We start from the raw sequence: 72089 nt of genomic DNA on the forward strand, positions 1-72089 counted from the left end.
TGCATGTGTTCTAAATACCAGTTGAACATGTGTTATGATGTCAGTTTGATTAAAGAACTGTGTTAAAGAGCTATTTCAATCATTTACTGACATGTTCCAAACTTTAATGAGGTTTTTTTTGTTGAAAATAAAAGAAGATACTTAGAAGAATGCTGGAAACGGGTTATTTTCCAGTAAACTATACCATTTTCCAATATTCTTAAAAAAATATATATATGTTTAAACAAGTTTGGAACAAGTGACCAGTATAAACCATTTTTAATAGTATATATATATATATAAATCCCAAACCAGTATATATATATATAACTTTTTTTTTTATAAATGCTTTCCATCCAGTGACACTGTGGCTCAGTGGTTAGTAATGTCGCCTCACAGCAAGAAGGTTGCTGGTTTGAGTCCTGGCTGGGTCAGTTGTTATTTCTGTGTGGAGTTTGCATGTTGTGTTGGTGAGGGTTTCCTTCGGGTGCTCCGTTTTCCCCCACAGTCCAAAGACATGTGCTAGGTGAATCGGGTGAGCTAAATTGGTCGCAGTGTATGTGTGTGAATGAGTTTGTATGGATGTTTCACAGTACTGGGTTGTGGCTTGAAGGGCATCCGTTATGTAAAAACATTGATAAGTTGGTGGTTCATTCTGCTGTGTTGATGGCTGATGAATAAAGAGACTAAATCGAAGGAGAGTGAATGAATGAATGAATGAATGAATGCTTTCCATCTACTTGTAAGCAATAAAAGACAGACAAGCTAAATGACAAGTCCAGACTCAAAAATAATGGTCAGCTGAGCGTTCACACCATAGACTGTAAAATATATGGACGTAACATCCGTGACGTCACACATAGTTTTCTGAAAAGCGCAAATGAAGCTACAAGTACTGTGTTATAAAGAGTTACCACAAAGTTATGTGCATTTAATTAAAATGTTTATTTACTATAATGAGAGGGAAACAATTAAGCCTAAACTTTTTTTAGGTGGAGTGTCTTTTTTTGATAAAAAATGTGACTGAACAGATGACATGTTACTTTACTCTGTATATACCTCCCCAAGATGTAAATTTTTCTGGACCAATTTTACGTACTGCATTCAATGGAAGAGAGCATGGGTATTGCCTGAAAAATTCAGCATATCCAACAAAATAAGAGATACATTTTAAGATCTTGAATAATGTATATCCTACAAATTCCTAAATTGCTTATTATTTTGATATATCTAATTTGTGTACTTTCTGCAATTTACAAGAAGAAACTTTATTTCATTTATTCTATAGTTGCACTCACATTAAGCATCTTTGGAATGACATTATTTTTTTTATTTATATTCCTTATTTAAACATGATTTAAATTTGTCTATAAAAGATATATTTCTGTATATCTCGGGTGATGATCATGCTCTCGATCTTGTTAATTTTTTTGTTACACTGTAAATTTTTCATATATAAAAATAAGTTCCTAAAAACAATACCTATATTTAATAGTTTCTTTGCTGAAATTTCGTACAATATTGAATGTCTTAAGCTCATTAATAATAAGAAGAATAATAAGTTTCTTAAAGCTTATGATAATCTTTTTTCTTTATGATTGAGGCTTTGTAAAGGTTTATTTTTTTCTCTTTCTTCTTATTTTTTAGTATTGTATTTTTTCTTTAATGGAGTTATGTTACTATTCTTGTACTCAATAAAAAATAAAAATAAAGCTACAATTAGGCGTGGCCAACCGTCGCCATTTTGTTCGCGCGTCATCGCACCCACAGCGGGATACCAAACGAGGGCAAAGAGGCGGAGAGTGAGCGGAGCTACAGACACCTGCTGGCATTTTGCTTGGACCTGGCAGACAGAGGCTGTTTCTCAATTCCAAGAACGCAGAGAACGGACTTGCGTTCTTGTGGAGACCGATCTCGCCAGGTGTTTTTCCTGATGGTTACAACCTTCACGTGTTTTTAATGGAAAATTATTTAAACATTACATCCTTCATACCACAATTTATTGTTTTCCCCCTTTTTAAAATATATACTTTGCATAAAAACATTATAAATACACGTTGCACAATATAAATAAAGGAGATTTTAATACAAATTATAGCAAATAAACACCCTTAATGTGTTTATTATTTTATTAACATGTTCATGGTAATGTTTACTTTTACCGTTTCATTTAGGGAAACTTCTGAGAAAAATAAGTGACATCTCTGAACTTTAATAATAAATCTAAATAAATGCTGCGCTTCCCATGTCCAGTCGCAATGACTTCTGGGACTTCAAGAGCAAGTTCGGTGCTCAATTGTGCATCTGTGCGTCCTCGATATCAAGAACACATCCGGGAAGTTCCACGCTTCCTCTGTACTTGCGTTGAGTATTGGAACTGAACTTTGGCAGCTGATGATGATGTTACACGAGAACACGAGGAAGCAAGACCACTGAAGAACGCATATTGAGAAACAGCCGGACTTTTCTTTGGGAGAAGGTTTAATACTTCATTACCTGGGACTCGTTCGTGTTCTGACCACATGTGCTTGGTTGTACACTATATCAATAATGTGTTTAGACTTTTAAAAACACTGCTGTAATACACAGAGCCACTAAACATTGTTCTTAAGACGTTTTTCAATAGGAGGAAAAACGCAAAATACGTCTAAACACTTCAATTACAGTCTGTGTTAGTAAATGCAAGGCTATTGATGAAATCCAGACACAACACTGTATGACAACGCTTTAGATGACTGTTTTAGAGCCTACAGCTAATCGATCTGTCAGATTCTGGAGTGCTTTACAGCTCTAAAGAACATTATAAATGATATTAAATAAAACAAATACATTTATAGAGATGGTATACTAGTGTATAATTTCACTCACCTGGGAAATGGAGGCAACTTGAACGGTTTGTGAGCACAGTTAAGTGCACACAGCATGCCATATCATCTAATTATTGTAGAAAATAATCCCAAAAGGCAATTGACTGCGTAAAGAAACATTAACCAAAACAAAAATGCGATGTATGTGCTGAGCTCAGCGGCTAATTAACCGTAATCAGCTAAGGTGACAAGACAGCGAGCAGCAAGACCTAGCTGTCACTCAAGTGGCCACGCCCTTAATTATGCAAACTTAATATAACTTGATAAAAACTAAACGGATGAGTTATAAAAAAATTCAACTCCCCTCACAGTTGTCATGAAGGTTAATCATGGCTATATACACCGAAGCCATCTTTTGTACCAGGCTGTAAGCATGTTTTTATCAGCTGTAAAAATGGGTAATTTCCCATTGCAGTCAGAAATTACCTGGACTTCCTGGAGCCAGCCCCCCCAAGGCGAGTCGATGAATTGCAGTTTTAGTTACTTCCGTATTGGCTTCCCGAGGGAGAGCGGGAGGTTGCCGCATGGTTCACACTGACATTTAAGACAAAACATAAAAACTAATTGGTAACACTTTACAATAAGGTTCATTAGTTAATGCATTTACTAACATGAACTGATCATGAACAACACATGTACAGCATTTATTAATCATAATTGAACATTTACTAATGCATTATTAACATCCAAGTCCATGCTTGTTAACATTAGTTAATGCACCATGAGTTAACATGAACAATGAACTACTGTATTTTCATCAACTAACGTTAACTAACATGAACAAATACAGTAGTAAATGTTTTGTTCTATGTTTGTTCATGTTAGTAAAAGCATTAATTAACATTAACTGATGAACCTTATTGTAAAGTGTGACCAACTAATTATGCAGCTGAACTTCTACTGAAACTCGAAAACAATGCAGTGCGCTGAGCTAAACATAGCTTGCCTTACTGTATATGTATGATCTTAATTATCTTATTAGACGTGTATGTGAAGAGCTTATAAAATAAGTAATGGGTCAAAACAGTTCCAGGAATTGCTCTGTCAAACACACTAATCAAGGACTCCTGCAAGGACTCGACATTTGTGATGATTGTATTGAACTGTAATAGGCAACAAAGCTCATTTGACAAGAAAAAACATTGTGTGAAGTCATTCCCTAAATTTGGTTCAGTGACATGCACAAGTACACAACCATCACCCGGCTGCCCAAGAGCGGTTACTCTCAGAAGCTAAGCACGCCTGAGCCTGGTCAGTACCTAGATTGGGAGACCACATGGGAAAACTAGGTTGCTGTTGAAAGTGGTGTTAGTGGGGCCAGCAGGGGGCGCTCAACTTGTGGTCTGTGTTTTGAGTTATGATAAATAAAGTGAAGGGGACACTATACTGTCATTGAGCTTTTCGGATGAGACATTAAACCGAGGTCCTTAAAAATCCCAAACCACTTCCTGTAAAGAGCTGGGGTGTAACCCCGGTGTCCTGGCCAAATTCCTTCCATCATGGCCTCCCAATCATCCCCATCCACTGAATTAGCTCTATCACTAGCTACATTTCCATCCACCTATTTTTATGCGCATTTTAGGTGTGCGTTGATTGAAACGCCAACATGTGCATCCATTTTGAAAATGCGCAGAAAAAAACAAAAAAACTATAGATCAACTTTTTATTTGATAAGAAAAGATGCGAATAAACTATTATGAAAAAATTTTACTCAACAAATTCCAGCATGTGCATTAAAAAAAGTCATGTGATTTTGTTATAAGAGATCATGTGATTATAAAAATGTGTGCGAATGGACAAACCAGCACGCTGAACACATTGTAAAACATCTGAAATGTTGTTTTGGTCATTCTAAAATGCCTTAAACATTTCAGAATTAGTGTTATTATGTTATTAATGACCTCCAGAATCAAGAGCGCAGTGTTGGGTAGTAGCAACGCTACAAGTAGTGACGCTACTAGCTTAACTACATTTCTCAGTAGCTTGGCGGTAGCGTCGCTACTTTCTAAATCAAATAGCTTTTTAGTAGCGAAGCTATTTTATAAGTCAATTAACGCAGTAGCGTCCACACAAGCTACATTTAAAAATCGCGGATCAATAAGTGACGGAACCGACATTCACAGAGCTGTGAGGCCGGTATGTAGCCGGTGATAGTAAATCCATATGATTGTTAGAATGAGGAATTCTTCCTGTTTTACGGTGTTCGACAACAAACTTTTTGGCGCGTTACTGCCACCTCTGGTTGGCGATGTCGCCAACTGAAACTTGCTTGATGGAAAGATGACTTAGGGAGAGGAGTTATTTCGGAAGCAGGATTCCTCGTGACCATACCTGGAGAAGTACATGTTAAGATGCAATAACTTATGTATGTATGTATGTATGTATGTATGTATATATATATATATTATTCCAAAAAAATACTAAGCATACTATTTACAGTATACTATTTACAGTAAATAACTGAACTGAACCATTATGCCTCATATGTGTCATTGACAGTTTTATTGATCACTAAGATATGATTGACTTGGATTTAAGTTGCTTTGATTTCAAAATAAAAATTGCAAAAATAGCTTAGATGTAGCTAAGCTTCTTTCGCCTTTTAGCTTTTAGCTTAGCTTGCTACATTTCCGAGAGGCTAGCTTTTAGTGTAGTTCTACATTTTAAGTAGAGTAACTAATGGCTTAGCTCACTACATTTTTTAAGTAGCTTGCCCAACACTGCAAGAGCGTCTGTGCTCCGTGTCTTGACGCCTTCAAACGCCACCGCGAGTTTACTGCGTGTCTGGATTGCCTTCTGAGACGCAAGTCGTTTATTAACTAAAGAAAAGATTCACGCAGCTTCACTAAATCGCAGCAAATTCCATTTTTACTGTTGATATTTGGCGCCATTTTATCAGCAAGTGGTGGTTTTGTTGGCTTTGCGTATTGGATGGAATCAATGCTTTATTCGCATGTCTTTTATGCAAGAGTTTTAATACAATTTTGTGCATAAAGTTAATTTGCGTTTTTGGATGGAAACATAGCGACTGTCTCTACACTCCACCAATAGCTGGTGTGTAGTGAGCGCACTTGCACTCACTACTTAATTTCCCTCCAGATAAATTTCATATTTTGTTCTATTTTAGTAAACATTTTAATACTGGTCCTAATTATAATATGTTCTGCACAGCAGCTCAGGGTTTCCTCTCCAAAAGCATGTTTTTCTGGGTGGTGCCAACAATTCAGTTCAGTTTATGAGGTATACACTTAAAAATGTTTTTGCTGCTTATTCCAACAACCTGCTTAAAATGAGCTGCATCAACACAATTGTTGAGTTTTTTAAAGAGACAACTTAATTGTTTTATGTTTAATCCAGTTTAATTTGTAAAAAACAATTAAGATAACTGAATCAATTTGTGTTGGGAAAACATGAAGGAAAAACATATTCAAAGATGTGGTTTTAGTTAATTTAACTCAACAGTTTAACAAAGTAACACTTAACAAAGTAACACTTGGTAACAATTTATTTTGATGGTCCTTATTTTTGATGGTCCCTATCGCACATTTTGTCAACTATAATTTGCATTGCCAATTACTTCTCATTTGAGTATTTGTAGACTGTCTGCTTAATATCTGCTGATACTGCTTCTTCAACAATAACTGATTATAAAAAACTTAGCAAGTACATGTCAACTTACACTAACCCTAACCCCAGCCTAACAGTCTGCTGATAATCTGTTGAGAATTAGCTGGCATATAGATGCAATGTAACCTAAATCCAACAAAGTGCGTTAAAGAGACTAAAATTAAGGGATAGTGATTTTTATTGACATTTTCGTACTGTGAAATAATATAAGAAATAATAGAGAAATTCAGAAAAAGTTTGTAAAGTAACAAAAAACATACTGGCAGTTTATTACAAGGTGTTTGTAGCGTAATTTACAACACCAACCCAGGCAATATATCATTACAACTATTAAAAATGTTCATAAAAGTCAACTTTACAAGGATAAAAGTTGTTGGAAGCAAGATCAAGGTCCCATAATGCAAATCAAAAGCATAAATAAACAACAGAAAAAACATTATTTACATTAGGTTTCAGTTTTTATGCTGTCACGAAGAAAGCAAAATAACATCTAAATGCTAAGGATATCCCCATAATCTATTGCATTAACCATAAGTTAGCTATAAAGTATGTCATTATTAAGTGAGGTAAATCTTAAAGAGAGAGGGGATAAACAGACGGCAAGAAAACCTACACTGTAAAAAAACATATGCGTTATCAGTTTCCATAATTTGTGTGTTTTTTGTTTATTTAGGGTTGTGAATTGCATTATGGGATTGTGATCTCTGCTCTGTCCATTTTTGATGTTGAAAATTAAACTCTACAGTTTAACAAAGTGACTTGGTAACACTTTATTTTGATGGTCCCTATTTTACATTTTGTCAACTATAGGTTGCATTGCCAATTACTTCTCATTTAACTATTAGTAGACTGTCTGCTTAATATCTGCTGATTCTGCTCCTTCAACAGACATTTAACTGACTATAAGAAACTTTACAAGTACGTCAACTTACACTAACCCTAACCCCAACCTAACAGTCTACTTATAATCCATTGATAATTAGTAGGCATGTAAATGCAATGTAACTTAAATTCAACAAAGTGCGTTAAAGAGACCATCAAAATAAAGTGATCAGTGATTTTTATTGACATTTTAGTAATGTGAAATAATATAAGAAATAATATAGAAATTTTAGAGAAATAAGTCTGTAAAGTAAAAGAAAACATACTGGCAGTTTATTACAAGGTGTTTGTAGCATAATATACAACACCAACCCAGACAATATATCACTTTAAACTATTAGAAATGTTTTCACCCGTCTTTCGGATGAGACGTTAAACCGAGGTCCCGACTCTCTGTGGTCGTTAAAAATCCCAGGATGTCCTTCGAAAAAGAGTAGGGGTTTAACCCCGGCATCCTGGCCAAATCTGCCCACTGGCCTCTGTTCATCATGGCCTCCTAACCCTCCCCATATCATGATTGGCATATCATCACTCTGTCTCCTCTCCACCAATCAGCTGGTGTGTGGTGTGCGGTCTGGCGCAAAATGGCTGCCGTCGCGTCATCCAGGTGGATGCTGCACACTGGTGGTGGATGAGGAGATTCCCCCCCATTGTGTAAAGCGCTTTGAGTGCCCAGAAAAGCGCTATATAAATGTAACGAATTATTATTATTATTATTATTAAAAGTTGTTGGAAGCAAGATCAAGGTCCCATAATGCAAATCAAAAGCATAAATAAACAACATGAGAAATATATTTACAGACTTCAGTTTTTATACTGTCATGAAGAAAGCAAAATCACGTCTAAATACTAAGAACATCCCCATAGTCTATTGCATTAACCATAAGTTTGCTTTATAGTATTTCAGCATTAAATTAGGTCAATTTAAACTTTAAAGAAAGCCAAAAAAAAAAAAAAAAAAATCAACAGATGGCAAACACACCTACACTATTAAAACATGTGCTGTAAAGTACAAAGTCTGTAAAGTAACAGAAAATTAACTGGTAGTTTATTACAAGGTTTTTGTAGTGTATACAACACAAACCCAGACAAAATGTCACTTTAAACTATTAAAAATTTTCTTATAAGTCAACTTTTCAAGGATAAAAGTTGTTGAAAGCAGGATCAAGGTCCCATAATGCAACTCAAAAGCATAAATAAACAACATATAACACAAAATAAGGAAAACTGACATGGTATTGATATGTTTTTACAGTGTACTTTTTCTCAGCAATGCGAATAGGCGCATGCACGCGACATTAATTCTGCGCAGGTCTGCTCGCTCGCGCTTCCCGCTCATCAATCACGCGCTCCGGTCTCTCGGGCACGCGGAGCTGACGGCTTGACACGAGTTGGCCATCGATGCGCGTTCGCATTCCAGGCGTCCGTCGTCTGTACGGATCACTTGCACAGCCTAATATTTCGTGGCACAAGAAAGCATTCATACACGTTCCGCTGAGCTTTACTGGCTTCTCCATATGATTTATTTGTGTGTGACAAGCTCCCTGCCCAGCCCTCTGCTCCCCAAACACTCTCCATATTTGTCTTTGGTTATTAGTTTTCACTCCCCATTTGCATTTTGATTATGTTTTTGCATGAGACTCATGACCGTGAAGTCCGCAAGAAAGAGCTGGATTCATTAAGCACATGACGGATAAATGATAAGCTATAAAAGTTTAAACAAATAAGCATTTGCGCTGATTACATGTGAGGAAATATGACTGACATAAAATATTGCTGTAGCTGCGCAGTACTGTAATTGAGTTTGACAGGATGATAGAACTAAAACAGTAAAGTTATTGAGTAAAGACTTTGGTCTCTGGTCGTTGAACTTCTTGTCTTTAATCAATCACCGAATACTTATATTCAGTGGTGTAAAGTATCTAATTACAAATACTCAAAGTACTGTAATTGAGTAGTTTTTCTCAGGAATTGTACTGTACAAAGTAGTTTTTAAAACGTGTACTTTTACTTTCCCTTGAGTACATTTTTAGTGCAGCATCGATAATTTTACTCAACTACTTTCCTTCAACCTGCAGCCACTGCTTTATTTTTTCCTGTCTATGGGGAATAGAAAAATCTGTCCTGTGATTCCTGTCCAATCAAATCACATAGGGAAAGGAAATTGCATCATAATGAACTACCTCAAGACATAGGCACTTTATAATCGCACAAAACTGTAAGCATTAAAAGTTTCCAAGTAGATGTCCAAAACCTTTACATGCATTGACCCAGAGACTGTTTAGATGAATGTCACTGACGAGAAGATGACGGATGTTTACTGTATGAAGACCAAAATGGCCTTAAACGCCCAGCAGGCAACATAACGTCAGATTGATGTTGTACCTCAACCTTTACTGTCTGCTGTGTCTTTAATATGGTGTAAAGATTATTATGCGTTATTGAAACATCAAGGAGGATGCAGCAAAGAAAAGTCACTTAAAAATTAAAACTTTATTGTTTTATGCTACAACCTTACATTTAAAAGGGAAACATAAGGGCGATCATTCGCAAAAAGACCGGCAGCCTGTAAGGCTAGATGTTTTTTCCCTTATTTATTTGTTTCGATTAGGCCCCGGAAGTGACAGTGGAAATGCGACTGTGCTTGGCTCGCTTGCTTTAGACGCGATAGTGGAAACACGGCTACTGTCTAACGTCTAACCTAAAACCAACCAAATGTCAACGTCTAATGATGTTACAGCATGAAGTTATGTATACGTAACCACTGTGACGTCTATCAGACGTTGTATTTTGGTTGCCGTACATGATGAATAAATGTCAGTATTTGACATTAATATGACGTTGGTTTATGTTTACTTGACGTTGGATTTTGATTACTATATAACAACCTAAAATTAACCAAATATCAACCTCATTTGACGTCGTTATTGGACATCAAAATAAAGTTTTCCTTAGATGCTGGCTAGACCTTGAATTTTGGAGATCTGACATCACAACCTAAATCTAGCCTAATATTAACACCTTATGACGTTGTGTGCCTGCTGGGCAATAACTAATGGCACTACAGAACATTACGTTTACACACAATTACAAATTGCATGTAAATGCATCAGCTTTTTAAAGCATAGTACACACTACTCTTGAGTAGTTTTGAAAGGTCTATTATTTACACATACTTTGAATAATAATCACAACAGATACTTTTACTGTACTTGCACTACATTTTTAGGTAAGTATTTGTACTTAAGTATGTTGTTTTTTACTCTTTCCATCACTGCTTATATTTGATTATGAGTGTTACACACAACCAACCTACTCTTTCAGCAAAATCTTCAAACTATTTAAAACTACTATTCATTTCTCTTTGTTTACTTTGTGTAGCCCATTGTAGGCTACATGGCTTTGAATAGTTTTGTTTTTCAAACTGCTATGATAAAAAAAAGTTAAGAAACCGATCTTTACTTGTATAAAGAGATATGGTACAGCTAGCATGCTACATATCAGGAAATCATAGACACTAGATATCGCATATGGACCCTAAGCATGCGTCAATACTGCCGCCAAATTTGTACAGTGCTCCCAGGACAAAAGTCATCAAACTGCACAAGTCAAGACTAAAGCCAATATGAAGATGCTGGATTTGAGCACTGCATACTGGTGTATTAGTGAGCAATCAAAGAAAACAAAGCATAAAGGCAGAACATTTCATAAGTAACATTTACATTTTAACGTTTTTGTATGTTTGTGCTCAACTAGTCATGCTATTGATGATAATACAGTCTCTTAATGCACTGACAATTAGGCAAAGTAGCACAAACGTACACTAAATACCAGGCTTATGCTATTTTGTTGAATAAAATCAGCAAACAATGTAAATGAATTAAGACAAGACGCTGTGGTGCCAGAAACTTTTAGTTTTTGAAGTAACTTATAAGTGTGCCTGATAACATATCAGTGCCTGCGCCTCAATGTGCGTACTATCCACCCTAAATTATTGAATATTTCGAATGTTATATACCATTTAGATCAGAAACTGGATATGCCCATTGAGAAGCGAAATAGCGATGATTCACGTGAAGAGAGATTCATTCACAAATGAATCGCTCTCTCCGTTAGAATTAGAAGTGCAATCAGGAGAGGGGGTGTGTTTCAGGACACGGATAAGAGCAAATTTAACAGGGAGGAAGGATAATACATTTCCATGCATAAAAACACGCGTTCTTTGTCAGCAATGCCTGTGCGGTCACTTATCCATCGATATAGAAAAGTCATGTAAAATTATAATTTTTGTAATTAAAAAAAAATATTTGCATACCAACCACCGGAAAAACTCCTGATCATAGATAAATGTATATATGTGCTATGGCTAGTCCTCCACTGCACCTTGGTCTCACATTCATTTTAAAGGAGCTTTAATTTAAGGTTCGTTATCTTATGGTAAATTTCTGTAATTTAAGGTTTGCTATTTTATGGTAAATTTCTGTAATTTAACGTTCGCTATTTTATAGTAAATTTCTGCAATTTAACGTTCGCTATTTTATAGTAAATTTCTGCAATTTAACATTTGTTATTTTATGGTAAATTTCTGTAATTTAACGTTCGGTATTTTATGGTACATTTCTGCAATTTAACGTTTGTTATTTTATGGAAAATAATTACAATTTAACGTTTGTTATTTTAGGGTAAATTTCTGCAATTTAACATTCGTTATTTTATGGTAAATTTCTGTAATTTAACGTTCGGTATTTTATGGTACATTTCTGTAATTTAACGTTCGGTATTTTATGGTACATTTCTGCAATTTAACGTTTGTTATTTTATGGTAAATAATTACAATTTAACGTTTGTTATTTTATGGTAAATAATTACAATTTAACGTTTGTTATTTTAGGGTAAATTTCTGCAATGTAACATTCGTTATTTTATGGTAAATTTCTGTAATTTAACATTCGGTATTTTATGGTACATTTCTGCAATTTATTGTTTGTTATTTAATGGTAAATAACTTCAATTTAACGTTCGTTATTTTAGGGTAAATTTCTGCAATTTAACATTCGTTATTTTATGGTAAATTTCTGTAATTTAGCATTCATTATTTTACTTTTTTTTGCACCCTAGCTGCCGAAAAAAAAGTTAAATAATGGATTTTTTTTACAGTGTACCCTTTATGCTGCGTTCACACTAGACGTGGAACGCGCGTCAAGCGCGAACGATTTACATGTTAAGTCAAATAGACATCCTAATGCGCGATACCCGCGAATTGCGGCGAGGCGACAGTGCTAACCATTGAGTCACCGTGCTGCCCCAAAGTCACATTTAATTCAAAATATCAAACTTTGCCTAAAAGTGAGAAGTTTGCAGGTATAACCTTAACATAACCTATAGTTAGTCTCATTGGTACATTGAGTTGGGGTTGGTGTGTTGAAATAAAATTGTCTAAATATGATATAAAATATTTTGCATGTTCTCCCTGTGTTGGCATGGGTTTTCTCTGGGTGCTCCAGTTTCTACCACAGTCCAAAGGCAGGTGAATTGGGTAAGCTAAATTTACTGTAGTGTATGTCCTGGTCCTGCGGATTGGTTGTTAAGCGTTGGGCTAACAACTCACTGCATAAAAACTGGATGTTACGAAACACCAATATGGTGTGGCTAAATATCAATTTCGATATAAAAGGCCCTGGGAATAATAAGTAAGGCCCAATCTTAATTCTATTGTTCACCCCTTCCCCTTGGACCTTGAAACAGAGTGTGAAGTGGAAGGGTTTACAAAATTTACCCCTAAAAAATGGGACAGCACAACATCTACAACATCATGATATGTTGTCACAAGCTCTTACTTCAAATGAGATCAGCTCATACAGGAGTCATTAGCTAAGCTGCAGTTGTAGATGGTGTATTCTGGGAAAATGTCTTACACCTTGGTTTTGAGTGTGTTGTGAAAAACTTAGTTTCGAGGGCTATCTAGCCCTTCCCCGTAGCCCTACACCTTCACGCTAAAGAGAATTAGGACACCCCTACCCATTGACGCAAGCAGACAAAATGAGGGGTAGGGGTAAGTGCAAGGGCTAAGGAGTAGAATTGGGATTGGTCCCAAGTATGATATGAAATTGGCACTATTAATTTTTTTTTTTCATAGAATCAAGTTAGTACAATAAAGGGCCGCCACACAAAATACCCTACAAACAAAACAACAACAAAAAAACAGCCCATCTGACCTTAACAATGTGAGAATTTCATTGACGCTAATTATCACAATCACTGCATCTACAAATGACTTGGGAAGGAGATCCAGCTGGCTGACTTTAACGAGCTTCTAAATAAATGTCAGGAAAAATCCCCCAAAAATGCAGAACGAAGCCCGCAACCACATTCAGCAATCATCCAGAAAAGCCTGTCATGACATCACCAACAGAGCGTGAGCGGGTCTGTCTGATTATGAAGGAAATTCGCCAACGCATTCCTGAGGCTGACGGGAGAACAATGGCCATTCTTACTTTTCCAGGCGATATTTAGGTTTTAAACAATGGACTTTTCCAGTTGCATTTGTACTTTATTCGCTCTTGTGATCTGCAGTGCCTGTTTGCCTTGTTTCCCGCTTGGCACCTGTGCCCAGACACAAGACAGGGCACTGTATGTGAAGTCTTGCGTAACGGCCCACAGTGGTAAGTTTACACAGCTCAGATGACTGAGGAGATACCCAGCTCACAGAGTCCGCCCTTATCACCAAACATCTGATAGCGCCAAATCAGCGGAGGTGGGTACGGCTTCAATGAGGGACAGACCTCACAAGAATTCCTTCTGGAAAAGGAAACCTGCCTAAACATGGAGGAAGAGGAGGAGAGGGAATTCATCAGAGCTTTCATGCCCGAATCTTTGTATCCACTAAAAAAATGGTTCATTGGATTTACTAAATCATTTTAAGTGGTTGCAAACAATGTATATGGGCTGAATTTAAACAAACAAATTAAGTTGAACGTTACCAAATTTCATTTGTTTGTTTAGATTCAGCCCATATAAATTGTTTGCAACCACTTACCGTAAAGAAAATGTACTAAATCCAATGAATCATTGTTTTCAGTGTTCATGTCGTCCAGGAGATGGCCCTTTGGAGATGTGTCGTTGATCATATTTGAGAGGATTTTATTGGCTTGTCTGTGGAAAATACAGCTCTGAAGAAAGTACTTATATGTTTTTAGCAGATGCTCTTTTACCACATGATCTTTGGTGAAGGCCACTGACAGCAGCAAAAAAAAAAAAAAAGAACTGAACTCTATAAAAGGAATCGACAACCAATGGGAACCTGAAGTGTAAACAATAAAAGAATATATAAAGGCTTAACAGTGCAGCAGGATGGATCAGTGGTTAGCACTGTCGCATCACAGCAAGAAGGTCACTGGTTTGAGTCCCGGCTGGCCCAGTTGGCATTTCTATGTGGAGTTTGCATGTTATTCCTGTGCTGGCGTGGGCTTCCTCCGAGTGCTCCAGTTTCCCCCACTTTCAAAAGACAAATCTATTGTATGGAATCTAGTAAAATTTTTTTAAAGGGCACCAATTTTACCCCTTTTCCAAGATTTAAAATGCAACTTTTGTGTCTCCATATTGTGTTTGTAAAGTTTCAACTCAAAACACCCATCAGATTATTTATTAGACTTCTCAGAATATTGGATTTTTCTGCTCTGAAAACACTGTAGCTGTCTCAATCTCTGGTTGCGTCAGATAAACAGCACAGTGACAGCCAACAAGGAAGCTGATCTCACGTAACGCTTGGGAGAAATACTACAGTAAGAACGGTGAGTCACATACAATGTCATTACGAAGTTCACGCACAAACAGACACACACACACACACACACATAGCGCGTTTATGCAGGTAAATGTGACAGTGTACACGTCAATATCCAATGCTGTATGGATATCTGTTATGTTAATGTACAAAATAAACCTGATTTATTGTCAACAAATCAGGATTTTAGCATTTCCTTTTATAATTGTTTTGACATGCGGCTGTGGTAATAAGTTATGATGGATAAAATTGTTGTAATTCATTAACATCCATTCATTCATTCATTTTCTTGTCTGGTTAGTCCCTTTATTAATCTGGGGTCGCCACTGCGGAATGAACCGCCAACTTATCCAGCAAGTTTTTACGCAGCAGATGCCCTTCCAGCCGCAACTCATCTCTGGGAAACATCCACACTCATTCACACACACTCACTACGGACACTTTAGCCTACCCAATTCACCTGTACTGCATGTCTTTGGACTGTGGGGGAAACCGGAGCACCCGGAGGAAACCCACGCGAATGCAGGGAGAACATGCAAACTCCTCACAGAAACGCCAACTGAGCCGAGGATCGAACCAGCAACCTTCTTGCTGTGAGGCGAACGTGCTACCCACTGCGCCACTGCCTCGCCTTACTAACATCCACTGTAAACATGTAAAACTCATTCTTGATCACATATGATAATCACAGGGAGCTGAACAGATATGTTAATCCCAGTTGTTTTGCGCACGTCCTGTGTTGTTGATATGATTATATGCGTAACTGTGAAGACAAGTTAATATGCAGCTGTCAATCAATTCGGTGGGCGGGGAAACCGCATTCCTACGTCACGTTGCGGTTGGCCTCAAAATGGGAGAGATTTTGACCCTATTTTAACGTTAGAAAAAAAAAAGAGACTGATGGTCCTTATATTAGCCTAATATGACTGTGGACACACTATACCTACACACAGTTCTGTGTTCGGATTTGGACAGCAATGGTTAGTCAAAGTTTCACAGCAACCACTACTAACACTCTGCACACTAACTAAACAGTCTTTTTCAACAGCTTAAAGTCAGATGTCGGCATAAGTGATGGCTAATTTTGTTCATGAAAAGAACTGCACTAAAAAAATGTATTGGATTTACTATATTTTCTTTACGTTCAGTGGTTGCAAACAATATATATGAGCTGAATTTAAACAAACAAACTCAATTTAGTAACTTAATTTGTTTGTTTAAAAGGCAACTATGATGAAAATTATCTTTTGTAGGCTGTTTGGACAGAATTGTGTGTAGGTATAGTGTGTCCAAAGTCTTATTAGAGTGATATAAAGACAATAAGCCCTTTTTAAATTTCCTTTTAAAACAGGATCCAAATCCCTCCCATTTTGAGGCCCACTGCAATGTGATGTAGGAGTGCATTTTCCCTACCCACCGAATTGATTGACATATCTCCACCATAATGTGTATAACCATACCTACAAGACAGGACGTGCACAAAGCAACTGGGATTAAAATAACTGTTCAACTCTCTGTGATCATCAGTCATCATCAAATGCGATGAAGAATGAGTTTTACAGGTTTTTAAAACAGTGCAAGTTAATGAATTACAGCGATTTTACCATCTTTACTTTATAACGACAGCCGCATGTCAGTACAATTAAAAAAGAAGACGCTACAATCCCTGTTTGTGGACGTTAAATCAGGTTTATTTTGTACATTAACATAACAGATATCCATACAGCAGTTGATATTAATGTGTATCCTGTTACATTAGCCATGCAAAAACAGTCAAGTTAAACGTGCACACTGTGTGTGTGTCCGCTGTGTGTGTCTGTGAGTGCGTGACCTTTGTAATGACATTTTTTGTGACTCATCGTTGTCATCAACTCATTAACTCCACAACAAATACATCTAATAATCATTGGGACAGTTCTTACTGTAGTATTTCTCACAAACAATTTGAGAGATCTGCTTCCTTCTTGTCTGTCACTGTGCTGTTTTTCTGATGCAGCCGGAGATGGAGACACTTTGACAGGCAAGTGGAATCGGTGGGCAGGGAGAACTAACATTAAAGGCACAGGCAACAAAAACAGCTACAGTGTGTTCAGAGCAGAAAATTACATCATTCTGATAGGTCTAATAAATAATCTGATTTTTAGGCTAAAACTTTACAAACACATTCTGGAGACACAAAAGACGCATCTTAAATCTTGAAAAAGAGGTAAAATAAGTGCCCTTTAAATTCAGCTCATATAAATTGTTTGCAAACACTTACTTTAAAAAAATGAGTAAATCCAATGAATAATCCAAATCTTAATTAATCAACCAAATTGCAGACTAGCAGCATTAGCTATCAAACGCTGGTGCCATTCGAGGGTTAAAGAAGGGTTCCCACTGCCCGCTGAGGTGACAGAGTTCTGTGTTTGGCTCTGCACACAGTGGACTGCACTGTACTGGCCAGTGAAGCCCTCGGTGCCCTGCGTCACAAGTGAAGCAGCTGAAAAGAGATGCATTATGGTCTGGTACTCGCCTGTCTTACTGCTGGCCCCTCTTCTCTTCTGGTCCTCCTCAACACTCAGCCATTTTCCTCCACTTGAAATGTTGTCCTGCTCATGAAAGTCACTCTCACTGCTCGGGCTGTTCGGCGTCTGGCTGTGGCCAATCAGCACCTCATTATGTCCAGCCACACGTTCAGATGATTTAAGCACCATTTTAATTTCTCTCCTCCTGTCAGCTCATCTGAAAATGCACACTTCTTCATCTGGAACAATAAGAAACTTGTTTGAATGCACATTCTACAAAACATTGCTTACATGATGCTTGTGTATCATAAATTTTCTGCTGCTTTTTTACCTACTGGGCGATTTGTTTTAATTGTTTGATTAGTAAATGTGTCACAGCCACTTTATCACATGCTGAAAATGATGCTAAACTAGGGTTAGCATATCTACACACTGTAAAAAGCGATTAGCTATTTACAAAAGTTAGAAAATCCATTGTAATTTGGAAAGTTAAGTTAATTTAATTTTTATAGTTATGTACATACTTCTTTTACTTAGGATTAACCCTATGGGTTTACTTATTTATACACAGTGCATCCGGAAAGTATTCATAGCACTTCACTTTTCCCACATTGTTTTATGTTACAGCTTTATTCCAAAATGGATTAATCTCATTTATTTCCTCAAAATTCTACACACAATACACCATAATGACAATGTGACAAAAAGATTTTTTGAATTTGTTGCAAATTTACTAAAAATAAAAATAACGTGAAGAATCACATGTACAGAAGTATTTACAACTTTTGGCGTGAAGCTCTGAATTGAGCTCAGGTACATTCTGTTTCCACTCTGTTTCTTGAGATGTTTCAGGAGCTTAATTGGAGTTCACCTGTGGTCAATTTAGTTGATTGGACATGATTTGAAAGGGCATACACCTGTCTATATAAGGCCCCAGGGTTGACAGTGCATGTCAAAGCACAAACCAAGCATGAAGACAAAGGAATTGTTTGTAAACCTCAGAGACAGGGATTGTCTCGAGGCACAAGGCTGGGGAAGGTTACAGAAAAATTTCTGCTGCTCTGAAAGTTCAAATGAGCACAGTGGCCTCCATCATCCGTAAGTGGAAGATGATTGGAACCACCAGGACTCTTCCTAGAGCTGGCTGGCAATCTAAGATGAGTGAACAGAGGGAGAAGGGCCTCAGTCAGGGAGATGATCAATAACCTGATGGTCACTTTGTCTGAGCCCCAGCATTCTTCTGTGAAGAGAGGAGAACCTTACAGAAGGACAACCATCTGTGCAGTAGTCCACCAAATAGGCCTGTATGATAGAGTGTCCAGACAAAAGCCACTCTGTTTGCCAAACACAGTTTGCTAAAAGTCATCTGAAGGACTCTCAGACCATAAGAAACAGAATTATCTGGTCTGATGAGACAAAAATTGAACTCTTTAAAGTGAATTACAGGTGTTACGTTTGGAGAAAACCAGGCAGCGCTCATCACCAGGCTTATACAATCCCTACAGTAAAGCATGGTGGTGGCAGCATCATGCTGTGGTGATGTTTTTCAGCAGCAGGAACTGGAAGACTAGTCAGGATAAAGGGAAAGATTAATGCAGCAATGTACAGAGAGATTCTAAATGAAAACCTGCTTCAGAGTGCTCTTGACCTCAGACTAGGGTGATGGTTCATCTTCCAACAAGACAATGACTCAAAGCACACCGCCAAAATATCAATGGAGTGGCTTCACAACAACTCAGTGAATGTCCTTGAGTGACCCAGTCAGACCCCAGACCTAAATCCTATTGAACATCTCTGGAGAGATCTAAAAAAGGCTGTACACTGTCACTTTCCATCCAACCTGATAGTGCTTGAGAGATACTGCAAAGAGGAAATGAGCAAAAAATTCCAAAGGCAGGTGTGCCATGCTTGTGGCATCATATTCAAAAAGACTTGAGGCTGTAATTGCTGCCAAAGGTGCATCAACAAAGTATTGAGCAAAGGCTGTAAATCAGGGGTGCTCAACCCTGTTCCTGGAGATCTACCTTCCAGCTGAGTTCAGCTCCAACCCTAATCAAACACACCTGGACCAATTAATCAGGACCTGAACAGCACTTGATAATTACAGGCAGGTGTGTTTGATATGGTTTGCAACTGAAATCTGCAGGAAGGTAGATCTCCAGAGCTGCGTCCCAACTGGCACACTATACACTATGCACTCATGCACTATGTACTTATGCACTTACACACTCAACAGGGTAGTATATGCATGTAGTGTCGTCCCTAATGGCACACTAATGTTTTTTTACTAAGCGGAAATTCAAACCGTTTCCCTAATGACGTTCGACGGTTGCCAAATCATTGAAGTAAACGGCAGAATTATCAAATAATACCTGCCGTGAGTGTTGCCGCATTCACCATCGGGAGGCGCTATAATCACTCTTGTAGAAGAATTTTGCTTTCACCATCCAAAATAAATTAAGTTATTCAACATGTACGTCCGATAGCTCCGCCCCTTCCGCTACGTAAGCAAACCTGCGGTCGTTGAGTGCGTGAAGTGTTCATCAAGTTTTTTTTTTTTTTTTTAATTAATTTGCAACTAATTCAAAAAAATCTTTTTGTCACATTGTCATTATGGGGTATTGTGTGTAGAATTTTGAGGAAATAAATTAATTTAATTCATTTTGGAATAAGGCTCTAACATAAAAAATGTGGAAAAGTGAAGTGCTATGAATACTTTCTGGATGCACTGTAAATGCAAAGTCAACTAATCTTTTTTTCCACAGTGTTCATCTAAAAATTACATGCTTTAGCCGTTCATTAATGTGGGCCTGAAAACGCAAATTCTGAAGGCCTTTCCTTTGAATGTTTTTGAAATTAATACCATTACAACAATAGGATTTTGCATATTTATATGTAATGCATGCACATTACATGTTTAGTCTATACATGTGTGATTACTTGACAACCAAAACAACAAAAAATGTGTGGCGGCATGTGCAGTTTTTAATGATCTGTCAAGCATAATACAGTGTGTTTTTTGCTGATCTGTAAAGAAGGATAATTTTTGACTATGATATCATCTGTGCACAAAATGCATAAAAGCTAAGGAAATTAGTGTAGATACCCTAAACTGCACCAGCAACTATTTTACTATTTATAGCTGCCATATGTTTCAGTTTTAATGTTTATCTGGAAAACAATCTCTGCTTCTTAAAAACATTTGTCCTAATTTATATCAAGTGGCCTTGACTACTGTGTGGGATAGGGACAAGTTTGGTGGGTAGGGCAGGTTTAAGGGTGGGTTAAGGTTTAAGGGATGGTCAAAAGTGCAATTCAAATTTTAATTGCAGAACTTAATAACAGATGTAATTACATGCAAATATGTTTTAAAAAGTTTTAAAGTTTTAAAAAATTTCCTTTTTGGCGGTTGATATTGTGCTTTGTTAAAAGGCAAAATCCCATTATTAAAAATCAAAATTCATTGTTCTTCTGTCTTTTACTGAATAAAGTACAGTCCTCCAAAGTTAAAGAAAACACATACACAGTCCACACAAATCCACCAGTGTCTCATGTACCTTTTAAGTGAACAGAACAGCATTTTGTGTGACATCCAAAAAGGACATATTTTGTACTGTATTTAGTGTACACATCAGAGACTACTTCAGCATTTATGTCATTATAATTAATCCACATTAAAGTGCCAATGTTACATTTACAAAAAAATATTTACTAAATTCAGAACAGACTCTCTAAATCTACCATTAATTTCTGTTTTGAAGAGATTTAGAAACCTCATACTGGCATCTCTTCCCATAAACTCTAATTCATTATCATTTCAAGCTCAATTTTTAAATACAATAAAATAGGAGCACTATTGAACAAGGACTTTATTCCAGGAACAGGCGTAATCTCTGCCTGGAAAACATGTTTTAGAGGAGTTATAATATTCTGTGCAGCACATGAGTCAGTAGGCGAGTGTGGCTGACAGTACAGGCGTCTGCAGGTTGTATTTGCTTTCTTAAGCTGCAGCTCAGGACTGTTGAACATCTCTCATAGATTCAAAGGTTTTCATACTATGATAACTACTATATAACAAAATTGTGAAATAAGGTTTCACGACATGAAATAAGGTTTAATGCAAAATATTTAGTACCTACAGTATGTTCAGATAAGTGGGAATAAGCTCCCATACAACTAACTTTCCACCTCAAAGTAAATATATTTATATTTATAAAGGTTTTTGTAAATTTAAAGTCCCAACTTTAAAGTCTTGAGTGATATAAAATATAAAGTATGAGGGAAAAAATCATATAATGTTGCAGATAACTCAAATAAAAGTGAAATATATACATGGTTTTAAAAACGTAATCCAAATACAAAAAGGCAGCAACAAAAACACCAACACAGACACATTTTAAAGTGAAAAAGGAGAAATAAAAGCTAATTCAACACGTAAATAAATACTAATGCAAGCCAGTACTGATATCCTCATGGACTTGTCTCTCCAACTTCATTTCCTGTTTAGATATTGTCCTAAAGACAAAATATGGCAAAAATCAATCTTAAAGGGGTGGTCCACGACGATGTGATGTTTTATAAACAAATTTCTAGAGGAGCACGCTCAGATGTTTCAGCAATTCAATACGTCATTGACAATCACTCTATTATCCAATCAGTATTAGACCAAACCCCTATAAATACCAAAAGCTGTCCTACCTGCACTATCTCTCGACTTCAGCATCCCTCCACCACCTCCACACCTGACCTCTTAAACATTATCTCCCCATGGGGAGCGTTCCTGGGCCGGGAATAACGCAAGTCGGGGTGTCTTCCCCTCTCCCTAGACAGCACGCCGAATATGCTTTATTCTTAAACATCTGTAAATGTGAGCTTGTGAAATCATATTTTAAACTTTAGTTGATGTGTAATGTTGCTGTGTGAACATAAACAACATCTCTGAATGTAATACGCTCAACATTCAATGCAAAGGGAGACATTGGCTTTTATAGAGTTAGCTCAGCAAAGCCTACAGCAAACAAACTTTGTGGACTACAAAAAAACATACATCTGGGCTAGTGAGATCACAAACGCTTTATCATGCGCATACACCACACCCAACAACAGAGCGTGGCCAGAGGTACTGTAATGTTACAGCAGAGAAAGCTAAAATGCCGTTCAAACGCTGCTATTTTCACAGAGCTTCTTCTGTTTCTGTATTTGGGCTTATAAAGGACACGACACAAAAGGAGAAGTGCTAACAGTCTAATTTTCATTATGTTCCAGAGAATTATAAAAATGTATATAGCTAACATTTGACAATGAGAGCTTTCAGAATCTCTCCCATTTTCAGTGCTGGATTTGGTTAAAAACTCCTCCAACCGACAAAGCTGTGGATTGTGAGCCACAACCTGTAAGTGTTTTTATTTGTTAAAATTGATCAATTACATGCACAGTTTCTGGCGGTAATGGTGTCTTGTAGCGAGGATGCAAACAAGGCAAAATGCTGTTTGGCACTGCTAAACAATTTAGCTTCAAATTCATCTTTATCAGTCAAAACCCTGTAAACAGCCACAGTCTTCAGCAGCTCTGCAGTGCCTCTCCATGCGGACGCTTTACCTGCATTCTACATCTCAAATTCGCAAAAGATATAAGAACGTTTTATATTCCTTACACATGCTTATTCCAAATATACGTAAAACACACTTATCAGATTTTATTTTAGAGAGCAGGCATGAGGTTCAGCTGTGTGCTCTTCCTTTTCTGTTTGATTCAGGCTCAAACTGATATGGCAAACAACTTCTCTAACTGTTAACACAGCGCAAAAGCACTGAGGCACGTGACACTTTTCTTGGTGACACTTTCTTGGTTAGCTGACCAATCAGAGCATCTTGAGGGCGAGCCTTTCAGAGGAACTAGGAAATATGACAGTCGTTTTCATGTCAGCTGAGTAGCTGTATATATTCAAAGTACAATCTCAGAAATAAAGGTATGGAGCTGTCACCAGGGTGGTACCTTTTCAAAGGGAACACATTTGTACATAAAGGGTCTATATAGGTACCTCAAAAGTATATATTAGTACCTAACAATTTTAAGAAGAACACTATTGTAATTTTTAGGTACTGATATAACTCTTAAGGTATTAATATGGACCTTTAAGGGAAAAATTTGTGCCTTTTGAAAAGGTACCACCCAGGGCCGGAGTGGGACTCCTTTTCAGCCCTGGAGTTTTCAAGACCGGCCCACCTCTCTTTTTTTGAAAAAACAGCTGCTTTAGAACTTCAAATGTTCAACAACCCTAACAGTATAATATGTCTTACCAATAAAAATGAAAAAAATAAATTACTTAGACAAGGATTGAAGCCGAGTCTACTGCGTCATAAACTTACGAGCTATCCACTGAACCACAACAGCTGTTCATTGATTAGTGACTCAATGATAGATAAAAAGAGTAGAGGTGCGGTAAAATAATGAATAAAAAGGCTGTGGTCAAGTAAATAAATAAATAAATTTAAAAAGTGTGACTGGTGAGAGCAACAGATTCTGGAGCTAGGAATACCGGCCAAAAAATGGACCGGCCCACCGGGAATTCTCCCGGTCCTCCCGATTAGCCAATCCAGGCCTGGTACCACCCCAGTAACAGCTCTTGTGCCTTTATTTCGGAGAGTGTGAGATGTATGAAAGAATAATGTGATTAAAAAAATGTAATAAATTGCTAAACTTTTTTTTCTAACTGTTATAAACTATTATTCAAAAGAAGGTAATGATTCGCACTCAATTGCTTCATACTGTTTTTATTCTTACCTTTTCTTACATTTTACGGGTGATAACAGACAAACAGACGTTTCAACACAAAGCCTTCCTCAGTGTGTGACACATTCTCCAACTCCACCCTTTTATTCCATAGTCAATCACAATGTGCAATTAGTTAAACCGTCACTCTCATTTCATTATCAATTAATCACACAATAACTTATAATCTTCACAGCAATGACAATAAACATTCTTCCCATTCCGACCTCACTCCACAGAGATAAAGTGCATCAACCACCATCACTAATCAGGTGTACATCAATACAAAAAATTCTAACAGTTGACATTAAAAGTTTTCTACATTTAACAATTACTCAAAGATTAAAAATAACAAGTCTTACCTTCATCTCTACTCTTACAACCAATTGTACAGGAGACATTTACCTGCATATTAAAAAACGATTTGCAAGACATACGAAAAAACTTGCATTCAAAAACCATTACTACATAGGAAAACATCATATCAATTATCATTATATTTTTTAACAATTTACACTACAATATATCATGATCAATTACTCAAAAAATACCTTTTCCTTCCAAAACATAATCTCGCAAGAAAACAGCACATCAAACATCAAGTTTCGGACCTCTCCTTTTCGTTACAATATCATGGTCAATTACTAGCAAAATACATTTACTTTCAGTAACATTACATAACAAAACAACCCTAACCCTAACTGTTATAAACTGAAAAAATATTTTATTTGACAATGTGTTACAAGAAAACTATTCTGCTTTTAATTTCATGTTTAATTCAAAGTATTGCTTCAATGTGCTTTTTAAAAAAAACTTCAACGCCGCAGGGTATTTCAATAATGCTAATTTAGTGCTGCACAAAAAAAAAGCAGCAGAACATTTGTAAAATATAAAGGCATAAAATTTCACATTTACCTATAGTTTTTATCCTGAGGTGAAGAACAGATGTGGAATCTCTTCAACGAAAGATGTATAAGGATGTCCATCAATGGCTGTTGGATTGTTTTGATGAATAACACTCCAGCCGGAGCTGCTGTCAATCAAACGTTCACCCTAAAGCCTGAGCTCACTATGTGCAGGTGCTCAAGCCTCCGGCCAGGAAAACACAGAACTGAACAAACACACACACACACACACAGACACACAGCTTCAAAAAAAGTCATTGAGTTCAAACGATTTTCTAAACATCAGTGAAATTTGCTTTAGATAGGGTTGCCATGTAATCAATGAAAATGTAGTCATTTGCTCATCTTCATACAACTTTGTGAACTTTTTTCTTTCTTTCAGAGATTTTTAAACCAAACTGACTTTGATTTTTATGCATACACTACGGTATGTTACAAACATGCAATGCAAACTCTAGCTATGATAGACATTACAATCTCAACTGATGTAACAAACTGGCAGGTCACATGATAACAATTACATATTATGAATTCTGTAATGAGTTTTGAATGCGTGTTTGAATGGCTCACATCACACATCAAAATGAGCAAAGAAGTTCCTTAAAGTAAAAAACACTGAAATGACCAGCACAGAGTCCTGATCTAATCCTTATTGAACATCTCTAGGAAATCCTTGGTGAATAAGTTATGGCTAAGAAACAATCATTGAACTGTAAAAAAGACTGCAAGATCACAACAAAGCAGACTGACAGACTTATTATTTTGTGTGGGTGACACGGTGGCTCAGTGGTTAGCACTATCGCCTTACAGCAAGAAGGGTCAGTTGGCATTTCTGTGTGGAGTTTGCATTTTTTGCCCGTGTTGGCGTGGGTTTCCTCCAGGTGCTCCGGTTTCCCCCACAAGTCAAAAAACATGCGCTACAGGTAAATTGGGTAAGATAAAATTGTCCGTAGTTTATGTGTGTGAATGAGTGTGTATGGATGTTTCCCAGTACTGGGTTGCAGCTGGAAGGGAATCCGCCATGTAAAACATATGCTGGATAAGTTTGCAGTTTATTCCGCTGTGGCGACCCCAGATGAATTAAGGGACTAAATTAATTAATGAATTATTTTGTGTGTGTACCTTGTTTTCCTCATGTTGTGGGGACCAAATGTCCCAGCAAGTTTAGCAAAGTCAATACATTTTAACCATTTTGTAGGGACATTTTATTTATTTTTTTGGTTCTCATGAGGAAAACGGCAAAATCACACATAATAAAGTATTCTGAAAAAGTAAAATTGCAGATTGTTTCCAGTGAGAGTTGGGTTTAGGGGTACTCGTGGGATATGGTGATACTGCAGATTATACTGTTTGTACAAAAATCATTACATCTAGGCAAAGTCCCCACAAGGATACTTTTATTAATACTCACTTTATTCATTTTTGCACAAAAATACAAAAATATTAGAATTAAAGGTAGGCCATAATGTGCAGGAAGAGGCAAAAGCCCAGAAGACTTATTTGGACCCTCTGCCTAAATAATAATAATATTAATAAAAAAATGACAAAACAATTGCATTACAACAAATGCTTAACTATGAGGGCCGTACAAGTGTGTGTGGTGCTGCTGCTTATAGTTTTTTTAATAAGAAACCTGGAAAATTAATCATTTAAATTAATACTAGGAACATATGCGCATCTTAACTCTTGTTTGCTGTTCAAATTCCCTACCCTTTTGTTATGTTGGGGATGAAAATGTCCACTGAATTAAACTGCTGTAAAAATGCATCAGATAATTATTTTTTTCACATCTTTTGCAAAAATCTGAAATCAACCCCAATCCTGAACAAAACTACAAAATGTTTTTAAAATTTTCAGGATTTTAATTATTTATTTGCCATGTTCACAAATGAGGTCACTGATTTTGGTGGGGAAGCAACACACAAAATGGTGTTTTCAATATAAAAAGTTATTGTGCACTGGATTGTTTTCCTTTTATCACATTTTTTTGGAGTTGTGAACGATTAGTAACAACATTGCCTTTGATGCATTGTTACATTTTCATTTTTAATCCCTAATTTACTGTTGGTGGCTGTTTTTGCCCCATGTACTTAAATTATAACCAAATTTGACAGTGCATAAATACAGTCTTTGTTTTTGTTTACTCCATGTAGTTCTGAGAGCTGAGATGCATATTTTGATTTTCTCAGACACATCAAAGTAAGTGTGCAGAGGTCACTCTCACTCACTTACAGACACACATACACGCACTTTATACTCTGCTGTTATACTCCATATAAAATCCAGAAACTAAGCTATTGTTTTTTTTTTGTTTGTTTTTTTTTTTGCACTGGCCTATCTAAACACTTAATGGTGCTAACCATTGATTAACAGTAAAAATGACAAATTTTACCTGTTCCCAACAGGGAAAACCACCAACAATCAAAAATTCATGATAACATGATGTCATGATTTTGCAATCAAAAGAAATGTAAATATAATGGAAGTCAAGGGTGCAAAAACAGCCACCAACAGTAAATTAGGGAGAAAAGAATAAAAATTAATTAATCAATTTATTAAAAACAATGCATTAAAGGCAATGTTTTTTCCAACACTGTGATAAAAAGTTTAAAAAATCCAGTCCAAAATTACTTTTTATATTGAAATACGTCATTTTGTGTGAGTTTTTTTCACCAAATCAGTGACATCATTTATGAACTTGGCAATTAAAGACTTAAAATCCTGTAATTTTCTAAGCAATATAGTAGTTTTTATCAGGACTGAGGTTAATTAATAGATTTTTAAAAAATTTTTAGAAAAAAAAAAGATGATGCATTTTAATAGCAATTTAATTAAGTAGATGTTTTTATCCCTAACTTACTGTAACAAAAGGGTAGTAAATTTGCCCAGAGTGGGAGAAAAAATGTGTATTGTTGAGTTTTTTATTTATTTTTAAATTCAAAGCATTTTCTCATAAAATGTGACAAAATAAGATTTGTCACCAAAAAGCATTACGCTAGCTGAAACAGAAAAACTTGTGGCCAAATTAAGACTCAAAATCACTTAAGAGTGGATGAAAACGGGTTAAAATGTATGAATTTTCCTCTATATTCATTAGGGGTGTCACGATTTCGATTTTTAATCGAAATCGATCGAAATTTATGGTCAAATTTGATTATCGAATCAAAAAAATAGAATCGTCGATGCAGCCACGGCCCCATGTCACGTCAGCTTGGCTTGCTAAGCGGGAAAAAACAGGCTTGTTGAAGTGCTTGTTAAACTGCAGAAGCAGGAGACCCATCGACAGAACTTAAACCCTCTCCTCTTTCAATTAAGTCGCTGGTGTGTAAGCATTTTGGATTTCCAGTGAGTTATTTTGACAATGTTCGTGTTGTCGACAAAAAATACCCACAGTTTTGCAAGCTCTGCTCTGCCGATAGACAACACCGGCATTGCGATCCTCCGCCCGCCCCCGTTGCAAATCTGCTCGCGAAAAGTACACACTCAGGCCCTGTTTACACTGTCTTTGTTTTTAAATGGCATTTTAGAACGACAACGATTTGACATTCACAGTGGCTTGTAGCATTTCTGAGCACCCCTCCTTCCTCTCTACCTCTGAAAATCACATCACGTGACCACAAAGACACAGACGCACTCACAGCCATGCGCTCGAGACAGCAGGTCCAGGCAGTCAGAGGACTGCTTCAATCTTTCACTCACTTGTACTTAGTCATTTTAGCGAACACCTCAGATACTGTAGGCTGGTTCCTGTTGGTTGTGCGTCTTTTTTACCGACGCCATTATAACGACACAGATCACTGCCTATTCACGAGTCCCGCAGAAAAAGTGATTGACAGGTGGTAATTATGTGTGTATCTTGCCTTTATTCATTTACTGTATGATTTGTTTATGGGTAAAACAAAGACCATCCAGGTCAGGTAGTTTAAACGGTAGGCTACAAATAATTAATTGGTCATTAATTAATTAATTATTTATAATCGAAAATTGAATCGAATTGTGCCTTTAGAATCGAAAATAGAATCGAATGGAGGATTTGGAGGATCGTGACACCCTTAATATTCATGCAGCACAGCATTTTTAACAGAAATCAACAGATTTACGCTGCAGTATACTCTAATTACTTGGGTGCATTAACTGAAAGCTTCACTTTTACATTAAATCCGTCCACCCCTTGTGTCTCTGTTATAAGAGATGGCTTCAAGTCAAAGTTTTCTGAGTAGTGTGGTCACTTGCGGGATTCTCCATCATTAAAATCAAATTAAAATTAATTTGGTGAACTGTTTTATGATGCCAATGCATGGAATTCAACTTGGCCCAACACTTTACACACTCTTAAAGCACTCCAGAGCTCCTGAAAGACTGCTTCTCTTTCAGCACAGAGTCTGAAAACAGGCCACAGGAGGTTCGTCTGGATAACTCACTCTTGAATGGACCTTGACATTTTTATGCTCACCCTTAAAACAGGATCTCCCAGAGGTAAATGCCGTCTTTCAGGTAAAGGCCTTCAGGAATTCTGTCTTTCCTAATGTCCACTGGGCTCAGACATCCATCCTCTTGAGTTATACGACAGTACCATGAAATGAACAAGTGTGAGGGATAGGTGAACCTATAAATAATAGATAAATAAATAAGGATAAGTGTCACAGCGTATGCAGAACTGTATGCATTTGTAATACATATTAGGTATAGTCAACATTAGTGTACGTTTTCTTTTCTCCGAAAGATATTAATACATTTATTTAGCAACAATGCATTAAATTAATCAAAAGACTTGTATAATGATAATTTTCCATTTAAAATTAATTCTTCTTAACTTTCTATTAACCCAGAATTAATATTTAAAAAATTGTTTAATATTAATGATAATTATAGGGGAAAATATGTCATGAGGGTTTGGAAAAACATGAGGGTGAAAATGATGACAGACTTTTCATATTTTGCTTAACTATCCTTTTCAGTCTTCCTGTGGAGTTTTAATAGTTTTAAAATACATACACCGGCCACTTTATACTACTACCAGGTTGGACCCCCTTTTGCCTTTAAGACTGCCTTAATCCTTTGTGGCATAGATTCAACAAGGTACTGGAAATATTCCTCAGAGATTTTGGACCATACTTACATGATAGCATGACACAGTTGCTGCAGATTTGTCGGCTGCACATCCATGATGTAAATCACCTATTCCACCATCTCTATTGGATTTAGATCTGGTGACTGTGGAGGCCATTTGAGTACAGTGAACTCAATGTCGTGGTTAAGAAACCAGTCTGAGATGATTCACACTTTATGACATGGTATGTTATCCTGTTTGAAGTATTCGAAGATGAGCACAGTGTGGTCATAAAGGGATGGACATGGTCAGCAACAATACTCAGGTAGGCTGTGGCATTGACACGATGCTCAATTGGTTCTAATGGGCCCAATGTGTGCGGCCACCACCACCAACCTGAACCATTGACACAAGGCAGCATGGATCCATGCTTTTATGTTGTTGATGCCAAATTCTGACCCTATCATCTGAAAGTCACAGCAGAAATCGAGACTCATCAGACCAGGCAACTTTTTTCCAATTTTGGTGAGCTTGTGCAAATTCTAGCCTCCTGTAAAGAGTATAAACAGCCTATAGTTTCCTGTTCTTAGCTGACAGGAATGGTACCCGGTGTGGTCTTCTGCTGCTGTAGCCCATTCGCCTCAAGGTTTGACATGTTGGGCATTCAGATATGCTCTTCTGCTATCTTTCTGTCAGCTTGAACCAGTCTGGCCATTCTCCTCTGACCTCTGGCATCAACAAGGCATTTGCGCCCAAAGAACTGCCGCTCACTGGGTATTTTCTATTTATCCGACCATTCTCCGTTAACCCTAGAGATGGTGGTGCATAAAAAATCCCAGTAGATTAGCAGTTTCTGAAATACTCTGACCAGCCCTTCGGGCACCAACAAACATGCTGTGTTCGAAGTCACTTAAATCACCTTTCCTGCCCATTCTGATGCTCGGTTTTAACAGCAGCAGACCACTTTGACCATATCTATATGCCTAAATTCATTAAATTGCTGCCATGTGATTGGCTGATTAGAATATTGTGTAAAAGAGTAGTTGGACAGGTGTACCTAATAAAGTGGCCGGTGAGTGTATTTCAGTCGTAGCCAATTGAAAAGTCTTAAGGGGGTTAGCAATATTGATCTTTTTTTCTTTTCTTTTTTTTTTTTTTTTAATGCATTTATTTTTATTCCAGGCAGCCAAAAGAAAAGAAACAAGACTAACTTCAAGTAAGTTCAAAATTCTAGCACTGTTAAAAATCAGGGGCATAAACATATCCACAGATCATTGGTTCTTAAAGGGTTTGTTCACCCAGAATTGAGAATTCAGACATCATTTACTAAGTAAAACTACTATGGAAGTCAATGTTTATCCATTTCTAACATTCTTCAAAATATTTCATTTTTCCTTTAACAGAAAATAGAAACTTGTGAAGGTTTGGAGCCACATGAGGGTGAGTGAATGGTGAGTAAATGTTCATTTTTTTGGGTGAATTGTCCATTTAAAAGTTTTGTGAACAAATGAAAATGACAATACAAAATTGGAGGAGGTGACTGAAATTTATCAGACTTTCACTGTGCAATTTTGTCTTTCTGTGCAGCTTGATTGTTCTGGTCATTGTATACTTTCATATGGAAAAAGCAAACATTCTGCCTAAATCTCCTTTTGTCTTACTCTGAGGAAAATATGTCATGTGGGTTTGGAAAAACATGAGGGTGATTAAATGATGACAGATTTTTCATTTATCCTTTCTTTTTAAGCTTTTATAAAGCACAGCTCTCATCGGCCACAGTCTAAACATCTACTCAAACAATACTGATACTGTATTTAATAGTATAAAAGCCCCTTAGAAAATAAACAAAAGGGGAAATAAGGTATTAGTGGTAAGAAACATGTTTGGGCGAACACACATACACACATACACACACGCACACGCACACACACTGCACGTTGTGTTGATGTCCATGGCTTGTGTAGACAGTGCATTGACATATCAGAGATACTTGGCTTTGCTCTTGCTCAGATGTGGTTTAGAACAAAGAGGATTGTGGGTAACGCTGGGCCTAACCACAGGAATGGATGGACAGGTTTACAGGATGTCTTCTTTTTCACTGCATGACACTTACAGCACTAGCAGAATCAGACAAATGGACTCCACATGAGAGAAACGTAAAACATCGGAGTAAATCGATACTTCTCATCTCTTCAAACTGAGAAAATGGGCCCTTTTTCCTGGGTGGCCAGGCCTGCACGTGTGTCCTACATCTGCCTGTGAGGGTTTGCTGTTTGTATTAAAGCATTTGGATATTTAAAAGTTTAGTTTACCCAAATATGAATATTCTGTCATTATTCACTCATCCTCCACCCGTTTCAGTGCTATTTGAGTGTCTTTTGTTGAAAAAAAAAAAAAAAGATATTTTGAAGAATGTTGGAAACCAGTAACTGTCAAATTCCATAGTATTTGTATTTTCTACTATATATATATATATATATATATATATATATATATATATATATATATATATATATATATATATATATATATATGTGTGTGTGTGTGTGTGTGTGTGTGTGTGTGTATGTATATAAAGCAATATCACACGAGTAGTAGTGCGATACGGCTGTATATCGACAATGGTAGGAGGCATGTGTTGGCTCGAGGCCACAGGCTGAGTGCGCCTTAGTGTCCCACAAGTGATGATATACAGCCGTACAGTTCGACGGCATAATCGAGTATATAAAAAAAGAAAATTAAACACTAAGAGTCTCAAAAACCCTTTTGTATGAGGAACTACTTTCTTTCGCCATTCATTCAAATCTGCAGCTGACCGTCAGAACAGTAGAAACCGTTGCTACTTCACAAACATCTTCACAAACATCACTTTAGTGCTAGTATTTAAATGATTCTTTATAGCGTAATGTCTAAAATTACGACAAAACAGTTGATTTTGCTCACATTTTAAGATTATAAGGCTGAACAGCAGTAAAAATGCCATCAGTCTACAGAGATTTCCCAGTATTTCTCTGTTGCAATCAGGAGATCACAATAAATAACCCAGGAAAAGCCAAAGCAAAGCAAACACTACCAGGTTAGAATGGTATAAATTCAGCACTACAAAATACAGAAGAGTGATTGATTTAGAATGTCACTTCCCTGCTCTATAATGATTTGTTCAGCTGTTTTTCTCCCCTAAGGACTTATGCGGTCTCTGTCGCCATCTTGTGGCGGAACATTAATTGTCTTTGCTCTGCTCAGTATGACAAGCTGGACACCAACGTGCTGAATCTCCAAAATCATGAATATTTAAACTATACTATACTTATAAATAAATGACATAGTTGGAATCTAAACAGCTACAGTCTCATCTAAAAGCCTCAAAAGTACATTATGTTAACCAACAGATGAAATATTTGTTAAACTGTAGTGCGTTTAGTCTTCTGCTTGCCACTCGAGTGGGCATGGTAATAAACAAGGGTGAAGAAGCTGTACGAGTGCTTATATTGCTTTAATATCTCATGGCTATCAGCCAATCAGATTCAAGAACCTACTTATTAGATTAGATTAGGTTTACAGCAATAGCCGACAGTTAACAGCAACAAGTCACACTCAACAACATAGAAATAACAGTACATAATAAAATTAATCATGCAGTTGGAACAAATGAACGCAAATATCTGTTGGACCTAGCCCGTCTAGAATAAGGCCCAATCCCAATTCTATTTCTGTACCCCTACCCCTTTTCCTTCCCCTTAGCTCTTGCAACCGAGGGTTAAGGGGAAGGGCTTCAAAATCTACCCCTAAGAATTGGAACAGCACTATATCCCCTGTACATGTCATAATGTGCCCTCGCAATCTCTTGCTTCATATGAGTTCAGATGATGGCGACTACTGTAATTATTCCAGTTGTGTTATTTATTGGTATTTATCTTCAGGAAATCACTGAAGCCATGTATTTTGTTATCATAACGATCTGATGTGGCAATAAGATCGTAACCTGTACTGTACATTTACACAGTGGACATATTCATTAATGTAAACTCACCAAAAACAACATTAACATTATAGCAGACACTGTAAACAGCTCATTGACAGCCACTAGACTTTTCTGACAGGGTATTCCAGTGTCATCGAGTGTCAGAATGTTGTGGGACTGCTGTACAGGAGTTATTATTAAGGATTATAGATGGTGAATAGCGAAAATTGCGAAAATTAGCAGTTTTTATTTTAGCGTTTTTTAAAAAAAGGCATGACGGTAAAACACAAACGCGGTTATGAATATATTAAAACATGTGTTTGTTTGTTGTAAAAAAATTGTCATAATGACAAAAACACTAACTAGTGGATCTCCCTTCTTCCGGGTGCAGCTGGAGCTAGTGTATCCTGTGAAATTTTTCCTACCCCTTGGTTTCGAGTGTGATCCTGTAAAATCTTCGTTTGAAAGGGTGTATACCCCTTGCCCTTAGCCCTATGCCTTCAAGCTAAAGAGAATTGAGACACCCTTACCCCTTTACGGGCACGCGCAAAACGAGGGGTATGGGTAAGGGGAAGGGCTAAGGGGTAGAATTGGGATTGGGCCTAAGTATACCTTGTGCCTGATGGCAGGAGACAAAACTAAATAAAGTGGGTGATTCTCATCTGCTAATATGGACATAGCTTTCTTTATGACTCGCACCTCATACACGTGTCCAATACTATTAAGATTTGTGCCAAAGATCCTTTGAGATTGATGAACAATTTTTGAAAGTCTGTTTTTACTTGTCACCCTCAAATAACCATACCAGCATATTACTGCAAAAAAAGAGACTTGGTAAAAGAAGATTAAAATGGTGCCCAGGTATTTATACTCACTCACTGTCTAAACAACTGTACCGTTTACAGTAGTAGTAGTAGCAGCAGTAGAAATCAAGTTACAACGAAAATCAATAAGCATCTCTTTAGTTTTTGAGATTTTATGTTGTATATTATTAGGGGGGTGGGAGTATCCTTTATTATGGTGGGCATATCCCTTACTCTTACATCCCAATGTTGACAGGTATGGTGTTGTTACTAGTTTCTATAATTCTATATTGTAAGCGTTTTTAGGTGAACTCTCCCTTTAAAGCGCTGTGGAGAATTGTAATGCTACTTTTTATAATCAAATCTTTAAAACTAGTTCTCAAATAAATACTTTTATATAAAAAACTATCAAATCAGTTTTTATTAGTAGTAGATATTTACATTTTATCATTTAAAGGTTTGGGGTCAGTTTGTTTCTGTATGTTTTCCATATAAAATTTTGTTTGAGGAAAAAAATTGTACTTGCCCCACACTTTTGAGTAGTTTATAGTTACAAAACGGGTTTAGCAATTAAATATTTTGTGTTATCATTTATTGCACAACCAACATATATGTTTGATTGAAAAATGGGACTGAGTAATTTTCCTTTTAAATAAATGACACTTGCATTTATGAAATTGCATAAATGCATACATAGAGATGAACAACAGAATCATTAATCTTACTATGAAATTATTATTTTTTAAAATATTTCAATTATAACCCATTAAAAAACAACAACTCTTAAAGTGGCTAACAATGTTGACCATTTTTAACATTTATTTTAAATCTATTTCTCCAAGTAGAAATACAGTGGAAAATATCCCGGCACTGTTAAACATCACTTCAGAAATATTTGAAAAATAATAAAGATTTTACAGACTAATAATTTTGTCTTCAAATGTACAATAAAAACAGGAATAAAGTGCCAAGTGACTATTTTCTGTGGGAAAGTGTTTGTGTGAGTCTCTCAGAGGTGCTGAGGGGATTCAGAGATGTTTTTAGGTAAAGAGAAAATGTTCTTTGATGTCTGAAATGCCATATCTGTGGTTTTGTTAGTGAATGAAGCTCCGAGACTCAATCAGACAACCAGCATGGGAAACCCCTCATGACAGGAGACCTTATACACACACACACACACACACACACACACAGTCATGTGTGCACATATTTATGACAACACCCACACGCATACCAACTGCATGCATACTTCAACAAATAGACTTTCTTTCTTTTTCTTTCTTTCTCTTTCTTTCTTTCTTTCTTTCTTTCTTTCCCACAATAAGATCTCATTGTCTTTCAGCTATATACTTTATAGAAAATAAAATAATCTCCTTCTTTTGGTCTCACATTCAATTTCAGACAACATCTGAACTATGTCTCAAACTGTGATCGACTCTCAGAAGATGCTAAAAAGGCAACCAAATGCCAAAGCTTTCTCAATTAGTTCATGGTTAGTTCACCGCATAATGAAAAACTCATTTACTCGCTTTCATGTCTTTCCAAACCCACAATACTTTATGTATTTTGTTAGGCTAGACAGATTTTATTTTTTGCTATTTCCTCGTGTTTTGAGAAACCTGTGGATTTATGCGGAATGGTTTTAATAGGATAGTTCACCCAAAAATGGAAATTCAGTCGCTGTAATTTCAAACACTGAAAGGGTCACAGCAACCAGGATTTTTCAAAATAACTTCTTTTGTGCTCAACAAAGGAAAGTTTAAAACCACATAAGGTAGAAAAAAATAATGGAGTAATTTTGAATTATGGGTAAACTATCCCTGTTAGAGTATACATGTATAGAAGCTAAAAACACAACATTGCATTATATGAAAGTTTAGAAACAAGTTAATAGATATTTTTAACAGTGTTATGTTTATATCTGGAACACAAAACCATTGATCAGCAAAACCAGCTCAACAATCTTTGGTGATAATACAGTGGGGAAATTAGTATCACAATTTTTCTGAGAAAACATTTTAAAAAAAGATGTCGTTGACTTGAAATTTTCCCCAGATATTGATAACAACCAAAGAAATCCATAAATGCAAAAACAAAACAAATAACTTTACAAATGAAGTTATGTTTAATAAAATGAAAAGATGCAGGGAAAAAGTATTGAGTGCATAAAAGAAGGAAGGTGTAGAAAGGCAGTGAAAGACCAGACTGCAGCTGAAATCTTTCAGTAACCCTTCAGTAACCCTCTGCCCTTCCTAAGAATAAATGAATATTAGCTGCTACAGTCCTACATCTACATTATCAGGATGATGAAGATGAAACCAGGGTGGACATTTCAGCAAGACAACGATCCAAAACACAACCAAGGAAGCTCTCAAATGCTTTCAGAGAAAGAAAATCAAGCTGTAGAATGGCCAACCCAATTACCTGACCTGAATCCAATAGAAAATGCTAAATAAAGATCAGATTTGATAGACGAGACTCACAGAACCATCAAGGTTTTTACACTCTGCGAAAGTCTGCGAAAAACTCACACCTGAGCAATTTATGTGACTTAATTTCTTCAAATGAGAGGCATCTTTAAGCTGCCATCACCAAAAAAGCCATTTAATTAAAGTATTAAACACGTTTCAGTAGTTCAGCATTTTTTCCTTGTGTCATTTCATTATTTCACACAACCCATTTTTCAGATTTGTTTTGTTTTATTTTATGTTTTTATTGTTTGGTTTTTTTTCCCAAAATCTGGTTCAATTCCATGTCAACAGCTCTTTTACAAATATTATTCCCAGAAAAACACATGACGTGTTCAATATTTATTTTTCCCACTGTCAGAGTCAGAGGCCAATTACACTTTGACTAAATTGTTAATAGCATAATTCTAAATATATTAGGATCTTTGTACAAGATGGTATTAAAAATGTTTGACAAATATATATTATTTTTATTGAATTATTATTTTTTATTTTTTTTATTATTATTTTAACTTTAAATATTCTTGCTTCATTTATAAGGTCAGGTTTGAGGTTGTTCCCCTAACACTAAATGAATTTATAAAACTCAGGATTGACTGCATTATTGTGACTAGCGAACGCCTTTTGGACAGAAAGTATTGTTTGTAATAGGGAGCAAATATTGAAATTGTTTCAATTAGACAATGTCTTATTATTGTTTTAAAATCATCTTAAAATAATGCATTTTTATTATAAAGTGAATAAAGGGACAGTTCACCCAAATGAAAACAACATCATCGATTATTATCATCATCATCCCCCATGTTTTAAACCTTTCGATATTCTTTATTCTGTTGAACAATAAGGAAGATATTTTGAAGAATGCTGTTTGTTGGAACCCATTGACTTCCACTGTAGGAAAAAAATAAATACTGTGGAGGTCAATGGTTACAGAACATTTTTCAAAATATTTTCTTTTGTGTTCAGCTGAGCATAAACACCAAAACTGATTTGTAACAAATAAAGGATGAGTAAATAATGACAGGGCGGCACGATGACACAGTGGGTAGCGATGTCGCCTCACAGCAAGAAGGTCGCTGTTTTGAGCCTCAGCTGGATCAGTTAACATTTCTGTGTGGAGTTTGTAGTTCTCCCTGTGTTTGTGTGGGTTTCCTCCGGGTGCTCCGGTTTCCACCACAAGTCCAAAGACATGGGGTATAGGTGAATTGGGTAAGCTAAATTTTCTGTGTGTGTGTGAATGAGAGTGTATGGGTGTTTCCCAGTGATAGGTTGCAGCTGGAAGGGCATCCGCTGCGTAAAACATGTGCTGGTTAAGTTGGTGGTTCATTCTGCTGTGGCGACCCAAGACTAATAAAGAGACCAAGCCAAAAAGAAAATGAATGAATAAATGATGGCAGAATATTAATTTTTGGTAAACTATAACTTTAAGTATCCTTACAATTTTGCGCTGGGTCTCAGCAAGTGCATAGTTTCAGAAAGACAAACCTAACTATACACACAAATATATCTCTTTTCAAAAAAACACACACAAAACACACCCAGGAAAATACCTCGAGCATGATATCAGATGCTGGTGTCTTAAAGGCCCTGTGAACGCCTACATACAGATGCATTTGTTTTCTAGTGTTCATCATTCACTGTCTCAGCTCCACATTTGACAACAGACTCCTGTTTACCTTTCACTGCAGCACTTCCTGTTGTTTGTGACCCGTCCTTTATTTCTTCGCAAATACAGGTACACCTTATCACCGAGCGCTCCTTTCTTATGCCTTCTCCAAGTTTCCGATCCTTTAAATAAGCGCCGGCTGTCGCTATGGTTGTGTTTAGAGGCCTTTGTGTCTTATTTAGACGGCAGCATTCATGAAGTGAAAGAATGAGAGATAGATAAACAAAGAGAAAAAAAAGTTACTTGGAGAAAGCATATCGAAGATGAAAGCTTTGCATTAAGGAGTGCAGATTAAAATAGGACTGTTATCAAGATCTGTTACTTAAATGAGCAACATTCTCCGAGGAAGACACTTCGCAACAGCAATAAACAAAATAACACAACTAAAATAATACATTTATTTTGTATAGTGACATTAAAAGTTGCTTTCTCAAAGTTGCTCAAAGACAAACACAGAACTACACACATGCGCTCTGCTCATGCAATCTAATCGGCTGTTAGCTGTGTGATATTTTGCAAATAACAGCACTCATCCAACCTCTTAACTCTTCACCCTTGTGTATTACTCGGCCCACAAACAGTAACAAGCAGAGGACACTCTACAGTTTGACAAATATTACAGCTGTTGGACAACATAATGTACTTTTGAGGCTTTTTTTCGTCGAGAATGTAGTTGTTTAGATTGCAACTATGCAGTTTATTATAAGGACAGTCCCTATTTTAAACATTTATAATTTCGGAGAATCAGCGCATTGGCGGCCCGCACCCTGTCAATGAGCAAAGCAAAGAAACTGAATAATAAGTTCTTAGGGGAGAAAAATTCAACGTAAATTTCAAACTACAGGTAAGTGACATTCCAAGTCGATCTCTTTCTTTTGTATGTTGTTGTGCTGTATTTATACCATAGTAATCTGGTAGTGTTTGCTTTGGTTTTTTTGGGTTAATTTTTGTCAAATCACAATTGCAACAGAGAAATACTGGAAAATCTCAGTAGACTGATAGTATTTCATGCTGTTCAGCCAAATAATTTTAAAATATGAGCAAAATCACCTATTTGTTCTAAACGGCAACCTCCCGCTCTCCCTTGGGAAGCCAATACGGAAGTAACTCTACTGCAATTCATCGACTCGCCTTTGGGGGCTGGCTCCAGGGAACGCAGATGTTTTCTGCCTGCAATGCTAAATTGGCCAATTTTACAGCTGAAAAAAACATGTTTTCAGCCTGGCGTTGGTGCATATAGCTAATTTTACCCTTCATGACAACTGTGAGGGGGTAAATTTTTTTATAACTCATCCGTTTCGCTTTATTAAGTATGCATAATTAAGGGCATGGCCACTTAAGTAACAGCTAAGTCTCACTGCTCACTGTCTCGTCACCTCAGTAATTATCAGATGATATGGCATGCTGTGTCCACTTAATTGTGCTCACAATACATTCACGTGGCCTCCATTTCCAAGTGTGTTGGGGGTATAGCATGTGCTGGGAAATACAAAAAGTCTGTGTGTGTGGCTATGCACCAGGTTCCAGGCAGCCGCTGCAATCGGATGTTATACCTAGGTCGGCGATCCGGGGGTGTTATAGACTGCACCAAAAAGCTGAGGGACTGGGGAAGAGTGGGGTTGGGGGGTGGGGGGTTTGGCGGGGAGGAGGTTGGGGGATAGGGGTAAAATGATGGGGGTTTTCCGGGACACAGAACAAAACGGGAGATGGGTTTGAAATACGGGAGTCTCCCAGGAAAAATGGGAGTGTTGGCAGGTATAGTTATGCCTGGATTTCAGCATTAGCCTTGCATTTACTAAGACTATATTTAAAGTATTTGGAAGTAATTTGCGTTTTCCTCCTGTAGAAAAACATCATAAGAACAATGCTTAGTGGCTCAATGTATTACAACAGTGTTTTAAAAATCTAAACACTTTATTGATATAATGTAAAACCAAGTACAAGTGGTCAGAACACAAACGAGTTGCAGGTAATGAAGTATTAAGCGTTTCTCCCAAAGAAAAGCCCATCTAAGCAAAACGCTAGCAGGTGTCTGTAGCTCTGCTCACACTCTGCCTCTTTGCCCTTATTTGGTCACCCCCGGTGGGTGCAAATGATGCGCGAACAAAAAAGCGACCGTTGGCCATGCCTACTTGTTGCTTCATTTGCACTCTTCAGTAACCTGTGGGTGACATCACGGATTCTACGTCCATATCATTTACAGTCTATGGTTTTGTCCTCACTTTTGGACTATAACGGAATGACCATGTAAAGGTGTTTTTTCTTCTTCTTCTTCTCTTCTTTCAGATGGAAAATTGTTGATATGTCTGTTGCTCCCCCTCCCCTGTTTGTTTGTTTGAATGTCTTTTATTTTGTTAATCTAAAGACAATAAAACGTTGATCACAAAACAATTAATCACTGCTTTAGGCATTACGCTAGAGAATCATTCAAACACTAGCTCTAAAGTGTCGTTTGTGAATTAGCAAAAGTTTCTGCTGTTCTGACCATTAGCTGCGGATGTTAATGAATGGCGAAAGAAAGTAGTTCCTCATACAAAAGAGTTTTTGAAGCTCCATGTTTGACTTTCTTTTTTTATATACACAATGTTGTATAAATGCAATATCACAATCGTAGCAGTGCAAGACACCTGTATATCAACACTCATGTGGTACCAAGGCACTCGTCCTACAGCCTTGAGCCTTTATTGGAAAGACTAAGGGACTGTTTCAATTGGATTTATTAATCATTCTTACCGTTGAGTGAACGCAAACTATGGCTGATCTGTTCAGCGGAATATTTGACTGTGTGTCACTGCATATCAAGCGACTTAAAATAATACAAAGCAATATAACTAAAGCAATCTTCATTGTATGGAGCGAGGCATTTCTTTCGCCGAACAGATCCGCCACTTTTGATGCTCATAAACAGTCATAAAGTCCTCGTGCTGCAGGAATTAGGAGGTTTGCTGAAGGCGCAGCTTTGCACCAGTGAGTAGTTTGCCTCTTTAATAAACTACGACAGTTTGTGTTCATCGATTGGTAAGAATGATTAATAAATCCATATAAAACAGTCCCTTAAAAGTCACGTCTCGCTTTCAGTTTCGTGCTTAGGCACGTTTTGCACTCACACACAAGCATACCGCGCCAAAGCCCAAGTAAACCGCGCTCACCTCTTTCAAACGGACCAGGGCCGGCCAAGTGAACCGTGCCTGAGCCAGATTCAGCGCAGTCACACTTCTCAAACGATTCGGGAAACGGGCCTGGGCATGGTTCGGATAGCATAGCGTGAGTAGGCCCTAATATTTTGTATCCACATTTATATTGTTTCATTTGTAACAACTAATCAAATACAAGAATGAGCTTATGAAATATTAATAACTGATTGTACTGTTGATAAAGTATACTTTATTTCATGCAAGCTTTTCTATGCATTTACTGCATAACAAATTACAACCCAGACTTTGTAATGATAAGCTGACTGGTTTTAATCATCATTTTATAAGTTCTTATTTTAAATGGTTTAATTTCAGCTGGCATTATTACATAATTTAAAGAACATTTCCCCTTCCGCACTTCACTTTTACCCTCTACTGTATCTAGGTTGGATAATGTTCCCATATTTGTAATGAAGATCAAAAGCTGAGGATGAGCTGCATATGACATTACATCAGCATTAAACCATTGATTCAATTGTTATACGTATAGAGGCGAATGAAGGGGACAAGAAGCTCAAAACGGCTGTGACATCACCATGTGGAAGTGCTTTGATGAGGATAAGGGCACAGGGACATCCAGAGAGGACAATGTTAGCTTTATTATGTCCAGTGGACCTGTATCTGCTGCATTTGAAATTCAGGGGAAGACGAGATAAGCATCACTTTCCCCTTACGGGCTCGTGCAGATTTGCTGGTTTGCAGTCCAAGAGCTTCTGCTCTCGCTGATCAAAGCCCACATCACACATACGTCACGTACATACAGAGGACAGTTTAGTAAATATGCTTATCAAAAAAGAAACGAAATACAAAAACAGAGTCTTAAGAAGAAGAAGTCTTAAAAAGTTATCTTATAATTTGGGCCGTTATTTTTGGGGTTAATTTTAACAAAACTCCAATTCTCTAATAAAAAAGAAAGAAAAAATTATATTTGTATATATATATATATATATATATATATATATATATATATATATATATATATATCTTTATATTATTCATTCACTCATTTATTTTTTTTCGGCTTAGTCCCTTTATTAATTCGGGGTCGCCACAGCGGAATGAATCGTCAACTTATCCAGCACTTGTTTTCATCTCTGGGAAACATCCAAACTCACTATGTCACATTCATACACTACGGACAATTTAGCTTACCCAATTCACCTAATCTGCATGTCTTTGGACTTGTGGGAGAAACCGGAGCACTCGAAGGAAACCCACGCGAAAGCAGGGAGAACATGCAAACTCCACAAAGAAGCGCCAACTGACCCAGCCGAGACTCGAACCAGCAATCTTCTTGCTGTGAAGCGACAGCACTACCTACTGCTCCACTGCGTCGCTGTGCATTATATTATTTAAAATGTAAATAAGTTTTATGTAATATGTAAATGATGTTATTAATTTATTGTATTTATTTTGTGTTGTTCTGTTTTTACGTTAATCCTCTGTATTTGATATTCATCTGCGTTATTTACAAATAAGAAAATCCGTAAAATGTTCAAATTATAAAACATGAAAAACATTATTGCATAACATATGGTACGACTACTGACTAGAATTTTCTAATTCATTTATAAAACAATTATAAAACAAAAAAAACAATTATAAATTTTTTTTAGGTTTTTATATATATATTGTTTAAATTCTAGTATTTAAATTCTGTACTAAATAAAATGTTATTTCTAATAGCATGGATTAGTTCATGAATTGTATTTAACATGATATTATTAAAAACAACTAGTAAAACTAAAGTAAAGGATCAGAAAACAGAAAAATCTGTATAAATGCAACATGTTTTTTTCCAGGGCATAATATGTTTTTAGAACCCTTTAGTGCAGTAGTGTCCTGAACATGTTTTTTTTTTTTTTTTTTTTTTTTTTTGGTGAAACTTATACAGGGGTCAAATAAGACATTTAATGCTTGTGTTATAGCGCCGCCTGCTGGTAAAAGCACACATGTGAATCAAAATTACAGGAATATTAGATTTAAAAAAAAGTTTAGAAAAACATTTTAACTTCAAACTAAGTCTTTTCAAAGGCAATTTATTATACATTTTAATATTTATTTTAATAAATCAATAATTTTAAATAAGTAATTAATTACCCTATTAATGACCCTATACATACAGCGGTCAACATCTAAAATGGGTAAGAACAAGGTAAAAATAGATTTTTGACTACTGTATACATACACACACACACACACACACACACACACACACACACACGATATATATATATATATATATATATATATATATATATATATATAGGTGAAGTCAGAATTATTGGCCCCTGACACATTTCTAAACATAATAGTTTTAATAACTCATTTCTAATAACTGATTTCTTTTATCTTTGCCATGATGATGGCAGATTTGTGCAGCTGCAGCAGTGATGCAGTCGATGTACCGGTCCATTGTGGTAAAGAAGGAGCTGAGCCGAAAGGCAAAGCTTTCAATTTACCGGTCAATCTACATTGCTACTCTCACCTAAGGTCATGAGCTTTGGGTCATGACCGAAATACAAAATCTCAGATTTAAGCAGCCGAAATGAGTTTTCTTCGAAGGGTGGCAGGGCGCACTCTTATGGATAGGGTGAAGAGCTCTAATACTCAGGAGGAGCTCGGAGTAGAGCCGCTGCTCCTCCACATTGAGAAAAGTCAGCTGAGGTGGCTCGGGCATCTGTTTCGGATGCCTCCTGGACGCATACCTAGGGAGGTGTCCCAGGCATGTCCCACCGGGAGGAGACCTCAGGGAAAACGCAGGACACGCTGAAGGGATTATGCATGTCGGCTGGCCTGGGAACGCCTCGGGATCCCCCCGGAGGAGCTGGAGGAAGTGTCTGGGGAGAGGGAAGTCTGGGGTTCTCTCCTAAGACTGCTGCCCCCGTGACCCAGCCCCGGAAAAGCAGCAGAAAATAAATGAAAGAATGACAGCAAATAATATTTGACAAGATATTTTTCAAGGCATTTCTATACAGCCTAAAGTGACTTTTAGAAGCTTAACTAGGTTAATTAGGTTAACTAGGTAGGTTAGAGTAATTAGGCAAGTCATTGATGGTTTGTTCTGTAGATCAAAAAAAATTGCTAATAAAGGGGCTAATAATTTTGTCCTTAAAATGCTATTTAAAAAATTTAAAACTGCTTTTATTCTAGCCGAAATAAAATAAATAAGACTTTCTTCAGAAGAAAAAATATTATCAGACATACTGTGAAAACTTCCTTGCCCTGTTAAACATCATTTATGAAATATAAAAAAAAATTCAAAGGGGGGCTAATAATTCTGACTTCAACTGTGTGTGTGTGTATATATACATACATACATACATACATACATACATACAAACATACACACACACACGCACACACACACACACACACACACACACACACACACACACACACACACACACACACACACACACACACACACACACACATATATATATATATATATATACATACATACACACACACACACACACACGGACACACACACGGACACACACGAACACACGCATGGACACACACATGGACACACACACACACACACACACACAATAACTATTTTCTGATTTTGTGTTAAAATGATGCAGGCAGGATTTTTGAGATTAATTTAATTTGTTTAGATGGTTGACTTAATCAGGCCATCTCACGTTTTATGACATTGATAAAAAATGCATTCAACCTTGATCAGATTTGGTGTCTTTTGGCTTACACAGAAAGGACTGTTTGTTGACTTTATTTTGTATTTCTCCTATATCTCACTTCCTCTCCCTCATCCTGCGGCCGGCAGATGTAAACTCATCTAACAGTAGATGAAGGACAGCGTGCTACAGTCTGACTTTACCTCAGTACCAGTGATGAGGGCTCCAACCCTGATGCTATCTGATTGCCCGTTCTCATCAATGCACGGTTCCTGTGTAAATCGCCAAAAAACAGACATCAGGATTACGATACTCTGTGAACTCTTTTTGATGCTCAGCATGGTCAACATTTTTCTATTGTGTTTGTGTGTGTTTCATCTTGAGCTTTGGGTATTCCAACATGTGAAATACCTACATGTAAAATATAACTGCACTCAGTTTTGATGTTTAATGTTCCTTATTTAAAATAACTTTTAACTGTTACCTTGCTGGGCTATTTCTACCTTGATGCATTTCAATTTATATGAATAAACCAAATAGATGAACACTGGAAATTGTTACTTTAATAAGTATGGGTAATCTGAAATTATGCCTTTAAATTTCAAGTTTTATAATTTCTATGAATCTTCAAATTTACAAATATTGTCAATATATGTACTGTACACTCTAAAAAAGTTATTTATTTAACCCAGAGTTAATTATTCCAACCTTGCTTCAATACACTAACCTGGTGGTTTAAAACAAGCCTGAAGAACTCAATTAGTTTATCAGGGGATTTTAATTAGGATTAAAGCTAAACTGTGCAGGGTTGCAGCCCTCCAAGAACTGAGTTTGACACCCCTGATTTAACCCAAATGGTTGAGTTGAAAATTATTTGGTGCTCTGTTGTTGTTTTTTAAACCTTTATTAGGGTTATTTATTTAATTTCAAGAGTTCCCACAAAGCTGATGATTGATTATAAAGCTTGTTTGCATGCTGTCCCGGGAGAGGGCCCTGAGCTTATAAGATCCTCGAGCCCTGGGCTCCCTCCCGTTGCAGGGCGAGAGAGGAGTTTGAGCTCAGGTAGATCTTGATGACTTCACCTCCTGCTTATTGTAGTTAAGTTATCTTTGATGATGGCTTAAGATTTGATAAGCAGATTAACGCAGTGGTCAAATCCTGCTTTTTTCAGCTTCGACTTTTAAAAACGGTCAAACCTATTTTATCTAGAAAAAATTTTGAAAAAATAATTCATGCTTTTATTACTTCAAGATTGGACTACTGTAATGCGCTATATTTTGGGATCAGTGAGACAACTCTATCCCGCCTACAGCTAGTTCAAAATGCTGCTGCAAGGCTTTTAACCAGCACCAGAAAATATGACCACATCACACCAGTACTGCGCTCTCTGCACTGGTTGCCTGTGCACTATTGGGTAACTTTTAAAATTCTTCTCCTGGTTTTTAAATCTCTAAATGGCTTAGCTCCTTCCTACCTGTCAGACCTGTTGACTGAACATCAGCCTGGTCGGTCTCTTCGGTCATCAAACCAGAGACTTTCATACATTCCAAAGTCGAGGCTGAAATGCAGGGGTGACCGGGCTTTCGCAGTAGCTGGTCCTACTTTGTGGAATGCTCTGCCCCTCTGTATTAGGTCTATATCATCGCTGTCTGTTTTTAAATCTCGGTTGAAAACTTACCTTTTTGATTTGGCATTTTATTAGTGAGAATAGTTTGTTTTTAGCTATAATAACTATTATTGAGATTTGGTTGTTTTTACCTATATTAACTATTTGTGAGATTGTTTGTTTTAGCTATAATTTTATACTTGTTCTTTGTGAGTTATTGTTCAGCACATTGGTCAACCTTTGGTTGTGTTTAATAGTGCTATATAAATAAAATTGACATTAAGTGTCAGATATGGATGCTGAGATGGTGTATTCAGAGCTTGGCTAAAAATATTTTGGATTAATTGTTTACGGTGCTTGTATTTGAACTGTGGGAGGAAACCAGAGGACCCTGGGAAAACCCACGCGAGCACGGGGAGAACGAGCAAAACTCAGCACACAAATGTCACCTGGTTTGAAGGGGAATTTAACCAGGGGCATTCTTGCTGTGAGGCAACATCGCTAATCACTGGCCACCGTGTTATCCGCTTGAAAGGAGGGTAAATAGTGTTGGGTGGATGGGGGCAGGCCTGTGCAGAGACTGTCCAAAGGGCATGTGCAGGATACATTTTTTAAGAGGGGGGGGGGTGTTGTTGACGCGCGCGTACTGTAAAGCGGGGGAGGGGGGAAGGGTTAAGCGCGCGTACTTAAGAGCGGTGTTGTCGCGCGCCTACTGAAGGGCGGGACGGAGGGTGTGTCGCGTCGCGGGGGCACTTTTGATCATTTTGGAAGGGCACTTTCTATCCAAGACTAAAAAGGGCATGTGCTCTGCACAGGTTGAGCCCTATGCGTGCACGTGCCTGGGTGGGGGTGCGGTCTTCAAGACGAAGATATTGACATGAGAAAAGTCTGGTTATTTATAGTGAGTTAAGGATCATCTGATAGGATAATTGTTGAAAAATATTTGGTGCTCTATTGTTTTTTTTTTTAACCTTTATTAGGTTATTTTTTAAATAAAATATATTGTAGATTGGGTGTCACAGTGGCGCAGTGGGTAGCACGATCACAGAAAAAAGGTCGCTGGTTCGAGCCTCAGCTGGGCCAGTTGGCATTTTTGTGTGGAGTTTGCATGTTCTCCCTGTGTTGGCTTGGATTTCCTCCGGGTGCTCCGGTTTTCCCCCACAGTCCAAAGACATGTGCTATAGGTGAATTGAATAAACTAAATTGGCTGTAGTGTATAAGTGTGTGAAAATGAGTGTGTATGGATGTTTCCCAGAACGGGGTTGCAGCTGGCATCTGCTGCGTAAAACATATGCTCGACTAGTTGGTAGGTCATTCCACTGTGGCAACATCTAAAACAGAGACTAAGCCAAAGGAAAATGAATGAATGAATATTGTCAGACGATTTGAAAGCATCACCTTTTTTTTATTTCATGTACAAAAAAAAAAATCTAAATTACAATATAGCTATATGTTTGATTAAAACATATTTTTGGTTTTATTCTGTAAACTACTTATGACTTACACTATTTTTTCCAGTTTAAAGCAAATAAAATGACACAAAAAGGTGCCATGTTTTTATAAGTTACTTATGGTTAACCTCAGGATCAATATTTTGTGGAATAACCCGAAAAAGGCTATAAATGTCAAAATATTTATTTTAAATGAGAAAGAAATGTTATCCCACCTTTACAGAATAAAACAAACACTAACAAAAAGAACATACCTAATACATACATAAGCAAATCCTCTATAATTCCAGAGAAACAACCATTTTCAAGTTGTCTCCCAGTATTTTCCATAGATTCCTTGACATTGAAGAATATTTTGACTAGATTTTTAATTTTAATTTACTCATTTTCAAGTGTAATACAGCTTTTCTTAGTTGTTTACACACAATTACTTGTACTTCAGACACAATGACTACAGCATGTAACTGATGCACCAACCCCCTGAACCAATTCTGCTAAACTACAAGCACAACACACTTTTTTTCAAAACACTTCACACAATTCTCTGCATTTGGCACAGTTTTCATGCAGAAAACATCTTGTTTTGTTTCACACTGTCATTCACAATTGTAAAGTCAGTTGTCTTACTTTGCATAGTAACTCATCACATGGGTAAACACCTGTCACACTTAATTGCAATTTAGAAATCAGAGCTGGTTCATAACTGGCTCACTGCCCACCCTCGTTTTTTAGTTGGTCTCCCTCCATATTCTCCATTTCTTGAGGAATTATTTTCTGCCTGACCGAAATCCACACTTTTTTTGTTTTTACTGTAACTGTCTTCTGATGTAAATACGTCTGTTGATGGTATATGTAGATCACGTTATGTGCAACTTTGTGTTGATTTGGATGAACACTGTACACACTGTTTTTGTGAGAAAAATACACTAAATTATATTTTGTATTTGTGTTTTTGTATAAAAACCGTATTCTAAAATATTTTACAATGCACTTCTGTATGCCTACTGTCTGTAGTCAGAGTAACACTGAATAAAAAAGGCCTACAGTAAGTCATTATGCTAAATGGAGAAGAAGTGGTCATAGTGCTTACATTAAGCACATCAGCGATCAACCAGTTCTTATAAATGTCTACTCATGTGATGTTTGTGTGTGTGTCATTTAAAAACAAAATACCATTTTGAGAAGCAATCACTGTGTTTTGAATGTAAAGTTTCATTTTGCAGGAGAATTGAAGGGTTTTGCCCAATGTGTGTGTGTGTTTATGACTTGTGTGTTAAGTTCTGACAATATGAGACATGCTTTTAGAAAATGTGTGTAAACAATTGGGAAAAACTGTAATAATATTTTAAGGTTTTACGATTTTTATTTATGGCATTGTACGCAAGAGGGCGCTAACAGCTAACAGTTCAAGTTAAATACGATCAAGGGATGTCTTTTGTGCTCAGGTAAAAACAATGAAATATATGTATATGTATAATCATATATTGGTTAATAATTGATGTTTGTTAAATAAATACGTCCTTCTAATAAGTTTAAGAAACAATATGTTAGGTCTTATTTGTTAGAAATCTACGAGACCCCAAGAGGTTTTATAGCTAACTTATGAATAATGAATTTTAACTTATTATTATTATCATTATCATCATTATTATTATTATTATTATTATTATTATTATTATTATTATTATTATTATTATTATTATTATTATTATTTAATGCTTAAAGAACAAAGTACAGAAGGATACAAATAAGGGTCAGGGGTGTACAAAAAATAAAATAAATATAAAGAAGACAAACAAATATATGTGTAAATAAGCATAATAAAGTATAAGAGCCTTGTGGGATTACAGGATCTTTAAAGTTTCAAGTAAAAAAAAAAAAAAAGGTTTTAATGGCTTTTTTATTAATTATTTAATGGCTAATTTTATTAGTGCTTTGCTCTATGTTGTTCGTAATGTTCTATTTGTTTTAGTTTAGCAGAATAAAATTGTTCTTGGTTATTAAATATACATTTTAACATACCTTTCAGCTTGATTCGCTTCGAGCGTTTGATCACGTATCCTCATTATTATTAATCACCTATGCATTTACTTGATTATGATTGGCAGACAAACGGAGCAGCCTTAACCAAAGTCAGCCAATCAGCAAAGAGAAGGGGTGTGATTTCTGAATATAGGCGTGGCTAGTTTGTACACCACCCCGTACAGGTATTGTATACACTAACGCGCTCCATCCAAACACAATAGTTGATTCGCACTGTTGAAGCTCAGTCGCATAGCGGATCTCATTATTATTTTCTGGAGTCTCTGGATATGTCTAAACGGCACGTCTGATAATGCTGGGAAGAAAAATACCTGGATCAGGTGTGCTAGGCGCGGGTGCGGGAATGGACCGGGGCAGGACAGGAGAGAGGCTGCACGCAGCGCTGGCCGGACTGCAGGAGCTGCACTTTCTGCGGGACAAACAGAGTGCCATGGTGCACTGGGCGCTGACCCTGAACAGAGACCAGCCAGACCCATCAAAACAAGAGAACGTGAGCAAAGAGGAGCTGAGGCTGGAGGCAACACTTTCTCTACTCAAACAACAGCTGGTAAGAAATCAAAAGAGATTCAAGATATAAACATTAAGGTTTTTTTAAACACATGCACTTTAAATGAAAAATGTAGTTGCTGAAATGTATACAGGGGTGAACTATGAAGTAAAACAAATGGAAATCTGTAGTCAAATATATGAACCATTTAGTTCATATGTATTATTAGCCTACTTCTTGTTTGGTTTCTTTTATTCTACCATTGAATCGACTATGTAATTAAAAACTGGGGTATTTTTCTAGCTTAATTATGTAATTGTTATCTTATTAAAATGAGGTGTAAGCTGGTTTTATATTTGTTCATTCGTTTATTTTTGACAATTTGTGGAATGCTACTTTAAATATTCAGTCATAAATTGCATGTATGATTTAAAGACATTAGTAGGCTGCTATTTACCTGATAACTGAACAGTGTTGTACTTTGACAGTTATTTTCCATTTAAACTCCTGAAATTATATGGTTGACCTCATATCCATAGATTATCATATTTTTTAAATTGCTTATTACTGTTAATCAGAGTTGTGTCAGTATTATTTAATGCAAGATGTGGGCCAAAAATGTATTTTTTTAAGAAGGTGAAAGTCTGAATATGCTATAATATAAAACCAACTTTACCTCAATTCGTATTAAAGGCTAAAGAAAATCTGGTTTGTTTTCGTCAAAAGTGCATAATGTATATAGCAAAAGGTATTTTTACTAGTGTAAAGTTGAAGTCAACACATATTAATTAGTTGCTTTATATTTGTTATTGCTTTTTATTGAATCTACTTTACAATTTAAGTCAATAGTTTACTTCCAATTGAAAACAGCCATTTTTCCAGCTCAATCACTAACATGTCCTCATAAGAGTTCTTGTGATATTATTAATTATAAAGTAATTAATTATTAAATTATTTAAAAAATAGTATTTATGTTATGCTATTTTAGATTTTACTTACCTTAGTTTTATGGAACTTTGACAATCGTATCTTCAGGAAGCAAACTGGGGTTAAAAAGCTTAAGTCATGTGACTATTTACACCAGCCAAGAAAAAAAATGTTGACAACATCAAGACAGTAAGCACTTCGATTCATATAGCTGCCAGTACTATTACTGGCTTATTGAAAACTCCATTTAGTGTTAACATAAAGAGATAAACGGATGTTATCTATTTGGTTGAATTTACAGTAAAAGTTTTTTTTTTTTCAAAATGATCAAGAACATTTTTCTTGATTATCAAAATAATTAAGACAAGAATGAATGTTGCTGAACAGTATCAGGATCACTTTGAAGAAAAGTTTTGATCTACTTCAAATGTTGACTACTGTAGATAGATATACCAGATGTTTAGTGATTTTTTTCCTCAGGTATTTGGCATTATTTTAGAGGGCTTTCCACTTTTCAGCAACAAATGAGAATATGTACATAACACACACATTCCCGTACAGCAGTGGCTATTTAATGGTGTATTTTGTGCATGGTTTGGCAGTGCCCTTGATGACTGAATCCAGTACTGAACACAGGCTCAGCTGGGGGTCATAGTGAGAGGTCATAAATCAAGGGCTCTGAGGGGGGCCAGTCCGTTTCTGATGATTAACCCAATTTAATGAGAATGGCAAAAGAGGAACTGTGGCCTGGTCGGCGACACAGATTTGACCCCGCAGTCGATGCACGTTTGAACTTTTTGGACTTTTGTTGAACCCTTCTAATGCTCAATGGACAAATTGTCTGTGATCTATAGACGTATAATAGACTGGCAGTAGTGGTCTTACACTATTTAAATTAATAATACAAAGAAGCATTATTTCAAAAGTGCAGTTGATATTATTTATAATAGAGCAATAAATAGTGCATTTAAGGGCCAGTTCACCCTAAAATGAAAATTCTGTCATCATTTACTAATCAGTTTCTTTCTTCTGTTGAACACAAAGGAAGATATAATGAAGAATATTCAGAAAAAAACAGCCATTGGTTCCCATAAGATGTTTTTGTACCTATTATGAATGTCTGAGCTATTTTTTTTCCAACATTCTTCAGAATTATTCTGAATAACCGTTAATTAGTATTATAAATGTTATATAAGTGGGAGTAACTGATGAGTAAATGTTTATTTTTTGGGTTAACTATACTTTTAGATTCTGATTGGGTCTTTGTAAATTAATTTCCCATGAAAAGATCCTGAAAAAAAACATGGATTTTTATTCATAGTGAATTACATTGTTCTAGATATGCACCGTTCTAAATTCAGCTTTGTGCAATCTCTAAAAAATAAAGGACGCATTAGTCAAAATGTCTTTGTTCCCTGGAAAGCATCTGGCAAATCTACCACCATATTTATCCGAATGTCAGCACCCAGCTGCAACAAACCCCTTATGTTCAGAAAATCCTTCATTATAACATTACCAGCATTATCGCAAAGGATTTTCTCAATTTAAGTGGTTTGTTGGGACCGGTTGCATTATCCACACAACCATCATTTACAGTAACACCCCCAGATAAAACAGGATTAACGTTCAGCTCTTTCACTAACCGGCAAGTACAAAGAAGATTTTTGTGCATTGTCAGAGTTTGCCACAGGCGTGACTTTACTTTTCAGTCAGCCTCGACAGACATCCATGCCATTCCCTCCTTCTCCAATACATGTGGTTTGCACAATAGTTTGTGTTTCTCTGCAGGAGAGAGATTAGTAACTTACAGCACTTCCCCCAAGCTACCCTTTATCCTTGTCTAGTTAATAGTCAACCGCTTTCCTTCTTTATTTGCTTCCTCTCTCTGTCTTTTCTCCTCTTGTCTACGTCGTATAACAGCAGGAGTCATATCAGCCATTAAAAGTCTGGAAGCATCCAGTTTTCCATGTTATCCAGTGGTTAGTTAGGAATGAGAGGGTATAATAGTTAAACAAAGACTATTGTGCATGACTAAATTCACAGTTCTCAAAAGTATTAGTCCCAAGAATACTTCTTTATAAATACTAAACATTGTATACTAAACATTGTATAGTGTAGCGGATACATTTTAGATTTAGTGTTGCAGCAATAAATGATGCATGGATATTCAGACTAATAGTTTTAAGTGTTTGTTGTACCTGCAGACACGTCTACGCAGACAGGATGTGGGATTGAAGACTCATCTCCAGCAGCTGGATCAACAGATCACTGAGCTGAAACTGGATGTGTGTAAAGCATCCACCGAACACCTAGAAAGTGACAGCAGACCCAGTTCAGGTGACTACACATGCCCACATATATATATCATGACTTCCTTCCTCACTTTAAGGTCAAAAGTGTAATTTCTGCCCCACCAAACAGAATTGGAAACAGTTTGTTTAAATCAGGGGTGTCCAAACTCGGTCCTGGAGGGCCGGTGTCCTTCATAGTTTAGCTCCAACTTCCTCCAACACACCTGCCTGGAAGTCAGTATACCTAGAAAGAGCTTGATTAGCTGGTTCAGGTGTGTTTAATTGGGGTTGGAACTAAAATATGCAGGACACCGGCCCTCCAAGACACCACTGGTTTAAATAAAAGTTCACTTGTAAATACTAAGCCAGCTTCCAGCTTTTTCAGACCTAACAAGACAACATGAAGCAGTTTTGGAAACTTGAACAAATTTTAACTATGCAAATTTCTTATCCCAGGGTTCTACGAGCTCAGTGATGGTGGTTCAGGCTCATTGTCCAACTCTTGCACCTCAGTCTACAGCGAGAGTCTCTCCTCATCATCTCAAACCAGTCTGCTTCCTCTTCTTTCCACCTCGTATGCATCACATGGACGTAGTAATTGTGGACAGACCGGTGTGTCCCGCCGTTGTTCTGCTGATGAGAGCACGGCCCAGTCTGATGCACCACGGTCAGGAGTGAAGCTCGGTAGCAGCCTTATAAGGACTGCAACAGCTCGAGCAGACAGAGCAAGACAAAGACCGGTTTCCACAGGTAATTATGAAAATGACTTCTTTGCGAAAGAGTATTGTTTATTTCGTCAACAAAAACTTGTGTGAAAAATGTTTGTTGTGTAAAATGTAGTCAAACATATAAAAAATTTAGATTTTGGTTTGAATGCCAAGCCATTTTCGTTGACGAAATATCACTGGAGCAAAGTACAATGGTTTATTCTCTTGTTTTTCATCATTTCGAATATGTTGAAGTACCTTGTCTTAATCTTGTTTGCTTGGTTTTTTTTTTTTAGGTGATCTTGACCGAATGATTGGACCTGGTTTTGGTGCCTTCAAATCCACAGATGTGAAGAGCTCCACTCCCTGTAGTAGTCCTCAGAATCCTTCTGTAGACCCCAAGTACCAGAGTAACCTGGTGTCTAGCAATGGAACAGAAGTTTACCGTTACCCCAGTCCACTGCATGCTGTAGCCTTACAAAGCCCCATCTTTAGTTGTACCAGTGATCAGGGAAGTTCAGTAGCACTTGATGAAATGCCTGAAGAGGAAACCCAGAACCTCAATGAAGATTCCACAATCTCCAGTTTGGTGGGATATATTAACAAGCTATTACAACGAAGTTCCAGTAGGGTAAACCTGTTAAGCTGCATTAAAAGAATTGAGACTGTTAGTGGCACACATGAGCAAATACCTAGATCTCAGGAAATGATCTACAGATCGCTGAATGGACCTCAACTGCTGGGATCACTTCAACAATTAACAATGCCCTTAGAAAATGCAGTGGAGACTGGAAAAACATCTGCACTAAACAACAATCAAAAGCAGATGGACCCACCTTGTCTAGGGTCCAATTTCAAAGAAGTTGAAGTCCAGATGTTGCATCATGGCAAACACCCAGAATCTTCCCTGGTTCTCCAAAATAATAACTTTCCCATAAATAATACTGCAGGCAAGGTCGGTGCTGAGTCTGATAATGGAGCCTCAGAAAAGAGGAGTGGACATTTTCCCAAAGACTCATCTGTGGTCCAAAAGCCAGTAGAGAGGAAATCCAGTTTTACCTCTGGAAGAGAGGGCAGTAGAGCTTCTTGTCATGATAAGAGCAGTATACCTCAATCCGAGTTTGTCCATGCACAGTTTGTTCCTGCAGGGTCTCAGAGGGTAAAGGTACGTCAGGCTGACAAAAAGACTAAATCTGTGAAACTGAGAAAGAAGAGCTCAGAGAAACCCTCAGCAAAGAAACAGCATCAAAAACCCTTGTCTCGAGAGTTCTGCAACAAAAACAGAACTGACTTGAAGCAGTCCGGCTCATGCAGAGGGAAAGTGACATATCTGGAAGAGTCCCAGGCACAGTCCTGTTCAGATTGCAGTTGTAATGGACTTATCAACTCACATTGTATCCAAAACAACCATCAGCAGATCCCATCTTCCAAGTCCACTAAGTCCCGTAAAGCACCTGAACCAGTGTACCATCCTCTGGACCATGCCAAAAAGAAACCTAGTTCTCGGAAATGGCCTTCCTCCTCTGAAATCCCATTGCCCCCAACTCTCCACACCCAGAGATCCAAAGAGATGTTAAACTCTCGAAAGGTAGCGATGGTAAGGAGTGTAAGTGCCAGGCCTCGCTCAGGTCATTGGGGGTGTCCTCCTCCACGAGCCCTTCCTCACTCACTCTCCACCTCCTCTTACTTCAGTTACCTGGAATCTAGATATCCAGCAGCGCCAGTCTCCAGTCGCCACCCTCCTCGTTGTGAGTCTGAGTTTTCAGAGTACTCGGCAGAGTGTGCGTCACTCTTTCACTCAACTATCGCAGCAAGCAGTGATGGAGAGATGAGCGACTACACTACAAATCGTTTTGGAGACAGTGAGTCCAGCCAGGGCTCTCAGACAGCTTCAGAGTCCGACAGCAGTCTCTCTCTGGATGAGGAGGACCTGCTGGAGGAAGAAGAGGAAGATGAAGGTGGTCTGGTGTGGGCTCAGGCTGCGATGGGAACCACAGCAGCAGGCTTTTCTCTGCAGCAGCACCATCGGTCCGAGTCAGCAGCCTGCCGCATTAAAGCTTCTAGAGCACTGAAGAAGAAGATCCGCCGCTTTCAGCCAGCATCACTCAAGGTTATGACTTTGGTGTAGCTTCAGTATAGCTTCAAAGGGATCATGTAAATTTTAAGCTTCACCTGAAATTTTGGACTCATGTACAGCAACGTTTTAACAAACGTCCACCAACCTTAACCAACTCCTAGAACTTTGGGTATTTTGAGGCTTCAAATCCAAAACAAATAAATAAAAAAAATCACATGCTGTAATGTCTGATTGCTGAGCTCCAGCTTGCTTAGCCCGAAAATGTCAATGCTTAACCTTTAAAATAATTGGTAAACAATAATAAAAAAAAAACTGTACTTCTCGACACCACCAATGTTCTCTATTGATATGTATATAAACTGTACAATGTAAATACGTTTTTTAATATCTGTACAAAATTACCTTGTAATCAAAAGTGCTGTGTAAAAAGCTCAAGAAAAACTATACGTTTGTGTAATTCAATAAAATGCTGTTGCTTTTGTACATTTGTTATTGTTGTGCATCTTTTTTTCCTTCAGTATAAATAATAATTAACAAACTTGACTTAAAGTCATTGTTTTTTTTTGTTACATTTTTATTATTACTGTTCATTTTTAAATTACAGCACAAATAAAACTGAAACATAACCATACCAGATCATACCACACTTTTCAAAAGTCTATTGTCCCACATAAGAGTGTTCAGTCTTTAAAATGAAGATCTCAGATGAAAGTGTTCAAGGCAAAGCAAAGCAAGTTTATTTATATAGCACATTTCATACACAGTGACAATTCAAAGGGCTTTAGATAAACAAGAATAAAAAAGACAAGTTTAAGAACATATAAACAGACAATAAAAATAATTAAAACAGATTAATATGAGTTAAATCAGGTTATAAAAGAATGAAAAAGAAAAACATAATAGTGAAATCTGTTGGATGTAGCACAGTGCTCATTCAGTAAAGGCACAGCTAAACAGATGTGTTTTCAGTCTTAATTTGAATGTACCTAATGTTGGAGCACATCTGACCATTTCTGGAAGGTGATTCCAGCAGCGAGGGGCGTAGTGGCTGAAGGCACTGTTGAATAGAGTTTTCACAGTAACTCTATTCAACAGTGGTTTCCAAACATGGTCCTGGAGTACACCGAAAAACATTTTTAAAGGCATTTGCACCACTTCAGGGAGTTATTGGTACAAGCCAGCATGCCAGTCCTTTGACAACTAAATCTTCCCCTCAAGACATTTTGGTGGTCACTTTTGCACTGTCACTTGGATTTAAGTAATGTATGCTGGACAACATGTTCCCCCAAAAGACATTCCTATAACTAAAATTGTTCCCAGTTCCTCCAATGCAAATTCACCAAAAAGCATGTATTTCCTTCAATAGTTCTAGTTATTATAAAAAGGTTCCTATGGTGTGAAAGCGAAAACCTTTTCCATTTCTGTGACGCTTAAGGCTGATTTATACTTTTGCGTCGAGTGATCGGCGTGAATCACAACACCTGCTTTGCACATAGTCGTGCATTTAAACTTCTGCGTGCTGTTTGTGTTGCTCTGCATTAACACTTCCGAAATGCTAGGTGGCAGTAGTTTTTTATGCTCCACTGTATCTAGTTTCTTCTTTGGTGTTGTGTAATCTGAATGCTACCTTAATGTACAAATAGCTAAAGTCGCTCAGTCAGAGGTGGGAACTGGCTGACATGCAACAACTTTAATCATAAAGTAAACACAAAACAAAAGTTTCCCTCTGGAGCTCCTTCACGAGACTCAAGACTCGTAAACACTCACTCCATCGGGCTCGTAGCTCTCAGCACCACCCACACTTGCGACAGCTACCCAAGCTGACTAATCACAGTGCTTGTGTTGTTGCGACATGTAGTTGCATGTTTTGAGAGGTGTGCATCAGGGTCGGCCACGGCGATGATTATGCAAAGTTGTTCTAGGAATCCAAGTGACAACTTTGTACCAATTGAACCAGGTATGTCTATTTGAATATGTACAAAAATTGAATGTTTGGGGATACACTAAAGGACCTAAATTGTGAACTTCTGTGAGAAGACTCTTTTTGGGTTCATGAAATAGCATATGGGAACCATTTTTAGTGTGAATATTAAGAGTTCTGAAAGCACTGATGCCAGTGAAGAATCTTTGTTTTAAGAGTGTACACCAGATAAGAGCACTGCTGTTGTCAGTTAATCTCTGGATGATGTGGATTTATCTAAAAAAGGGCTTTGAGTCTGCAAGACCTCTAAAAAAGAAGAACAAAAGGATAAAAAGTAACAAGCAATGAAAGATGAGCTTTAAAACGAGAGCAACATGACAGATACACATCAAAGAGTGGACAATCTTCTAAATCTCATTCTTTTACTCGCTCTCAAAATCGCTATTAAAATTCCTGTAGTGTCACAGAGGTTGGAGTGGGGTTTAGTCTTCTGAATAGATTCAACACAGGTGAAGACCAGATGGTCCTTGGGCCCCTGAATGCGTTTTATCTTTGCTAGTCTGAGTTGAAAGGAGCTTAACTCTCTAACAGACTCTAGAATTTCATCAACTTTTACTTACAATTTACTGCACTGCTTGGTCTTATCACCATGGTAATGCACATAATGCACTTCGATGCAATCGACCATGTATTTTAGGACCAATCCTTGGGAAGTGGATTCATAGAGTCATCATTATTAAAGTTTATCGTTTTATCTTTCTCCACAGCGAAACTAATTGCAATTGACATTCTTTGTTGCATTTATTTGCAAAGATTATATATGACCATATAGCACCCTATAGGCTGTTTTCACATGACGTCACTGATGACGAGCAAAAATCAGATGGACGGCAGGAAGTGGTTCTTCTACATAGGATTCGCTATCAGAACATCAAAATTTGTGTGTTTTATGTTGTTTATAATTGATTAAATCAGCCAAAATAAGAAATGCCGAACAGCTTTTATAGAACTCCAAAGGTTTTAGCTCATAAAGGGGGAAAGTTCAAGAAACTGGCTGAAAAACGGAAGAAAAGGTGGCATGTAATCAACATTTTATCAATACATCCACATGTACTTACTTTTTTTTAAAGGCGATCATTTGTTTGACATCACCAATAAAGATTAAATACTGGCCTAGCTATGAGTATAAATATGTTAATGTGTTATATTTAAAATCAGATGCAACTACAACCACACTTATAAAAAATCCAGGAGAATATAACGTACCCTACCATGTTATCGCTGCAATGAAATCTTGTTTTGGAATAGTCAGTCTTTATTGGCGTTCTAGTGGAATAAACATCCATAACGTGAAGATTGAAATGCGCAGCAGCAGTGAATGTTTGTTGAAGGCTAGTTCATCGACAGATTAAAAAGAAAAGCAACCCTTGCGACAAAACTGTAAGATGAAGGATTCGGATTTCTACCTTCCAATATTTCTACCAATCCGTCTCAGCAATGGATCAACGTTTATCCTTTTCTCATCATCCTGTTTCTCATTATTTTTAATAAAGATGACTATTGAATAATGAATAAAGTTAACACATTGCTTAATAGAAGATTGTTCAGTCTCTTTGTAACTATTTTCAGGAGCCACTGAAGGGCTGAGGACTGGAAGCAACTGTTTCTATTGTTATTTCTATGAGACAATACTATCTAAAATGTCTAAAGTGATTTTGCTATTTTTACGGTTAATTATTTAATTATTTATAAGTGATTCTACTTTTATTCAAGAAAGACTTCGTGTAGTAAGGATATACCTGCCAGAATGAAGATTATACCGGTTTTAAACCAGTTTTGATAAAGACGGCTGAGAGTACACTCAGCCTTTGGTAAGAAACAGATTGTACTGTAGGTTTGTGTGTGTTCTATTGGAAGAAAGCTGGTGCCCATTGACTACAATAGTAATTCTTTTCCCTAATATGAAAATCAATGTGTGCCAGCAACCAGCATTCTTCAAAATATCTTCCTAAGTGTTCGACACAAGATATAAACTCAAATAGGTTTAAAACATCAAGAAGCATAAGGTGATTTAAATATTTGGATGAACTGTCTATTTGATGCAGCATAATCCATTCATTCATTTTCCTTTGGCTTAGTCCCTTATTTACCTTTGTTTTACCACCAACTCTACTGGAGTAGAGAACAAACAACACAAATCAGTCCAAGGCACTCGAAGGTATGGAAAAATAATATTAAAAAGCTTTTATTTACATGGTTAATCTTTGAAATATTTTGAGCAGCAGATGCCCTTTCAGCTGCAACCCATTACTGGGAAACACCCATACACTCACTCATTTACACACACACTCATACACTACGCCAATTTAGCTCATCCAATTCAACTAGCGCATGTCATTGAACTGTGGGGGAAACCAGAGCACCCGGAGGAAACCCACACCAACATGGGGCAAACATGCAAACTCCACGCAGAAATGCCAACTCTCCCATCTGGGACTCAAACCAGCAACCTTCTTGCTGTGAGGCGACATTGTTAACCACTGTAGCATAATGTGTGTAATAATGTCTTAAAATGCGTTCAAATCATTGATAGATCCTGGCTAAATTTTATCCTGAGGTAAACACTGCTTACCTCTAAGTGCACTGCGTCATAAAATCTTTTTCTTTAAAGGTTATTGAGCCAGACAGAGACACATCTGTGACTAAGAACATCAAGCAAATCAGGAGATTAAAGAGAGAGAGCACAGGTCACTGTGTGTTTCTTTGACGCCGGGTCAAGGCCAGCGAGCCTGACCCTGTGTTTGCATTCACCTTCCCCAGCTGTCTGGCTGGATCATCTCACACACCCTCATGCCTTACAATGGAGCCAGTCAACAGGTTCAACACACAGGTCATGACCACACACTCCCAAAGCTTTCTTTCTTAATTTGTCCTCTAGCCTTGACCTTCCATCATATTTAGTTGTCTAAATTAATTGCACAGCACTGGCTGAATTTACCCTTCATGTAAAGGGGCACTTTACTTTTAGAAACTAGGCTCATTTTACAACTTAGAGTCTTAGAGTCACAACTCTCAAATATAAAATACTAAATTTAAGAGAAGAAAAATGTTGGTCATCCAGTCTTTAACATCTTTAATACACTTAGTTAGCTTAAACAGTTCAGACCTATCATCAGGTTTAGTTGAAATATATAATTGCTTATCATCTGCATAGCATGTATATTGTAAATAGCAAAGGGCCTAAAACTGATCCTTGAGGCACCCCATACTTTACTGGTCTGAACTGTGAACTGGTCACAAACTGGTAACGGTCAGTTAGGTATGACTTAAACCAGAAGTGTCCACACTTGGTCCTAGAGGGCCGGTGTCCTGGAGAGTTTAGCTCCAACCCTAATCCAACACACCCGAGCAAGCTAATCAAGCTCTTACTAGGTATACTAGAAACTTCCAGGCAGGTGTGTTGAAGCAAGTTGGAGCTAAATCAGCAGGACACCGTCCCTCCAGGACCGACTTTGGACACCCCTGACTTCAACAATTGTAGAGCCTGTTCCTGGACACCTATAGAATTTAAGCTATCTAAGAGGATGCTGTGGTCGATGGTGTCAAATGCAGCACTGAGATCAAGTAAAACTAATAACGAGATGCACTATTGGTCAGCAGGTAAGAGTAAATCGTTGGTTATTTTCACTAATGCAGTTTCTGTACTGTGATGAGGTCTGAAACCTGACTGGAACACTTCAAAAACATTGTTCACCTGCAGAAAGGAGCTTAATTCAGCAGAATCAACCTTTTTTTTCCTTGTCCCTGTCACCAACGGCTTGCTCGGATCGGGACTTGTGGAGCTGCGCTTCGATGGATTTGCTCTTCGGTGTTTGAACTTTCAGCAGTGAAACTTAAACCACACTGAACTTAACTTCTGAAATCTGGACTTTACTAGAACTATGTTAAGCTGCTTTGACAGTATCTACATTGTGAAAAGCGCTATATAAATAATCATGAGTTGAATAAAATACTAACAAAAATAAAAAATTAAAAAGTAATGCTTAAATTAAGAGCAACACCGAAGAAAACATTCAATGGGCTATATGCACAGCTAGTGTTTTTCAGCCAATGATAAACTTTTAGTGAAAGCTTACTATGACTATTTTCAATTTCACAAGGGTCCTTTACAAGCATATATGTTGTAATGTAATTAAAATATAATCAGTTAACTAGACTTAAGCATCCGTTTGGTTGTTAAAACATAAAAAGAGATGAAAGACCTCTATTGAAAACACTGCGGTAAAATTAATTTCCATATTTTAAAGACACACACACACACACATATATATATATAGGTATGCAGAAGAGCATCTCTGAACACACACCCCATCCAACTTTGAGGTGGAAAGGCTACAGCAGCAGAAGACCATACTTGCCACTCTTGTTAGCTAAGAACAGAAAACTAAGGCTACATCAGCAGGCTCACCATAATTGGACATTAGGAGACTGGAAATACTTGTTGAGTCTCGATTTCTGCTGCAACATTTAGGTGGTAGGGTCAGAATTTGGGGTCAACACAATGAAGGCATGAATCTATCCTGCCTTGTATCAATGATTCAGGCTGGTGGTGGTGGTGTAATGGTGTAGTGGATATTTTCTTGGAACACTTTAGGCTCATTAGTACCAATTGAGCATCGAGTCAACATCACAGCCTACCTGAGTATTGTTGCTGACCATGTCCATCCCTTTAAGACCACAGTGTACCCATCTTCTGATGGTTACTTCCAGCAGGATAACACGCCATGTTATAAAGCATGAATCATCTCAGATCTCAATCCAATAGAGCACCTTTGGGATGTGGTGGAAAGGGAGATTTGCATCATGGATGTGCAGCCGACAAATCTGCAGCAACTGCATGAAGCTATCATGTCAATATGGACCAAAATCTCTGAGTAATATTTCGAGTATGTTGTTTAATCTATGCCACAAAGGATAAAGGCAGTTCTGAAGGCAAAAGGGGGTCCAACCTAGCACTAGTAAGGTGTACATAATAAAGCGGCCAGTGAGTGTATATTGCATTATGTTTAAATAAAAACACATCAGGAAGAATGCTTTGATTTCCAATATTGAGAGAAACCAAAATAAAGAGATATTATTTTGCAGTAAAAAACAAACCTAGACATGCGAGCGAGAGATAATAGATAAAGAAACAGGCTGACAGCTGGCCTAGTGGTGAATTTTGTTTATCCACAGGAGGCATATTACTCTGAAGGGTTACTGCTGTTATTAGGGATCTCATTAAGGCTCAAGTCTTCCAAGCACAGTCAACACCCACTGCGACTCCAGCCTCCACTGACCTGGACAGGCTTTAAAAGATTAATCCACATGGATGAATCGCTGGTTCGAACATGGAAAAATCACTCCTTAGAGGGGATTCTAAATAAAGCAATGCATTTGACCAGACAAGACCTAAAGATACTGAGAATGGTTAAACGAGTTTAAGAGTTGCTTGCATGTGCTTCAATTTTTCTTCCACCTTTACCTCAGTTATTACTATTACAAATTATATACAGTTGAAGACTCTCCTCCTGAATTGTTTGCCCCTCCAAATATTTTTTATAACAGTTAATAGTTTTAATAACTCATTTCTAATAACTGATTTCTATTATCTTACCATGATGACAGCACATAATATTTTACTAGATATTTTTCAAGACACTAGTTTTCAGCTTAAAGTGACATTTAAAGGCTTAACTAGGTTAATTATGTTAACTGGGCAAGTTAGGTTAATTACAAATTGTATAATGATGGTTTGTTCTCAATCGAAAAAAGGGGGATTTTTTGCTAAAGGGGGCTAATAATATTGACCTTAAAATTCTTTTTAAAAATGTAAAGCTGCTTTTATTCTAGCCGAAATAAAACAAATAAGACTTTCTACAGAGGAAAAAATATTAGGAAGTACTGTGAAAAATTCCTTGCTCTGTTAGACATAATTTTAAATAGCATTATTAATTAACATTTAGTATATAGTGATATTGAGAATAATTTTTTATATCCTTGTTAAATTAATAATTGTGAATTATCTGTGAATGGTTTTTACTTCATATTCTAATGATTTTTGCCATAAAATTTTGTCCCATTCTACGTAAATTTAGTTGGAATGAACTGTCAACTTATCCAGCATGTTTTTACACAGCGGATGCCCTTCCAGCTGCAACCCATCTCTTGGAAACATCCACACACACTAATACACAACGGACAATTTAGCCTACCCTATTCACCTGTACCACGTCTTTGGACTGTGGAGGAAACTGGAGCAACCGAAGGAAACCCACGCAAACGCAGAAAGAACATGCAAACTAACCTTAACCCTAACTCCCCACAGAGACGCCCAATGACCCAGCTGAGGCTTGAACCAGCGACCCAGTGACCTTCTTGCTGTGAGGCGACAGCACTCGACAGCACTACTACTATACTGCGTCACCGATAACATATAGTTATATAATATAAATATTGAATATAAAATTTATGAAAATATCTATAAAAGCATATATTGTCTTTCGGATGAGACATTAAACCGAGGTCCTGACTCTCTCTCGTCCTTAAAAATCCCATGGCACTTCTTGTTAAGAGTAGGGGTGTAACCCCGGTGTTTCCCGGACTGTTTGGGAAACCGGAGCACCCGGAGGAAACCCACGCGAACGCAGGGAGAACATGCAAACTCCACACAGAAACGCCAACTGACCCAGGCGAGGCTCGAACCAGCTACCTTCTTGCTGTGAGGCGACAACACGACCTACTGTGCCATTGCGTCGCCCAAATATATAATATGCTGAATTTAATTGTTTATATATTTAATACACCTATATTATCAAATAACATTTATCTGCATAATAAATTATATAATATATAGTTAATATAATATAAATGTTGCAAATATTTAAAAAAAATATAAAACAAACATCAAATATATAGTAACTTAATTGTGTTTATATATTTAACACACTTATAATATCTAATAACATTTTTTACATAATAATAAAATATACTATATAAATGATATATAGTTATAAAATATAAATATTAAATATATTAGTTATGAAAATATTTATAAAACATTTCAAATATATGATATGCTGTATTAACGTTTATATATTTAATACATTTAATATTAAATAACATTTATCTACATATTATTAAAATATACTATATTGAGAATATATAGTTTATTTAATATAAATATAAAATGATTACTTATGAAAAGATCTTTAAAACAAATATCAAATATATAGTATGCTGTATTTAATTATGTTTTTTTAATAATCCAAAACTAAATAACGATGTATATTCAGTAGAAATTTAGTTAATATTTTAATGATTTTTGGCATAACATTTTGACCCATTTAATGTATTTTTAGCTGACAAAAGTATTACTGTGAACCATAAGACATGTTTTTTTTTTATTAATAATTAGGTTTGTATATTTAATGAACCTTTAATATCAAATAACATTTATCTACATACTAATAAAATATCTAAATATTAAGAAAAAATTTAACCTTTTTTTAAACTGCATTACTAATCCAAAATTAAGTTTTGATAGTAAGAAATTACCCTAAGAAATTGCCCTAATATTCTAATGATTTTTTGTATTACTGTTCAACATAATACTTTCATTTTGTGGTCCAAGGTCACATATATTTATGAAACAACATATATCAAATATACCGAATTTAATAATGTTAGTATATTGAATACACTTTTAATATCAAATAACATTAATCTAATAATGAAATATACTAGTAATACATAGATAATATACTGTTTATAATCTGAATATTGAATATATCAAAATAATAAATAAAGTTTAAACAGACATACCAGAACGACACGTTGCACAAATCTGTTTCCTTTCTAACTCTTTGCACAGGACTATTTGCTGATACCACAGTGCTGTGTTTAGTTTGAAAAGTGTGTCGCTAGCTGCTCTGTGTCAATGTCACATCTCTAATGCAATGTTAACGTGACAGACAAGTGAAACAGGGTTTTCTAATGGGGGATGAGAGATAGAGGGAGAAAGCACAAAGGACCAGGACCATCCAACAGACGGGTGTTAATTAAAGCCAGGGGGATGCAGGGTCTCTGCTTTCTTTCAATGATGAGGTAATCCTGAGTCCAAACACACGGCTGCCCACTGTCATCTGTGTCACAATCCACTGAGCTGTGCCCTGTTCAACAGATGTCCCTCATGCAACACTACCAGTCGCTCCCTATTCACTCCGAGCATGAAACTCACTCATTGTTGAACTGCAGCAAAGCTTAGCGAGACAATTTCATACAGGAATCCATACAGTTCTGGAAACCTTTTCACACGTTGACAGATCTGGGTGTAGGATTTGTATTGAACGTGATTGAAAAAAGGCGTCTTTAGCACTGTGATGAGAACACTTTAGGTGCCGTTTACACGAATGCGTTTTAGTTTGAAAACGCATAAGTTTGCTACGGTTACACCATCCGTCCACACTACGCCGGAGTTTTCGAGCGCCGAAAACGGAATTTAAACGTACTACTCGGCCGTTAGAAAAGTATGTTCTATACAGTATGAATGGAATTCGGACGTACTACATCCGCCATTTTGTCATGGTCATGTGACATACATGCGTAAGTTGCATCGCTTAGCTCCTATTCATGAATTCGCTCGCGGGGCACCATGGGATAGCGCAGCTTGCATGGGATGCGCACCCCAGAATCTTGCCGGAAGTAGTAAGTCCTCCGAGTACTTCTCGCATACTGATTTTCGCATTCTATGAATTCGGACATACTACTCGGCTCGCATATAATTTTAGCGTACTGTATAGCATGGAAGTACGTGGTTTCGGACGCAGCCATGGCTTTAACGCTACCGGAAGACAGCAGACCAGCCTTCACTGTAACCAACAACATGGACACATAAATGGGAGCGTTGTTTGCACTATTGTCTGTTTTAGGCGCCATTGTGCAGTTATTCATTTGTTACGCTTGCTAACAACTCGACTTCGTCGTCTGTCCACAAAAATACCTCTCTTGCTTTCTTTGCCATCGCGTTCATTGTTCAACCGCTGTTCGTTGACTAACAATAACCAAATGCAGAGCGTGACACATGCTTCCTGTTTATACTAGAACACGCATATTTTCAGAGATATGTTCAGAAACGCTAGGTGAAACGCTAGTGTGGACGTGGATCGTTTTTGATCTAAACGCCATTTTAAAACTAAAACACACTAGTGTAAACGGGGCCTTAGTTGACCACTCTGAAAAACAACATACAGTACACTACCTGACTAAAGATTTGTTGCCAATCCAAGTTTTGGTAACAGGAATTAATCACTTGACTTCTAGTTGATCATTTGGTATCAGAAGAGGCTTATATGAAAGGCAAAGGCCTCTAGATTATGCTTATTTTACCAAAATAAAATATAATCATGTCTTGATTTTTAATTATTTCATTAGGACAGTAAGGACTGACTTTGCTTGGACAAAAGTCTTGACACTTAACAGAAATAATGAATATAAAGTCATGGTGCAGTGGAAAGAAGATGTAATATTGTGTATGACTCCCATGAGCTTGGAGGACTGCATCCATACATCTCTGCAATGACTCAAATTATTAATAAAGTTATATGGAATGGCAAAGAAACGTAAGCCACATATCTACAATGTAGATTAAAAAACAATTGAATAATTTAACACATCAATAAACTATTTAATTTATTAAATCAATTCACTGTATTGCACCATTAATGTAAATGCATTTTAAGTCTGCATGATATCTAATGGTTTGTTCACACCAGACGTGGATGAAGCGTCAAGCGCAAGTGATTTACATGTTAAGTCAATCCACAGACATGAATAGACATCCTGAAGCACTATTTGCACAAATGAGGTGGTGCAAATGACGCGTTAACTAATCATGAGCTTGCTCTTGTAGGGGAGCGATTATGACGTAGTGCCTGTTGTTGGTGTCCTGAGGAGAAATCCTCTTGCCGACACTGGATAACAGCTCATCAAACTGGGCTTGTCTCAGTCAGTTGCACTGCTAAAAGCCTTCATCATCCAGGTATAGTTTCTGGAGGAGTGGATAAACTCACAGAGCTGGGTGCATCTCTGAAAGGATTTAGTGGACTCAGAGATGGCGCCGAAAAAATCTACGCTGTTTTTCAGAATTCCTAAAGCCATAAACATTGATGCTCTCTCAATGAAATCCATGTTAGCCATTTAGCAACAAAGCTAGAGTCACAGGGCAAACAGAAGTCTTGCCCATGACAAGAATACGTGTCTATTGTGAAGTGAATTTCACACGCAAATGAAGCAAATTTGATGTGCGAATGAAACGAAAATGTTCACGCATGCTACGTCTGCTGTGAACCAAAGAATCAAAGCTACACTGTAAAAAAATCTGTAATTTTACGATTTATTTCCAGCAGCTGGGGTGCCGAAGAAAAAACGTAAAATACCGGACGTTAAATTACAGAAGTTTACTGTAAAATCATGGACATTAAATTACAGAAATTTCCTTTAATTAAAATTTCTGGTAAATTTCTGCAATTCAACCTCTGTTATTTTACTTTAATTTCTGTGAATTAACAGCCATTATTTTACCTTTTTTTTTTTTTACGGCACCCCAGCGGTGGGAAATAAACCATAAAAAATTACAATTTTTTTTTTTTACAGTGTTATGTCTGTTTGTATTGTTACTGTCATTAAAAAGTCTGGGATTTTTTTATTAATTAGGTATGTATTAATTAACTGATAAAAAGACAAATGCAAGGTAAATGCATTAAATCAATTCTCAACTAAAACAGATAAGTTGATACTCGTCTGTTTCAACTAAAGCCTGGTTTATATTTTTGCGTCAAGCGACCGGTGTAACCCACGGCGCATGCAACGCGTGAAGCTGTGCATTTATACATCTGCGCACTCTGTTGGTCTGCATTAACACTTTCAAACCGCTAGTTGGCAGTGAGGTGTTAATGTGTCTCTGTGTCGAGTTTCTTTGCCTGTGTTTTGTTCTTTCTGAACGCGTCCGGGATGTACAAGTGGCTCAAACTTGCTCATTTTGAGGCAGGAACCGGCGGACGTGCAACAACTTTAATCATGAGGTAAACACAAAACAAAACGTTCCATCAGGAGCTCCTTCGCGGGACTCCACACATTTAACCAATCACTCCATTGGGCTAGCGCCCGTCGCACGGCTCTCGGTCCCGCGCAGACTCGTCGGCGCTATCAAGCCGACCAATCACAGAGCTTGTGCTACGCGTCGTTGCGACGTGTAGTTACATTTTTTTAAAAGTTGCACAACAGCGACGCCGACGGCCATGGCGTAGGGCTATGCATAAGCGCTGTAGCATACGCGTGCGCTTGACCCAGAAGCATAAATCAGCCTTAAAGGCTGTGCTTTCAACAAACCCTGAAAACATGTGTCACTTCAAACAATCTATTTATTAACTTAGATTTCTGAAGTGACATTAAATACTGGAGTAATAATGCAAAAATAAAAAATTGCATTCAATCACAGGAATAAATGACATTTTAAAAAGTGTTTACATAGAAAAAAGACATTATTAATGTAAATATATTAATGTTATATAATTTCACTATTACTGTTTTATTAGATTTGTGATCAAATAAATGCAACCTTGTTGAGAAACTTCTAAAAAAAAAATTACAGTCCCCAAACTTTTGAAAAGTGTATATGTGTACTGTAACACATCATACCAGATTAACTACAGAAATAAACATAAAGCTATAACAAAAACAACTCAGCTGTGTACAAACATTACTAGTAGTATTTATGGCTGAAATGCAATCAATGTGGAAAGCTGAGGAAAGAGTGCTCATTTCCTCACTTCACAGAACCACACTCTCTTCCAATAACCAGTGAGACCTGCTCATCAGGCTGGAGTTCAGACTCCATTCACATTCATGAGTTCAGAGGTTCCTGTCCCTGCCTGCGTCCATTCATATGTACAGTAACCAGAAGGACAAAGGGTACGACCGGCCCTCCCCCAGTGTGTGTGTGTGGGTTTGTATGTATCCTAGAGAATGGGGGGCTGAGGTTGAGAAGACACTAGCGAAAAGAGGACATTCTGGAAAATGTTTAGGAAAAGATCTATAGTGTAAGTTTGAGGTCTGTGTATAAAAAAATAGCCATAAATTAATCAGTTTTCCATATTTTGGGATTTAGGTTTTTATTTTCCCCATTATTTATGCTTTTGAATTGCATTATGAGACCTTGATTTTTCGTCCAACAGCTTTTTAACCTTATAAAGTAAAAAAAAAAAAATAGGTACTTTTATTAACATTTTTATTAGATTGAAGTGATATATTGTGTGACTTGGTTTTGTATATTATGGTAAAAAAAACATGTAGTCAACTGCCAGTACATTTTCTCTTAATTAAGAGACTTATTTCTCTATATATTATTTCAAATGTCAATAAAAGTCACTTTGTT

The 72089-nt window shown here is 37.0% G+C and overlaps 2 protein-coding genes and 1 long non-coding RNA gene across 3 annotated transcripts; 1 reads left to right on the forward strand and 2 right to left on the reverse strand.

Moving 5' to 3' along the window:
• Positions 1-11742: 11742 nt before the first annotated feature.
• On the reverse strand, positions 11743-14600 carry LOC147841185 (uncharacterized). Its single transcript, XR_015506360.1, has 3 exons — positions 12190-14600; positions 11972-12115; positions 11743-11905 (listed from the first exon to the last, which is right to left on the reverse strand). It is a non-coding gene; the product is annotated as an uncharacterized LOC147841185 (long non-coding RNA).
• Positions 14601-24398: 9798 nt separating this feature from the next.
• Positions 24399-51440, reverse strand: LOC147841186 (uncharacterized). The gene is made up of 6 exons (XM_087279931.1): positions 51422-51440; positions 51187-51225; positions 42419-42508; positions 39280-39442; positions 29775-29927; positions 24399-25527 (listed from the first exon to the last, which is right to left on the reverse strand). The coding sequence occupies exons 1-5, from the start codon at positions 51438-51440 to the stop codon at positions 29777-29779; spliced, it is 462 nt and encodes a 153-aa protein (XP_087136057.1). The 3' UTR covers positions 24399-25527; positions 29775-29776.
• On the forward strand, positions 51386-58179 carry dact2 (dishevelled-binding antagonist of beta-catenin 2). Its single transcript, NM_001077794.2, is given in 4 exon segments — positions 51386-51754; positions 54826-54958; positions 55369-55662; positions 55916-58179. Coding segments are annotated over 4 exon segments (2514 nt in total). The 5' UTR covers positions 51386-51499; the 3' UTR covers positions 57748-58179.
• Positions 58180-72089: the final 13910 nt, after the last annotated feature.

The sequence above is a fragment of the Danio rerio genome, chromosome 13, assembly GCF_052040795.2.
Source record: "Danio rerio strain M-AB ecotype USA chromosome 13, GRCz13ab, whole genome shotgun sequence".
Classification (NCBI taxonomy): domain Eukaryota; kingdom Metazoa; phylum Chordata; class Actinopteri; order Cypriniformes; family Danionidae; genus Danio; species Danio rerio.

What these genes read in the sequence shown, in the direction of transcription:
- LOC147841186 (XM_087279931.1), bottom strand. An exon ending in GAAGCGAATCAAGCTGAAAG is followed by an intron (nt 42,509 to 51,186) that starts GTATGTTAAAAT and finishes AACCATGCCCAG; the next exon opens with GCCCGTTTCCCGAATCGTTT. An exon ending in AGGAAGTGCTGCAGTGAAAG is followed by an intron (nt 29,928 to 39,279) that starts GTAAACAGGAGT and finishes TATTATTTATAG; the next exon opens with GTTCACCTATCCCTCACACT.